Genomic DNA, 72,089 nt, shown 5'->3' on the forward strand with positions numbered 1-72,089 from the left:
ATGGGAAGAGCATCACTGGAGTCTTGGAAAGAGCTGTGGAGAGTGAGTGGAACATTGCTGCGGTTGGGCTGAGTTCCTGGGAAAGGGACAGAGCTAAAGAGACCCCCACACTCTACTGAAGGTGGGTGGGTGCTGCTGTGTGCAGGCTGCAGGTGGTGGAGGCGACACCGGCCCCACGAGCTGTGGGTCTGCTCACCAGACAAAGAGGGGCTGGCAGGCCTGTGGGGTGCTGGTGACTGTGCCTAAACCTGGGTGAGCATCAGCTGTGGTCACACCAGGAACAGCCTGGTGTCCCCAGGCTTGACCAGGACTGCTCCTGCACCTCCTGGCTGGCAAGGAAGGATAGTGTGGAGCCAGCAAGCTCTGCCCAGAGCCAGGCTCCATGGCCAATGTGCCTTGTCTGCTCCCCATGCCCTGCAGGGCTGCACCTGGGTGCCAGCTGATGCCTGCCCTGGATCACACAAAAGCTCTGATACAGGGCCAGGTGCTCTGCACAAAAGTCCTTTCCAGATCTCTGGAGCTTCAGGCCAGTTCCTTCATCACAAAACCCTCTTCATTTTCTATCAAATCACTTGCACTTACTCTCTAAGGTGTATGACTGTCTGTGAGAAGGAAAAAGAACAGGAAAAATATCAAAAGAAACCTAAAAATTTTAACTACTTTATGGAAAAATCTCACAGAATACAAAAATGAAGCCTGAATTTTATAGAAAAAGTCCCACAGAAATTATAATGTGAAGTCTAAAGAATTTTATCAGGAATTTTTACTTGTTCTTTTCATCTAAACCTGTATTCAGGCTAGAGATTTTTGCAGCAAGCCTTAGAAGTCCACTTATAAAGCAATACATTATCATTTGGACCTTACATAATGATTTCCAGAGGAATCATTCCTTCCGAAAATGAGCAATTTCATATTTGAATAAGAGTTCACCTTGAACATTCATTATTGTTGTTCTAACTGAACAGTTTTACAAAACATTCTTTTGGTACCTTGCAAATGCACTTCAGTGAAGTACTGCAAGATAGGAAAGATAATTACCTTTGGATCTTTATATGGCTGCCCATTAAAGACACCAGCATGTTGTCATCTAAGTTCCACAAACATATTTATGCCTCATAGCAGGAAATTAGTTACATTCAGAGCTAGATTTGTATTCTTATTCATAAAATGCAAGCTGTGATGAAACTATTAGGGACATTAGTAACTGCCAGTCCCAATATGCCAGTGGATGTAACAATCTACTATTCCTAGGTGGGAATTTAATGGCCTGCTAGGTTGACATAACCACATAGAGTAGTCTAGCTGCTGGAAAGAAGGACTTTGGTATCTCAGTGGTTCATAAGAGACTCATCTCCCAGAGAAGGCAGACACACAAAATGTATCACAGCCTGAGTTTAAAATATGATATAATTTTGTAAATTGTATTATCCAGACTTATCATGCATGTATCAGCTTTGAATTTAATCTTGGCATTAGCTGACTATTCCCCAGAGACGTACCTTGCCAAGAAGATGTACTTTCATTACTTTCCTATTTGATTTTTATAATACTAATCCCGAGGCAAGCCTGAAAAAGCAGAACAGTGATTAAATCCCCATCTGGTTTTGCAGAAAGTTTGTGGAGGTTGGAAAAGGGCTTAGGAAAGGATAATTTACAACAGATACATAGCTTTCAGATCAGATTTAGCAACATGACCAGCCTTAGGGAAACAGGACAGGCCTTGCTACTGAAATCCTTGCAGATTTATTGCTGTATTCATGACCTTACAATTGGCATGAGATGCTGCCTCTTGCCATCGGCTGCTCAAGATGCCGATGCTCTGGCCTCAGCAGGAAATTGGCACCCGAGGGGTGAGCAGGCTCCTACGATGTGCTGTGGCTCATGTGGCAGATTAACCATTTCCATTTGGTAGTTATGGTGGGGCTTTTTGTTTGGGTTTTTGTTTGTTTGTTTTCTTGTGTTTTGTTTGTTTTGTTTTGTTTCCTGGCACCTGATAGATGAGTTGGCTTTTGTAATCTTCTGCATCCTGCGATCACTTGCTGTCTTACTGAACTGGTAACGACACAGGACTTGGGAATGCGTGGGGGAAGAAAGGGGTACTTAGTACCTGGCCTGCCATTTCCCTTTGCCTGCTCATGTTCAAAAGTCTGACTACAGCAGAAAGAAGTGTGTGAGGAGTGGCCTCAGCCAAATACACTTTGCTCATGGAGGCTCGGAGGCAGTTGCTGTCACAGACAAGGTCTAGTGCAGACCTAAATTCACAAAATCAGGAATTTTAGGTAAAAAGAATATAAACTCTGGTTTCTTTTGCTTCATTCCCCATCTCCCTGCAAGCTGCTGTGCTCACCTTTAAGAGAAGCATCTGCAATGAGACATGACAGTGAGAGTATTGGAAGGGTGCTCAAGAATAGTCTGAAATAGCGTTTTTGCTTGCCTGAAGCATGCCTGTGATTGCCAAGTCATGCTCACACACTACTACTAACAAGAGCCTTGTTACTGAGAGGGCAGGCTGATAGCCTTGGCACAAGAAGCTGTTCCTTCACCTGCAAATCCAATCCAGCTCACAAAGAGGCTTTGGCTCCATCCTGGAGAAGCAATGCTGGGTCCCTCCCCTGTGGACTGTTACCAGAAGACTTGAAAGAGCAAAAACAAGGGAAATTATCTCCTTCTCAAAATCAGCAATTTCACCCTTGAAGAAGAGACAGCTTACCTTTAACAAAGCTAAATTATATAAAGGTAAACTATAGTTCCATTCAAACAGTTTTGTGAAACTGTAGGACTGGGACAGCCCTCTGCCAGGAGAAAGCTCCTGCTGATGAACCACTCCACTGGTGGGGGCCAGAGCCCACAAACCCAGCTTTAGAGAGCGAGTGCCAGACACCAGGTTACTCTAAGTAGTCTGATGTCCACAATGCACAAATCACATGGACAAATCCCAGCATTAAAGTGAAAGCTCTACTGTGCTTCAAGAATACATTATATTTAAAAGGTAGAGGTAATTAGGTGGTGAATTGGAATTATATAAAGAAAACATTAAAAAATGTTAAAAATTTGATAACACAAGACTGTGTATGCTCCTGCAGAGGAAATACTTTCAGGGTTTTTAAGAACAGATTTTTTTTTTTTTTTTTTTTTATTTAACATCCTAAAGTGTCAGCACTAGTTTGGGCAAACACTCCATCACACTGAAGTGAAGATTTATGTGGAGATAAAGCCTTAGGGACAGAGTCCTGCTAGTGTGAACTTGTACCCTTAGAGGAGGCTCCTTGCACCTTTTGAGGATGGCTCTGCTTGTTTGAATAGATGTCTTTCTGCTAATACTCCGAATCACAGCTCTTGGTGCTGACAACATACATGACTCCAGCAAGCTCTCCACATGATCTCTGTGTCAACCTATCAACAGCATTTCTTGCCTTGGACTGACTCAAAGTTCTTCAACAGCTTTAGAGAACAACTGGCAAACACCTCATCTCCTATTGAAACAGAGGGAAAAACAGCAACAGATCAAGTGAGTAGGGGACAAACACCCAACTATTTCAGAATAAATTAAAAAAAACCAGTTAGACTGGAAGAGTAGTCTCTTTTTGTTATTGTCTTTGAAGTATTTCCAAAATGTGATTGTGATGAAGTTAAAGGTGATGAGTTATACAAACTCATGTTGAGACACCAACACAAAAACATACCTGCAGAAAATGCAAAGGTTATAAACATTCTAGACAACGATTTACTTTATTCATTCACCCTCATCATTCCAAACTAAACATTCAAAAATGGCCAACAGTTTTGCAAGAGAGTCTTTGTAAGGAAGGCACTGCCTGTAGATCAGTGCCAGGTCTGTAACCCCTGCAGCAGCCACGTCCTCAGGGCAACTGCACCCAGTGATGCAGAGTCCTGGAAGGGAATGGACGGTCAATCAAACTCACCTCAGGCACAATTTCATCTAGACCAGGGGAGTTATACTTGCATCTGAGTAGGCACAGTTAAGCCCAAACACAGAATTTGAGCAGCTAATTTGTGATATTAATTCTCAAATGAACAGGATGCATGTAAAAATGTTTAAACGTATGCTGCATAAATACCCATGGGAAACAGACACAAAAGTGCTCATGCTGTTTTTCTTTTTTCTTCATAGTATATTCAGAACCATAGTGCTCCTGCAGCTGATTATGGTCTCTCCCACAGATTGGAGAGTTTTAAGCCCATTTCAATCTACTTTCCTCGTCTTGACAAAAATCAGTTCACAAAAAAATGAGAAGTTCCTTGAGAAATATGCATAATATTCGGTGCAATAGTACTTCAAGGCAGAGGGGAAAACCTACAGGAATGCTATTTACCTGAAAACAAACACTTCCTCAATTAAAACTGAAAGTTTTTGTGTTTCAAGGATTTATAAGAAGTAACTTAATAATAAGGCAATTTAGGAATATACAGAGGGGATAATAGCTTTCTGTGGTTTTGGCATGCTCTGTGCTTTATACAAACATTTGCAAAACATCCAAATTTGATAAAGGGGAGAAGTATTAGAAAATAAAGATTGAAATACGCCTTTTCATTGTGCAGATTGCAATTCTATGCACAAAGTTATGATTTCCCTAAATAAGGAAAGAATGATGAAGTTGTTAAGTTTGGGGAACATATTTTGTAAACCACTGAGTATATAAATAGTTGTATTAAAGTCTTTGCCAATCAAGTTGTCAAACTGAAATTCCTACAGTCAAAACTTGAGTTCTGTAATGACAGCATTTTTACAAGTTGGTAAGTATGGGATTCATCCAAAGCCTTCTGCAATCAGTGAACATTTTCATGGGCTTGAATAAGTACTTTAACAGGATATGCTCCATAATGCAAATGACACAGCATTCTCAACACCTATCTCTGCAAAACTGCTCAAAGCTTTATAATAAAAATGGATTATTTTCAGCTTAGAATTTTTCAGCACATTAAAAATTCAAAGTCTCATTTTGGCTCCAAATGCATATTTTTCAAGATAGTATTTTTCAAAGCTTTCTGTATTTCATTTACCCACATGAAAAAAACTCAGCTAATGAGTAGAACAGAAAACCAAAAGTCATGAAATCCAGGTTGGGTTCAAATCTAAACAAGATTTTGTGCAAAACAGTCAAAACAGTTCAGTGATGGAATTTCAAAGTGCCATAGGCATACTCTCCTCCACCACTTGAAATGCAAAGATTTTTCTACTAACAAAATCTGCAAAAAACAATTAAACTTCTTTTTTCAATTATCTGCAACTCAATAGAGAGTTTTGCAGAAGAAATAGCCTAGAAAGCATTCATAAATTTTCACTGGGTGGTATGGTTTTTGCAAATACCCACTAAAAAAATCATATATACAAATCCCCCCATATGTTGTAGAAGTGGAAATTTTAGGATGCCTTAAATCTTGCTTGTTCACACAGAATTACTATGCAGTGTGGGATGTGGACTTGAATATTAAAAAGTAACAGTAAGAATTGGTGATAAGGCCTCTTTCTCTCATAGAAGAAAGCAAACTGGCATGAGGAAATAAATCCCACACCTGATGTGAAGGGCGAATGAGCGTGGGAGCAGAGGTTCCCTGCCTGCTCCATTTAGAGGCTATTGAGCTCAAGGCCTGACCCAACACCAGAGCTCCCCAGAGAGAAGGCAGTTACTCCAGAGAAAAGAATCCTTTCAGTGCTTCAGAGTCCAGGCTTGAGGTTTATGAATGTTTGAAGGCTAAATGCAGCCTGGAGATTGTAGTGCTGATATCAGGATAAAACCACGCAATTTTCAGAGATCTATAATAAAAAAAGAAGTTTTTTCTATGTAATAACTGGACAATTTTCCAGGATGTCTTTCACAGTATTCTCTGTATTTTCAGCCAATAAAGTATTCCTGGCTTGGTATTTTTGCACATTGCTCAGGAAAATTGCACACTGAGACATGAAGCAGAATGGTAATTTAGTTTTTAGACTTACCAGACTTTCCAGAATACTTTCCCATTCTTGGCCCTTTTTGTCCATGGTTCACACCTGGCTTGTGAGTAGGAGGGAGGCATGACTCCTGAGCATGATTAATATTTGGTTCAGCTAACAAATCATAAGATTTACAGGAAACAAAGATTATTATCAAATCACACAATCATAGAATGGCTTTGGTTGAAAAGGACCTCAAAAATCATCTAGTTCCAAACTCTTTGACATGGGCAGGGACACCTTCCACTAGACCAGGTTACTCACAGCCCTATTTAGCCCAGTCTTGGACATTTCCAGGGATGGGGAGCACAAAATTTCTCAGGGCATCCTGTTCCAGTATCTCGCCACCTTCACAGTGAAGAATTTCTCCCCAATATCTAATCTACCCTTCCCTCTCTCAGCTTAAGGCCAATTCCTCTTGTCCTATCCCCTCATACCTTTGTCAAAGGTCCCTCTCCAGCTGCCTAGTAGCCTCTCAGGTACTGTAAGGTAAGGTCTTCCTGGCACCCTCTCTTCTCCAGGCTGAACAGCCTCAACTCTCTCAGCCTGTCTTCATAGGAAAGGTGCTCCAGACTTGACATCAGCTTAGTGGCCCTTCTCTGGACTTGCTCCAACAGGTCAACCTCCTTGTGTTGGGACCCTCACCCCTGGACAAAGTACTCCAGGTGGGGTCCCAAGATAAATCAAAATAAAAGTGCAGTGGGGGCTATTTTATTTTCCTGAGGTGAGGAAGTAGAAGGCCATGGTTCCCCCTGAAGCAGAAATGGAGCTTTTATTCCACTTGGAGATGTTTAACAAGAGCAACTGCAGATCATGCAGCACTCATGACAGTGGCAGAACCCTGTTCTCTGTGAGTGACTCAGGGTGCTCACCTGGAGGAGGAGAGGACCAGCCTCCTTCTGCCTGATTCAAACCACAGATTTAGGAACTCAAGGGTTACCAACAACAAAAATTTAAGTCCTGCCTTCAGAATTCCAATTCCTCCCCCGCTCCCACTGGTAAATGCTCTGACCACCTGAGTGCTGAATGGGACAGATGGAAAAGCACGACATCTTTCTCACTTTGTAAATAAAATATTTCTCCCCACAAAGCTCATTAGTTGAAATTAGCCATTAAATTTTATCAGCAACTGTGGATCAAATGAAAACCTCCAGTAGGGTCTGAATGCACAAGAGATAATTACTATAGGTTTGAATAGCTGCAAGCATGAAAAAGCCTGTAGCTGTAATTTATGGATTCTTGATTTATAAAATGTAATTTCTGATGTACATTGTATATATCTGTATTTATCTTACTGCAAAAATCAGACACCTTTGCTACAAAAGTAAGTCATTGGTGAAATAAGCACTTACACTACTGGCTAGATGTAATAAGGAAGGTCAGGAGCAGTTACAAAGTAGAACATTGCCCTAGAGTTACCTCGGTGTTTAATTTCCTTCAGCCAAAGTCAGCCTGTGCCCTGCTTATGGGCAGTCTGGGAACTCCACCAACAAATCCACTGAAACAAAATCCAAATCCAAAAAACCTAAAAAAGGTAGACAGATGGTGGGGTATTTTTTAATAATTATTTTCTTCAAAATAAATGGCTAGTATTTGACCTACTAATCCTATCAATTTGGTAACAAGCCTACATTTCAAATTTATTTGCTCACCTCCACTTATCAATTTCTAGCAAAACCTGTTTGAAAAAGATTGAGAAATCATGAATGGAATACAGAGCCAAGATACTGGTGAGCTTCAGCTGTGATCTAGCCTTCACTGACTGAGTGACACAAACAAGTGGCAGGCAATGACTTAAAAGTGAAAAACTGGGAAGCATTCAGAGCTGAAGGGAAGGGCTGAACCTGGCTCGCTGCTCTGCCAAACCCTGCTGCAGCCTCGCTGCTGGCTCAGCAAACAAGGTCTCCCACCAGCATTGATCAGGCTGGCTTAAAAACAGGTCCCTCTAGACAGACTTGAGAGAGATACTGGAAAACTCTTCAGCTTTCTACATATTGTTGAAAAGACTGGGATGTCATATGGTCCAAGACAAGCCTTGGCTTCTTTCTTACCTCCTAAGTAGGGCTCGTTTGCTCAGTTCTGACATTCAATGCAGGAGAAGCCCACTACTAATAGAAATTGGGTAAGCATGGGTTATGACAAGGCCAGTAGAGAAAAAAGCAAACATCCCCAAGGTAATTCAAATAATAAGCTAGTGGCAACAAAAAGGAAGAGCAGATTGAGTTATAACGACTGAAGCTTGTAGTGTTATCCCTCAGGGATTTTTGTTCCGGGATATCTTCGATATGTAGTGTCTGGCTAGCTCCTCAAAAATGAGAGAACAGCACAGCAGTTCTCTCCACTTCCCTCTGCCATCACCTTGAACCCATTGTTTTTAATCTGCCTTTCTTTTTCTTCTTAAGAGGCAGAGACACATTTACAAGTTGCACCTTAGAGACAAAAGTCATTATCCTTTTGCAGCAGCTTTATCTATGTGTTCTTCCTTAATATTAGAATCACTTTGATTTATGAAGATGTGCTGCAAATAGAGGATTGACATCGCATCTAGCTAGGATAAGGACAGACAAGCCAAATAACTCATGAGTGCAAGTGACAACTCAGTTCTAAAATGCCTGTTAAATTCCCCTAAGTTACACAGTGTTTTGAGAAAATACAAAACAAAATCCGATACCTAGTGTAGAAAAAACAAAAATCCTAGAAAAAATGGTCACAAATAGCCAACAGGATGATTTTCTAATCTAGGAAAATTCAAAGTGAAAGCCTCTATTTCTTTATCATTCTACAATTACATATCTACTGTATCATGAATGACAGCAGATCTTGAACATGGTGAAAGGCAGCAGAACTATACAAAGAATGCAAATTGTTGCTATAAGTAATGACAGGAGAAATTAATCAAGGATTGGTTGTGCTGCATGAAAGTAGCAATTTCATCTTCCCATTACACCTACAAGTATGAAAACGCTAACTGAATGTATGATTAAGCACAGCAGCTGTGCTTATGTCACATAGAATTAATAAGCCTTACTAACTAAAAGCCAGCAACAAATAAATTGAGAAGAAATTCAAGGGCAAAAGATAAAGTGAGACCACCTTTGCACCATAAAATAGAAAAGCCTTGATGCATTAAGGTGCCCTGAAGAGGGAAGAGAAACACAGAAAGGCCATTTTTTCGTTTGAACAATGATATGAAAAATGATGCAAGCAATTATACCTTCAGATCCCCATCTGCAGTGTACCCACTGCCAACAGTTACAGATGAAAGCCGAACACAACTACAGCTACAACAAGAGGATGTAAGCAAAGAGATCAAAAAATTCCTATACTATCACTTTCATGTCAAAATCTGTTCCTAACATCTCCTGTGTTTTTGTTATATGCCTACAGCAGTTTACGCAAAAACAACCAGGGAATGAGGAACTGAGGACACAGCTGTTGTGGTTGCCTCAACAAGTTTGATTACAAGATGGTGTTTTATGTTTAAAATCTGGTATAGGAAAAGAAAACAGTTTCTAAACTAATTTAATTGAGATTTTAGTTCTGTACCTGAGAGTTCTTGGCCAACTTTATAGACTGCTGAAGAAACTTCCCTTTTTAAAATGAAGAATTAATGGGTATTTAATTGTCATTATAAGAAATACATTAAAACACCCCCCGCAAGGGTTTGAAACCCCTCACCAGTAGAAACTGGGCCAGCATGCACTGGGAGACAGTCAATAGGAAGAAAGCAAACATCCCCCTGATAATTCAAACACAGCTTGGTTGTAATACCCCAGGAGATTTCAACCCCTATCTGGCAACTAACAAAGCAATGTCAACAATTATTAACTTGGAATCTTTTTCACATTTTGCAGTAACTTCCAGTAGCACAAGCTACTGGAAAGATAGTTTTCACCTTTCAGAATGTGCCATTTGATGTCACAGCTTAATGCATTTTCAACCAATGTGCAGAAATATTATATTGGATAGATTCTGGATCCTAAAGCAAAACCAACCAAACCAAAATGCAATGAGCTTGTCTATATGCAACAGTAACAAATGCCTGTTTTTACATAAAAGCTTTCAGTTTGAATGAATACTGACTGCTTTCAATGTTTGGGAAAGCTTTTCTTTCATGATAAAAATTGCCAGAAAAGTTGGAATTTCAAAAGAAAAAATATGAAGAAAATCAGGCAATGCAATAAGCATACACAAGGGTGCATATAGGAAAATAATAGACTTTACTCAAATTTTAGCTTTATCTAACACAGTTATTGAATTAAAGAAAATATTTTCAGCTCTTAAACTCTCTAAAATATTCTACCCTAGAAATATTTAACCTCATCATCTAAGGAAATAAAATTAGACTTCTGTAACTAAAAAGCAATTCCATTAAAATGCTAAGGAAGTAATTTCTTCTATTCTGCTACTGTGCTCATCTCTATTTTACACAGGCCACATTTATCTGCTATGGTTAAATAAATTTTCTATTAATAAAGGTTAAAGAATTAATATGCATCTAATATACAAAACATGTCTTGTCAGGGTGTTCAAGTATCTGAGCAAGATACTTTTTCATCTTGAAATCCAGAAACAGTTGGGAAAAGATCCCTCTTTAAAGTACTTGAGCAAGATGACAAAATTAAGTGCCTTCTCTGCTCAGTGTGGCACATTACCACTAATCAAGACCAACTATTAAAAGCCCCAAGCAGTACACAGTCTTTGGAAACCAGCATTGTGAGGTTCATAAATTCACCAGAAGACAAGCAAAACCAAGATCCACACATCTGAGTTTAAAACCCGTGGCTTTCAAAAATGGCTGTGCTTTAGCTACTTTATATCCTGCTGGATTAATTTTTCCAGAGGACAAAATACAGTTCTTGACTTCCACAGTACTGCTACTGACACAAAACAAATAGCAAAAGAAATTAATGTTCTAGCTCTCTGCTAGAGCAGAGATTCAATGTACACTGAGTAAACTCACCCCTTGACGTTTGAATTACATAATGTAGCCTCAAACAGTTCTGTTCTAGTAATGCCAGTGGAGGCTGGATTGTTATTATCCATAGTAAGGCAACAGCCAGAGATCCTGGTGAGACAATAACTAATGACTCTGTGAGAACAGATTCATCCCTCCTGGTTACTAGAAATCATGTTATAGAGTTAAAGCAGCAAATAAACAAGAAGCCCTTAAATTAAACCTGAGCATCATATATCTACAGAATCTAGAACAACTCTCATGGGAAGAAAATACTGCATCAAAAAGTAAAACTCTCACTCACTACAAGCACCAAACCATTAAATTGATGCCAAAAAGAAAAATAGTAAATGAAACCTTGCTCTAGTAGAACACAAAACACACAAGACATTCATTGATATATAATTTCATTATGCATAAAGGTATTACTTAACTCTATTATTAACTCTAGTGCTGCAGAATAGTCTAGAACTGAACTTAGTTTGCCCAACTTATGTGAACTTTTCCCACCTTTCCAGAGTCTAATGAGCAACTGCTTCACCAGATCATCAGAAAAAAATCTCTCCATCTTCCTTGACCTGTTGTGTTTTACATAAAGGCATTGGGGTTCAAATAATTCAGTAAGAATTTAATTAACAATTTGAAAGGTGCAGATCACTGGGGGCCATTTTTGCTCATTAATTTAACAACAAAACCTACTTCGCTATTAATTAGAACATTTCTAACACAAGTGAAACAGCTGTGGCAGACCAGGCCACCTCATTATTTTCTTATACACGCGAATATTTAAAAGTGCAAGGAACTTCAACAGCACACAGACCAGTACAGACCCTTAAAAAAAAAAAAAAAAGACTGAAAAACTACTTGACCTAAACAAATTTATTGGAAGAAAACAACTAGGGGCTCTAGAAGAAAAAAACCTATTATTTTCTGACAGTCAGGACATGAAAACAGAGGCTTTGAGGGACCTTTCAGATATTTTCATTCTTTCAAGAAGGAGCTCTAAAACAATATTAAATATCACAGCTATGAAGAATAACAATGGATATAACATTTGGTTCTGAAGGAAGTCAACCAGTATCAACACCAACTACTACTGCATAGAAGGAATCTCACCACTTTTGGCCAAAAAATCAAAAGGAAATACAGCATTTCAATTTGAAGCCCTGGTGCTAGCCTTCTGATCCCTAGCTGAAAAAAGATTAGGCAAGCCAGGTGTTTTAACCTCTTTCCAAATATCAGTCTTGAGGCTATTGACTGTCAGAGATCAGGTATAACCAATCTCCTGTCTGAAGTTTTGGCAGTCTTTCATTGGTCCCAAAACCACATTAGGAGCTCTAATGAAAAGAGAGGACACTTTCAAAACCCAGCACTAGATAAGTGAAGCTGCTTCTCCTTTCTCCATATTTGTTTGCTGTAAGTAAATTTATATTTGCTGGCTTTGCAAATTTGTGATTATTTGTGATATAAAGTTTTAAGACATTAACATTTTGTGCATTTATAATATCTACTGCTAGCTAAGAGGAAAATCTGACCTCTAATTAAATTGTTTCAATCTTCATCTTTGCTGCCATCTGTAGGTAACTTGAATGGTACAAAGGTAACAGTTCTGTGATCAGGACCTGTGTCCGTGAGAAAGCTCGATGTTCTTGTTACCTGTCCGTCCTGATTTTAGTGCTCAAATTAGGCAGAAAAACGTACAACAGCTTGTGGCTTTGCACCTCCAAGTAATCTTGCAACTGAGGTAGTTAAAAAAAAAAGGAAAATTTAGTTAGAACCACAGAGTCATAGAATGGTTTGGGTTGGAAGGGGCCTTAGAGATCACACAGTTCCAATCCCCGGCCCTGGGCAGGGATGCCATTCACTAGACCAGGTTCCTCAGGGCTCCATTCAGCCTGGCCTTAAATACTTCCAGAGGCATCCACAACTTCTCTGGACAACCTGTTCCAGTACCTCTATATCCTCTGAATAAAGAACTTCTTTCAACATCTCATCTAAACTTACCTTCTTTCAGTTTAAAACCATTTCTCCTTGTCCTGCAGCTATCTCCCCATAGAAAAAGTCCCTCTCCCTCCTCTTCATGAGCCCCCTTCAGGTACTGGAAGGCTGCAATTGCATGTCCCCAAAGCCTTCTCTTCTCCACATGGAACAACCCCAGTTGTTGGATCCATGATGAGGATCCATGCTATTTTACAGCATTACTACACCATGGGATGCACCAGAACACCTGTAATTTTGACTGTAAATATGAAATATAAGTCTTGGTGTATGTTTGGTTGTTGGAACTTAGTTTCTTCTCAGTGAGCTATGCAATGTTTTAGGAGAATTGTTATGGTAAAGAAAACTTCTCAAGAGAAAAATAAACCAAAAGCAGAGAGGGTGATCATAATTTTAAACCCATTATGACCAATTTTGGAAATCTGAAATTATACAAGTGAGGTCAGCATTTGAAATATTTGATTTAATGACTGGACAATTCTGATACATAAAAATAGATACTTAGTAGTGAACAAGTTTATACAAACAAGATTTCTTTTGTACAGTACAAAACAATGATGGAGGTAAAAAAAGATTTGCTGGGTTACAGGGCAAGACACAAGAACAAAACACCATTGAATAAATTTTTTAAAATTATCAGAGGCTTATTTCATAAATACAGTGTAATGCTTTCATCTAACAAATACAAAATTTACTATTTAATTTATCAACATCAGGAAATATATAAAATGTCTTTGAATGACAATCTGATTTAAAAACTGATGCAAATACAATAGCGTTTTTAGAATTCTGAGGTAATATTACACATTATCTCAAAAAAAGCTTCAATAAATAAAACTGAACAGAAGGCAAAGTGCAATTCAGTGAAAAGGAGAAAAGATAAAGCTTTTATTTTAACAATAGTAGATAAATAGTTATTAAAAGCAGGTTTAAGCCTTAAAAAAATATTTTGGCTAATTTGCCATGTTTTCAGATAAACTGTATAGCTATTTATTCATAAGCCCACCTTTCATGAATCCAATTCTACAAAGTGACGAAAGGCAGTAGGTCTTTGTTTCCAGGTTTCCTACTTAATCACATTCAGGCGTTAGAAATTTAACATTGCTTGCAGCTATCTAGTTCATTCAGTGCAACAGTGAAAGCTTAATTTATTTCTCAACATGTGAAATCCTGCAAGTTAAAATTTATTTCAAAATCCCCATTTGGGAGATATAATGTAAAAATGCAGAATTTTTCAGTGCTGCTTTTAGCACGCTTTGTGCTGACTAGTATAGTTCCAGGCTAAAGCCAATGGAAATTTTATTACTGGTTTCAAAGACAGCACTATGAATAGTGTCAAATATTCTAAAATATCCTAATATTTATCTCTGCCTTAATAAAACAGTAAAATCACCAGTAACTTTTCTAGGAGAAATAAAAAAAATTAATTTTACACTTAGCTATTGAAGAATATCCAGAACAGCTTTGAAAGCATGAATTAGACAGATTTGTTAATCATTAGTAAATCTGTTGATTGTATGTAAATAATACAGAGAAAGAAAGAAGACTAATATAGTATTTGAGTACAGACACTACAAGATAGATATGCATCCATGCCCCAGCAGAAGTCAATGGGGAAAGCTGACAAATTAGATGCCAAAGTGTCTCAAGTGATCTGGGCCTTATTCAGCTGAAAGAAAAATCTACAGAACACACAGTAGCTGTTCATATTTAAAACTACTATACTGCATGCTGATAAATTCTTTCCATTTAATGAATAAAACCCAGACTTACAATTATTTCAGTATTTTAGAACCATTTCTTCCCCAGCTGCTAATTTACTAACTCAGAGCAGACATACCAAGAATGCCTTTCACAGAGTTTGTGCAATGAAAAAAGACAAAACATTTTTAAATGCTGGTCTCTAAGTTAATGAAAGTTGCAACATTCTTCAGAAAAGTTATTGTATTCACTTTTGTCACAGCTTATTTAAGACTTTCAACAAAGTTGCTGCAAAAAAAAGATGCCATGATACACTATATCAGTTTTCCACAGGTTGTGGATATAATTCTCTTCCTAAAGCATTTCACCAGATGTGAAATTTATTTTAAATATCTAGTTTTGTTTACTATAATGCTACAGTAGATCTGGCTAGTTTGCTGTTAAGAATGAACATACAAATTCCTTAATACTTGTAGCTTGAACTTGAATCCCCTCAAGCTGAAAAAATACCTTTTAACACTCTTGTACAGTCAAGTGTAAAAGCTGAATATACAACATCTAAAACCTCTTATTCATAAAAAATAATTTTTTAGCAGTAAATGGCACTATCAAAACCCTATTTCTTCACAGGCAGTTATTTACATACTTCTTAGACAGCTGGTTTCACCAAGCAGGAAAACCAGAAGAATAAAACTACATACATTTTATAAAGACTAAAATTCCTATTTGCCTTTGTGAGAAAAAAAAGGCTACATGCTGATGTTATATTTTTGCTGCCACTGGGATTAACCAATAGAGAAATATTCTGTATATTTTCTCCCAGTGGGATACCTTGATGTAAAGAATTATGATTAATGTTAAAGTGCTATTAAGAAAAACCTAACACTTGGGAATTGTCTTAGCTGGGTTTCGTTTATCAAACAGATGAGCTTTTTGTACAAAGAAAACTACTTTCTGTGACAAAGCAAGCAGCAAATGTATTGCCATTCAGGAAAAAAAACATACACTTCCTACTTAATTAAAAAAAAATATCTAAATGCGATAAAACTGGCACAGTATCAAGAGACATAACAATGAAAAGCTTAAAGGCACAATCAGAAGAGAGTGGATGCTACATAAAAATGCTGTTCTTGGAGTATTTAATCTTATTCCAGACCAAACCCCTCTGCATTTGAAATTCCAATTATTAACTTTTGCTTCAGTTCCTTCTTGTTCTTGTAAGGAGGGAGACAAAGCTGGTTGAAGCACGTATGGGCCACAGGTAACCTAAAATAATTTAAAAAACACCCAGCAAAACACATTTAAGAATAATGCCATAGAATCAGAATGCTGCCAATTGCCTATACATTCTTGGTTAAACATTTCTTAAATAAGAAATCCTATAAAAAGAACATTTATCCCAATGTTGGTTCAAGTTCTGTTGAATGCAAGTAACACCGCTGCTGGTCAAAAGTACTTCAGATGAGTTTGTTTGCCTGCAACTCCCTCCTCCCTCTTTCTTTTTCTTTCTTTTTTTTTTTTTTTTCCAAGTTGGAAACATCTCCTTCCAGATTTCGGAAGCTCCAGAGTCTGGAAACTCCAGGTACCACACAACTTCTCTAAACACAAAATCTGGGTATAGTAAGAATCCACAACATGGAAAAGTAAGATGGGTCCTGCAGTAGGTACAGACACACCTAGAAGAACCACAGTTCTGTGTCTGTGAGGATACAGAACTCAGGGTTCAGTCTGGTAAAACAGGTCCTTACAGACCTCAGTGGGGAGCTGTGAAGAACTGACTGAAATGCTGGAAAAACAGCAGTTCACAAATTCTGGTCTCAGCTATACCAACACTTCCAGTTCCAAGTTTCTTCTGAAAGAGAGGTTGAATATATGTATTGCAGATATGGCTAAGGAATCCCTGACTGAAACACTGGAAACCTTTTTTTCTCACTAGAATGGATTAATTTGATGAGCCACAGGTAATAAAAAGCTACAGAACTTCTTGGCATTTAAATTCTCAAGTGACATGGAGGACACACCTGAGGATATATACTTGTCCTACAGCTGATAACTTGGAGGGTAGACAGGAGAAAGGCAATGAGCTGAAGCTCAACCTGCCGTTTGGAAAACACTCTGTAAAATGTACTAGAGTTGGACACACATATTTTATTATATGCCTCAAAAGTCCTCTAGGTCTCCCTCAATCTTTTGAATGGCACCAACTTGGCCTTTGATCATTGGCAAACATCCTCAAAAGTGGATGAAACCCCCAGATCTGGAAACCCAAGTTACTTTTCCCCTCCCTGCCCTTCAAATGATCAGCAAAGATCTGTTAATTGGACTGGAGTCACGGCTTCAGAATATGGAAAGTTGAGAAGCTTTTATTAAATTTGCCAATTTTTATTGCTATTACGTTCTTTGATCCTATTGTGTGAGCAATATGATGGTGGTGTCTACATTTATCCCTTTGCAGGCAGTGTGACAGCAACAATTATCTTGCAAAACATGGACCTACAGCAGTTTAAAATGTACACTATTTCGAAATGCATGTTCTCATTTTTAAGAAAAAGAACAATTTACAGAAGGAACATGAAGAGTGATTCCATGTTGACTGATTTCTCTTCATTTTTCATCTGATCTTCATGTTCCTTTAATGTTACTGGAACCAGTTATTACCTCATTGAGAAAAGCATTAGAAATATCACAGTAATGAGATAAATTAAATTTAAAACAACCTCAAAATTTATTATGTTTGTGCCTTTAGATCAGCTTTTCATAGAAAACCCAGCAAAATTCAGACTTTGAAAAATATAGTTCCATTTAAGTATTTTGATTACTCTAAGTGTTTGAGAAATCTAGGTAAAGCCAGTAATTACTGCTTCACAGTGAGCTCCAGAGCAGCAAGTTTTTCTATACAGCTTTCAAATTACTTAAACTGACTTTCCCCAGTCTTAAGAATGAAAAAATATTAACTGGCTTGCTATAAATAATGCCATCAAACTCAAAAAATTCAGAAAAAAAATCATGATAGCTCAAGGTCCATTTTCATTAGGTCAGCTGTCATGTTAGGAATGATTAAATAAATAATTTATTTGAATTGAAATCATGTAAATAATCCCTATAAATAATTATCAGCCTCAAATGTAAACACTTACTGGAAAGACAATTTCCTTTTTTTTTAAATTTATGCCATCAAAAATGGGTATAACATTTTGAAGGCAAACTAAAGGAGTTCATGCAGTTTTTTCCTTGGACATTTGTTTGCTCTTCTGTAAAAAGACATTCAAGAGCAATAAGGGCTCTTGGGAAAAAAATTAATGAAAAAAATTAAAAAAACCCAAAACATTACTTACCAATTAGTGGATGTTTCACTCCTTGAAATCTTGAAATTCAGATCAGCCATTCCTCCCACAGGTACTCTATCACTTCCTGTAGCAAAATGTAGCAGCTTCTTTTGAAGATCCAGAGAAAATCCAAGTACTACATCCCAGAAGTATCTATGCTCCAGGCAGAGGGAGAATGAAAAGTTGCAAGATGCGACATCATAAAAACATACTATGAAGATGATAATAAAATGACAAGTACTACATGATGACTATCATTTTCTGAGAGTTTAATTAATACAATCTATAGGACATCAGCAGTACTCCAATGTACAAGGTTAAATTCCCAAGGAATGGACAAGTACAACATTTTATTAATTTTGGAATGATGTCTTGCCAAATGATGCCCCAACCCACTTATCTATACAAATATAAATGCCTTCTACTCACTAATAAAAATGTCCTTAGTATCAAAGAGAATTGAGTAAAAAAAGTATTTTTAGAAGATTGGATAATAAAAATACTGAGACTTCATATGCAGAATTTGGAGCTTTTCTCTTCAAACTACCCCACATCAATGTGGTCATAATCTTTTAAGGATATTCAGTAAGCACACACCATTAAGGATCTAATTCTTCCTACTTATGACAATTTAGTAGTGTCTTTGTCTTATTTAGAAATAGGTTTCTAAAACTTCAGTCATTCTCAGGTTATCCTTGAAGAGAATACTGCTGGAAGATTAACATTCCATGACATTTTAAACTCAGTAATTAGAATAAAAACCCAGGCCTACCGTATAGTGAGATCAGTTTTTTGGTAGCCCTCATATTGGGTACTTCTCTGTAAAGCAGACATGTCCAGTTCAGGACTGCCACAGACAAGAATTTCAACCTCCTCTGGACGAAGTAGCTGCCAAAAATCAAGGACAAAATATTTAATTTTTTAAAAAAGATGAGAAATGATGCTACTAGATTAATTTTTTGTCATTACAGAAAAATTAACAGAAAATCATTCAACCTAGGTCTCTAACTTGGATACATACACATTATAGAAAAATTAATTCCTCAGCACTTTGAAGAATCTCTTACTGCCATATATAGTAGAAAGTTAATTACAGGAAAATACAATATTTCAGCATATTATGTTCTTTGTTTCTTCATCATTCTTACATTTATTACACTGACTTGCCTACGATGTGATCAGACTACAAATGGGTCAGGAAGAAAATTAAGTTTGTACAAATGGAAATCTGAGGGAGGGTCTTGATATCAATTTTGATTTCAACTTCCATTTCATTTGCATTGACAATCCCAGCACGGGTAGCTGAGCAGCAGAGGCTGACAGAACTTGACTCTCAGTTGTACACACTGCTGTGCAAAGCAAATACTTCTAACAATAAGCCATGTTTAACATCCATTAAACTTACACCTGCAGAAGCCACTTATTCATTTACTACGACATCATCAAGTTGCATGTAAGTATGCCATGGCATTTCAATGGACTCTCATTGTCTTTCCAGAACCTTCCCTGTGCTTGGGCACGCCTCACTTTGCTGCAAGGTGTCACAGCTCACCAATTTCACTAGAATTTAGAAAATCCCAGACAAATTGAAACTTTCTCTTCTTTCTCAGTGCAGAAGGGATGCTGAAAATTAAAGAAGTCATTCCAACAGCCAAACAGGACTGAAAAGAGAAGAATGATTAATCTCAAGCCCACTGAGTGTTCTTCCTGCCAAAAGCAATATATGTTTTCAGAGGAGTCACTCAGGAGCACTCAGATACAGTTACTCTGCAGTTCCTAAATGTAGGGAATACACAGAAACATTGTAAACCTTCACTGGAGAGCCTGTGATGTGTCCGTGAAAACACAGTGATAAACCTGTCTTCTGGAGCTTTATTTATCACTTTTCAATGAAACACTACAGAGAATAGTTGATTATCTGATTAATTTCTTCTACTTATGTTGGATTAATCAAGTCTATTGATCAGTCAAGATTCTTTCCAAATCCTAAAATCACCCAGTGCAATTTAATTTAGATAACTCATTGTCAAATACTTGAAAGAGAAGAGTTATGTTTCATTTATTCTTACCAGTAATGCATATGAAGCACAGACACTATGAAATCCATAATAGAAAGCTGCAAATTGTTTGTAGATCGATCTATTGAGAAGAAAATCAACATAGAGCTGCACATATTCTAAAAAAAAAAAATTATTTTGTTACATTATAATAATTTTAATCAATAACTTGTTCTGCCCTCTAAAGTTCTGCCCTCTAGAATATGAAAAATGAATGCATTTAGTTTGAGATACCATTAAATTGGTAGGCATACCAGAAAGAACTACAGCCATTTCATTTTCACACTCTATTATGACAGCATAGGTTTATGGAAAGGAGAAAAAGGACAACCTTAAATCTGCAAAGTATATGTGGTTAATATAGGTAGAATTACCTTTCCTATTCCGATTTGTGACTGGAATTTTATCTCCATTTGGCTTTAAGTTGTAAGATTTTATAACACCAAATTCTTCCTGAAAAACCTACAGAAAAAGAGGAGTCAAGGTCAGCACTGGAAAATAAATTAATATACTTACCAATGCCAAAGCTTATATTATGTCTCCTCTCTTCAGCACATGCTGTAATTCTGAGGGTTGTGAGGTTTTTACAAGTTAAATATTACAGTGTTCAACTCAAATTGCTCAGAAGATTAGTATTCAAAGAACAAAAACTGACCCTGTTACATAGTGGCATGTCAAACTGACCTGCAGGCTCTGGAGCCATAGAGCTTTTCATACAAAAGAACAGCACAGGAGCAGCAAATACAATTAAGAAGGTATTTGCTCTGCTGTAGTTCACCTAGGAACTAAGCACCACCAATATGAAATTTCATTAACTCGTATGTGTGTTCTGAAACAATGAGCAACTGAAAAAGACTTTCCTGACTGAAATAGCAGTTATACACATCAGGCAAAAATGTAAAAACTTGAACAAGCTATTGCTAAAGTGAGATTTTTGGACAAAATGCATAAAATAACCAAGTAAACTTTGACTGTCTTCTAGGTTAGACAGAAAGCAAAGAGCTGGAAATGCACCAGTAGCTGGCCAAGTGACCCTGGTGGTGAGCACTGGGATCCACCTACACTGTCAGGGACAACAGCTTGGAGTGTCACCACGGAACCAAGCGTGGAACACTCAGCGGTGCCAGGCAGCGCGGCTCCTGGAGCCAGCTCTGATCCCGTGCAGTTATGTTCCAAACAATCAGCAATCACACTGCAATAAGCCACTCCACTGCCATTCCAACATTGGGAAAAATCACTGGATGAGGCTGAGAATCACTTATAGTAGTGCATTTAATGACCTGAAAGGTTGAGTAAAAATCCTCTTCAACATTGCCTTCATAGGACAGAAGTTCACTTAGTCCATGCGCCAATTCCTACAATATGAGTAAAAAACTCTTTAGTAAATCTACAAAACTAAGTGATGCACTTTGCAAAGATATGCCAGAAGCATTGTTTTATACAGAAAGTATCTTGGAAAAATCTGTGTTTTTAAAATGCATGCTATGCTAGGAAAGAGAGATCTTCTGTTTCCATGAGAAGACGTTACCAGCCTGTGCTGGAGAACAGCTGTTTTCAAACAGTTCATAACTCAAGCATTAAATATGAATAAATCAGGTTTTATATCAGTAATTTTGCCTCTTAGATGATGTAATACTTACAGGCATAATCTGAAACAGGTCATCTAAAGTGACACCACAGATGCCTACAAGTGTGTTATGATCACAGGGAACAATGGGAGGACTCAATAATTTCTTGTAACAGCAAGGTGGGAAACGAATATCCAAGGTGATACTGTTATATACAGCAAGTCCCATAAGCTACATATGTTAAAAGTTAAGGGTAAATCTGACACATCCTTATTACAGGTAGTATTTTTGTAGCTTGGAAAAAATATTTTAAGATTCATGCTCAACAAACAGAAGGAATGTACATGATTTCATTTTTTCTGGACTGACAATTTTAAATGCAGTTTTTCATTACAATTAAGCAGTGGTTAGCATGGTCAAATGATGCACATTGACAGAATGCTTGAGAATCTTCTTCATAATATTCTATACAAGCTTTTCTACAATAAATTTTTCCAAAGTATGGTTATTAAGAAGAGAAAGATAAATATGTATTTTCTAGTGAGAGATCAATAAAGCAATGTTTCTTTTAAATAAATCTAAATGCATTAAGACATACCTGCACTGGTACTACAGCTCATCCATTAGCACATTTAAGTGCATCCCATGAAACAAATTTGTAACTATCCCAATTCAGCTTCTCAAAAGAATAGAATAGATCTGTTAGAAAAGACCTACAACCACCATCTATCCAATTGCAATCAGTTAATGGACACAATTACATCATCTCAGTGGAGTTATAAGCATATACTATCATAAATTGTTTGTCTGAGGTCCTCATTTATAAGCACAACAGATAACCTAGAAAATAAACTACTGCTCAAAATAGCATAAGGCTTCCATTTTGTAAAATAAAAAGGCAAAAAGCCACATACTGTTCAATGGGGACTTGAATGAACTATTAATGGACACAGGCACATTGATGTTTACTGAAAGAAACTCCAAGGCTTAAAATTACAACTTATACACAAAAAAAGTTGCATGTTGAATATTGACTTAGCATTTTCTAACTGTAAAATGTACCACATACCCACACACCACCATTTTCTTCCTATTTTCAGTTCACTTGCTTGAACGATATTCAAAAAAATACATTTAAAATGGAACATAGGTATATATACAACCTTTGAAGGAGCTTGAGCCAGTGCTTTATTTCATGCCCACACCAGCTCATCAAACGGCTGTTGTTTGGAACATTTTAGCAGACATAAAAGGATACGGCTCCAACCAGTCGGAATTCCGAGTAGTTGTCACATTTAAAGCTGCTGAACCAATGGCACTGCGAGTCCTTGTGGTAGGTGAACATGCCTGCAGAACGGCAACATGGCCCTTAAGAAGGCACTGAGCTTTGTAAGAATTTGTACAAAGCCTCCTCTTTCTTACCCATGAACCCTTGGAATGCTCCTGGGGGTGCCCACATCCCCATGCTTGTTCTCAGGACCCCGTTCCCACCCACGGCAGGAGCCTGCAGGCAGGTGTTTGGGAAGGAGCACCAAGGGCAGTCCAAGCCTGAAGGAGGCTCAAGCCCACCAGCCCTGCTTCGTGCTGGTGCAACACATTTTTCAGGGCCTCCAGTTATGGATATTTTGCATTTTCCCTATGTAATCTGTCTCTTCATTGCACTCCAGCATTGGTACTGCCATAAATATTAACTGTCTAACCAAAAATTTTCTTACTGCAGTGTAAACTCACCTCCTCCTCTCTTTCTAGGTCAATAGCAGATGACAATCCCTAAAAATTCTGGCATGAATCCCATGATACAAATACCATAAGTTTACCTTCTTAGAATAGAAAACTGTAAACGGTTTATCTAATACACACACTACCAGCAAACGGATATGTTTCACATTTTCTGTCAAAAAATTATACCAGAAAAGTTAAAAAAGCCCCAAACCACATGTACCCTAAAAAAGCCACTCATGGGTCTAAATGACAAGCTAGATCCTACTGAAATCATGAGTATAGAGGAGTTTGACTGCTATTTGCGTCAGATACAGAACATTCTGTTTTAAAGAGTGCCAGAAAGTAAAACCCTACAAAATAAAAGCAGATAACAGCTCTAAAATGCCTAGGAAGTATTGCTTAGAGAAGTAAGACACAATCCACACTCCTGCTTCTTCTAATGCAAAAGTAAACTGGGTAAAATGTGATGGCCTTTTTGAATTTGTTGGGATTAAATGGGCCAAGTTAATTATTATTGCCATGGTCTGTACAAACCAAAGCACTGACTAGTTCTAAGCACATCTTGTATGCAATAGCTCACTGTATCTCTGTTTGAAGAAAAAGTTGGTGAAAAATAATATTTAAATGAAAAAAACCCTAAGTCCTTTTGATTTAAAAAAAAAAAAGGAATGAAAACCCAACTTTTCTCAGGGACATCTAGCTCTTATGACAAATTACAGTCAAAAAGCTGCCTTCACATTTTCCCCCCACTCTCCTGAACAATTTATCTTTTGAACTCCAGCTGAAAAAGGTGCTCATCACAAAAGGTTTAGACACTGCCATTAGACATTGCCAGAAGCAACAGAACAGCTGCATGTAAGGCAGAGCAAGGTTCACATGCTAAAAGGCCATAGGATGTTGGAACAAAATAGGTTTCAAATCCCATTTGTTAATTGTCCACACCAAGATAAAGAAACACACAGGCAGGCAGACAGCTGACTTAATTAAGAGTTTTTAAACTCCAGGAGTTAAACCTGAAGAATCAGTTAACCTGGAAAGGGTAATAACAGTGATATTTTCCCTTCCAAGCTTCTGACATGTTATTTGCATCTTAAACATTAAAGACAGTAGAGGATACAGTCCCTTTCCAAGGGACAAGACTATTTCTGAACTCCTCCCACACTTGGCTGATAGTCGTAACAATGAAAGAATTTGCACTTTAAAGTAAGGAACCCTGCCAGAGATAGTGAAAAAATAAATTACTCTGAATGTTTCCAAACTCATCAGTTACTAAGCTCTGCTGACAGCTTTTTTACTAACGGAATTGTCAAACTTACAGAATTCTGTCTGTCTGCAGGATAAATTGTTTCCTCTTAAGGTTGCTATCACCAATGTCATGTCTTCACACGGACCCCTTTTTACTGGAAAAAGGGCTACAGACAAGTAATCTCAGCAGATATGACGGCACATTTATGACTTAGAATTCTGTACCTTTAGAAGTAGTCCTAATAACAATAAAGGACCATGGTTTTAAGGGACATGAACACTTCCAAGAAAGCTCAAGACTATCAGGTGTTATGCTCAAGTCCCTGTAAATCAATTTAAAAGCCATCCTGGCAACACTTTAATGCACTAAGTCATCAGTAATATATCCATGCACAGAGGAAAGCTCATTAGAGTGGTGAATAAAACACATCCAGATCCATCTACATCACTATAAAACAAGTGGATATAACTGCTTGTTTATGACTGCTCATTCATGTCTTACAATCTCCTGTTTAATCAAAAAGCCTTATTTTTTTCCCCTTGGGCATGAAATGCCCTTATAGGCTCACTAGTCCTGGTAACAGCAGAGGCAGGCTTTTTCATTCAGGCTCACACCCACCTATACTGCCCCTGCTCCTGACTGAAGGACCTTTCTTTTCTGAGATTACTCCAGACCCCTTTAAGAATACTGACTACACAGATACCACAAACAGAATGTATGATGACAAAGATTCAAGTAAAACCTAACCTCTACCTTTCCTAGTGACAGAAATGTGCAGGCACTCTCAGTGCAACTATCAGCACCAAAAAAATCCCCACTGATACATGGGAGACCAAGGCTGGTAATTTGCCAGAACTGAGCATAGTAACAGCACCCAACTGCAGCTACTGACAAAACCCAGAAAAACTCCCTCCCTAAACTAGCAACATGAAGACAACTGAGGGCAGAAAGAGAAAATGTAGCATGTGAAGAAACAGGGAAGTATGGTAAATGACAAACCAATAAATTTGGCATTATCTCCACTTGAATATTTGTTAAACTATTGTGCTGTTTTAGGCTGAGAAAATTTCCTTTGTAGCTAATAGCTAAGCTCTTAGAAAGTCTATGTTTCGGATTTGTGCTGAAAACAGCGTTTATAATACAAAGACTTCACTATTATTGCTGAGCAGTGCTTATACAGTGTCTGAACAAATTCTCACAATCTATTTAAAAATTATGAGGACTCACCATAATCTGGATGAAAAATCTGCCGAATCAGAAGAAGAAACCATTCTTTTGTCAGGCCGCCCATATCAAGACCAGCTTCTCCTACAAATGTGACTTTTAACTTCTTTTTCAGATCTGCCTTCTTCCTTGCTAACTATTGTGAAATAGTTGAGGCAGAAGAAAAAGGAAACTTAACATATTATCTCTACCACTAGCCACAGAGAACACACCTCAGCCTCTACTCCACTGCTCTCACTTCACTTAAACAATTAATTCACATAATTTTCTACTAATAGGTCAAAACTATATTAAAACAATGACTGAATTGCAGAAGCAAGACAATTATGGCCACTTGCTATCATCAACTGCTTTACACATGGTGTCACTCTCTAGGCTTGAAAAGAATTAGGTGGTGTACAAACAGGCTTAATAAGCAATTAGATATAATGAATTGAGTTTGTCTGGAATATTTCAGACCTACATAATTTTTTACCTTTTCTGGAAATGACAAATTAAAAAAGTACTTAGACATAATCTAAATGTCTAAATCTAAAGGGATGTAAACTATGACTTGCAATATTTGGACACTATTTGGTTCTGTGTAAGATACCTGCCAGCAAGTATCAGCTGCTTTTTAGAACTGTTTTTTTAGACAATGGTAACAAGCTCTTTTCATTGCTTTGTCCTAAGAGACACCATTTCATGCAGGTAAATAAAAAATCTGCAAAGAATTAGATTACAGCCTTTTACAATTAACAGTGATCTTTCAGACTGAGTCTCTATAGAAGCTTCCTTTAAACCATTAATTACTGTCCAGCTCCAGAGAAAGTGTTTAAACCAGCCAAGGATATGCATGAGCTAAAATAATCTCCATGTTGTTAGTTGCTCAAGTAAATTCCTATTACATAAATTTTATAACTATAGGGATTTGTGTTATTTGAAACAAGCTATTTATTAGCTGAAGTGATTTCCTTTGCAAATTTTTTAAAGTTGAAATACAAGTAAGACATCTTCCCTCTCCACCTGCTGACCCCCAACAATTTGAAAATATGAATATAATACATTTGTACTCATCTCTGAAATGGGTAAAAGAAAACATTGGAAATAAACAGGAGAGTATTTTGACTACAAAAACTTTTGAATTTTCTCTTGGTTATTTTAGTGTGGTTAAAAAAATGGCAATGCCTGAGAGAAAGCAATATTCTCAATTATATTTGTTTTGTCTTAGGAGAAAAGGGCAAAATCAGGCAGGTTTTAATATAGGAAAATAAAGTTTAAACTTACATTTTATTACATGAGTAATCAGAATTTGTTTGATGCTGTTTTCACTACCTGGACTTATTCAGTATCATCAGGCTGTTCTCAATGTTGAGAAAGAGAGGGAACTAAATTTCACTAAATAATGTTAATTAGCAAGTTTCAGAGGATACTGGAGAATTGCCTACTTTAATGGACATATCTGTTTCATTTCTAAAAAAGGAAAAATAACATTGAAGAATCTGAAGAATTAGTTAAAAGAATTTAAGAATATAAAGCCCAAAATCATTCTTATAGGATAAAGAAGGAAAAGAATAAAAATATTCAAAGAATTAGAACAGAACAACCTCATTAGTGATTAGTCACATATTATTCATGCTGCTATAATGGAATCAAGTCCTACAGAAATTGATAATTGTGCACTGTATTTTTAACAAAAAAATTACAAATACAGACCATGTGCAAGCATGTATGTTTGTTATGGGTTTAGCTACAGAGCAGTATGAGCACAGGAAATTTCAAAATGTCTAACCCAATCTGTTCTGCAGTACTACAATTTTGACAGTAATTAAATAACCCTTATTTAGTATTACGTAGTTATATTCCCAATCTCTTAGTGCAAAAGACTTAAATATGACTTATCAAATTGAAATCTAGCAATAGCTACTCTACAGCAACACACAATTTAATTTTATGTTTTTGTTACCTCATCAAGTGAATCACTAACAAGGTGTGTCCTCCTCACTTTCACATTTAGGAATAACATATTCATGTCAGGCTTCTGTCTGCGAGAGACTTTATCCACAAGGCTTTGCTATTTGAATGAAAAAGAAACATCACTCATGCAGCATCTTCATTTGAAAAAAAGGTGTCACACTTGTTAACTGTAAAAAGGTCTCAGTATCCTGTATTGAAGACATTTCCCTGCCACTGTAACCACTTCAGTCTTTTCCAGGAGATGGAGAAAAATTTCTTTCCTACCGTAGATACCTTCTACACTACGTTTGAACTAACATCTTGGGAGGTTTAACAGGAAGGTGACACTTCCCAAATTGTTAAAAATATACCCATAAGGTTCTGGAAACTGGCTTATGCTTTAATTAGTTATTCACAAGGTATCAGAGGTATCACCTGTAGAAGACTACTACTGAGGGAGGCAGACAATGCCTTTTCCAAACACAAGAGGCTGCTCAGAAGCAGTACCTCTTCCATGACCTGAAAGGATACAGCTGAACCTTGGTCCTCCATGACAACACACCTCCACAGAATAAAATACAAAACAGTTCAAAATTCTCATGGAATTTCTTTTCCTTAATCATTGTGTTAATTTAACATGCTAGCATGTTATGCTGGTTTCTCAAAAGAGGAAAAAAAGTAAGTCAATACTATAAGTTACTCTCTAAAACACTGCCTTCTATAAGGATCCTGAAACTAAGTACACAAAAAGAAAAAAATACCCAGAGAACCCAGCATGGAATGGGTTCTAGACTATTCATTGTAAAATGGTTTAAGTTCTTTTTCAGGGTAGTCAGAAATACTAGAAGGTGTAATGACAGGTCATGTGTAGTTTCAGTCTAACAAATACTCATAAAGTACCAACACATGAGACATAAACATTTATCATTGAGGGACTTACCCGTGCAATACTTATCATTTGTTGTTCTGAGTCTCTTTGAATAATAACTTTTTTTGCTGCTATAGAAATAATAAATGGGTATTGACAGAAAGAAAACCTAACAAGAGAAAAGAATATTAAATATTTTCTTTCTACCATCTAGCACACTGTTTTCATTTTAAGAATATAGGAGTGAATTATCATTCAGTAAGTAATTCCTCCACTGACAATAATTTGCAAATAGCTGCTGGTTTTTTCACTTTGTATATAGTGATACTTGACTCACTAGAACAAACTGTTATTTGCAAATACTGCTAGAAACTGAAATTAGTAATACTTATCTTTTCTTATTTGGGTTTTTTTGTGGTTTGCTTTGTTTAAGTTGCTTTTTTTCCTTCTCAAGTAGAATATCAGGTATCAGACAGAAGAGTACCCTGAAATACCTGATTCAGTGGAGCAAATTACAGTCTCCAAGTTTTCCCCAACTGCTGCTGAAGGCAAGGAAAATGCCTATGAATGTACTGGAGGCTAAAATGTATCTGTAGCAAGACACAGTGAGAAGTCTATGCCAATAATTAATTAACTTACTTGATTATCATCATCCATATTTCACATGTTTTCTCTAGTTTGCAAAGACAGAACGAGATTTATTTCAGACAATCTCACATCCTTCCAGTAGCAAGTAAGTAGTAGCTATAATATGTTTTTACAATAAAATAATACAGTATTTAATGTGGATCTATACAGACATACCATATATAGACACTATATATCCACTATGTTTAATATAGATATACCAAGCATAGATACAATGCTTTGAAGAACCACTCAACAAGAAACAACCAGTAATTCCTCTCACCTGTGAGAATTCCCATAGCATTGCCAGTTGTGATATTCTTCCATAAGATCAATATGATCAAGTGTAGAATTATAGAAATCCGTATATGAAATAATAGGAGGGCTAATCAGACTATTTGCAGCATCTACAAAGAAAACACAAAAGCCTTTTAATATAATGCCTAGGTTCAGCATATCTCATTTCTTGGCATCATGAGCACCAGTGATCTCAAAAACTTTAAGCCAAGTCTAAAATAATACAAAAAATTAATAACTTAGCTACAGAACTTAGCTCAGTCTTAGCTACAGAACTATAGCTACAACATGACACTATAAAACATCACATTAATTGCTGCAGAAAACAGTAAATCCCTAGTTCAGCCCATTTATGATAAGGGAACCTCAGTTTGACTCTGGTTTCCTTACTGACATACACGGAATTAAGGTTTTATGGATGAAGTGTGCTATGTTCTGCTGAAATTTATGAAAAAGCAATTTGATAAATGAAAGTGCTTAAGAAATCCATACAATTTCAAGCAGCTGTGGCTAGAAAATCTACATTTTTTCCAGTATACCATCTAGACCTGCACAAAAATTAAGTACTTGACCAAAGGAAGAAAGCCCATTCACATTTAAGCTATCTCATTATATAATGGCATTCATAAAATGTCAAACAGCTAGTTAAGTTTTCTCCATTTACACTTCAGCATAATTTAATTTTGGTCAGTCAGACACAAATTAGTGTCTTTCGATTGACTAAATAACTCTTTTTCCAGAATTAAGGAACAAGCAACTCTTTCATAGATGACTAGAAACACATCTTGGGTTTAGATACAGGTGTACTAATGTGCCTAACTCTGCACAGGCAGGACTGTGCAGAATACTTTTAAGTAGAAGTTTTAAGTTGACAGTGAAAACATCTTAATACCAATTTTAATTTTCATTTGGTGATTTTGTCTTCTCCTAAAACAGAGAAAGTAAATGCTCTAGTAACCACTTGGCAGCAGGTTTACATTTGCAGCAGTCAAATTTGCTGTGCTCTATGTTGAACTGAGCAGGGATTTACTTTTTTAAGCTGTAGTTTTGGACATAAGAGGCACATGTATTGCCTACCTTCCTTTAGATGCTAAATAGTTCTGTGGGGGTAGGTGAGTTACAGAAGACATTCTGGAAGCTACAAGTTTAAGACAGTTTCTTTTATAAATCTAAAGGAAACCTTAACCATTGGTTACTTCTGTGGATTTCTGTTGGATCAATCTTCAGTTGTCACAGGAAAATTCTGCATAGCAATTATCCTCTACTGGAAAGCAAGTAGGAATACTTACCAACAGAAAACTCTTGCTTATTACATTTGAGCATTTTATTGTAGTTTGCACTGTGTCACCATCACTATCAGTTTTCCCCAGAAGAGGAGCAGTAAAAACTATCCTCTCCCAATATGTGTGTGTGTATATAAAACAAACCCTATAAACACACAAAATAGACATATAAAAACATATACATGCCCACACAGTTCAAGAAAAATACCTACTAAATAAAGCCAGGACTTTTGTTGCTGATGGAATCCACCAGGTACATTTCACCATAGGTGGAAACTCCTCAGGTTTTGCAGGAAACAGCCGTAAAGAAATAAATTGCAGTAACCTCTCCACCACCTGCTTGAACCTCTTCTGTGAAATCCTAAAACAAACATGCTGCATTTACTCTCATGTGATCACTGTCTACACTAGAGTTTGTTATCACATTTCAATACTTTTAAGAAAACTCCTTCATTAAAATTTTCAAATTCAATTTTAATTGTTTAAATTATTTTTTTAAAAAAATGCTTTTGTCCTGTACATAAACACAAAATTCCAAACGTAAAGTTTGAAGAAGCATGCTTTTAAATATTGACAAATGATAATTCTCTTCAGTGCACCCCTAACTATGCTCTTTAAATCTGCTGAAAAATAAAAAAAAAGAATAGAATAATTATCTGTTCTTGACTTTTAGTGAGCAAAACAAAAATCCTTATCAATTTCACTCCTCACTCTGAATACTGAGGAATTCTGGTTTATTTTGAGATATATGGTCCTTTTAAATAAAAAGTGGTATATGCTTCATATGCTTGTGCCATTTTAAATTACGTGCTGCACCACTTCCACAATAGCACAACAATACAAATATATGCATAGAGATGTTAAAATAACCTTTTCTAAACAAGAGCTCTCTTATTTTAATGGTTTCCATTTCTAATACATGCTTTAAGACTGAAAACATTGATATGTCTATTGCATCCTTAACCAAAAGTGGAAACCTCATTTGTAAATGCAGTTCCAATGAAGTAATATTTTACCACAATTTTTAGCAAATCTGGACATAGGGAGGGGGAGAGAAATTGAATTACCATCCTTGCAGAGAAGAAAATCCTTAATTAAGATTTCCTAGGGAAATTGGAAATTGCAAATGTGGCCAAACTTTGTTTTTACCTCAAACAGAACTGTTTGCTCAGTCAGTACATGGAAGGCAATCTGCGTACAAACTTAGGAGCTACTCTTTGGGCAGTTACCCCCATATGACTTTTTTAGTGAGGTGCTATTGGAGTTCTTTCAAATAATTACACATCTAATGCCCTAACCGCACTCTCTCACCACCTGTATTGCACTAGGAAGCCAGGCCTCTAGCTCCATTGTGGTTTCTGTACATTACAGCAACATTACAATATCTTTTGCAATTTACAGGAGATTAAACTTTATTTAAACAAAGATCACAAAGATGTTAGTTTTAATAATACCATGTAAACATATAACTAAAAATTTACACACAAGTTATTTTGCATATGTTATCAAAAAATAACTGATAAGTAATTTTGCGATTAAGGCTTTTTTGCAGAAGTATAATAATTTTTATACATTATGTATATTTTGCATCTATAAATCAGTATCACTTAGTGGACTATGTCCACATGTATTTGAAAGCAACAAAACCAATCTCTTTAGTCAATTAAATTAACTTTCATATAATTTATAAAACAGTCAACATCAATGGAAACACAGTAACAATTGTAATCCTAGAAATGGAATTTGTAATGTGGGATTTTGTTGGTTTTTTTTTTTTACTTTTTAGACCAGTGCACTAGGAAATGATGGTCAGCTTCTGTTAAGGCTGCTATCTGTCTTAGCAAGTGAGCATAGATGACATAAGTAGAAGTGTTACTAAATTGAGGATTCTGAAAAAGATTAAAAAAAGTGTTAGGTTAATAAACTGCATAAAGGGAAAAAAGTCATTAGGATTTTTTCTTATGTTTGTTGTTGCCAGTACAATTACACAAGAAAGTAGTTCACCAAACAGCTGTGACAGTGGTAAACGTATGTGAACTCACAACTTCTAGCCAAATAAAAAATACACAACTTCTCTATTGTAAAAGTATGACTTTTTCCCCCAAAAGAAAGCCCACAAGTAGCTCAAAGGAAGTACTCAAAATTCTGGATTATTCTTTACATTGTAACAAAAACTACACTCCTCTAAGTGATGTGGTTTTCATATCAGTAATACAAACTTTTGTAGCTCCTGTCTATCCCATATCAATCCAAAGTAATTTTCCCTCTATTCCATGTGTTCACATATTCCCTCATTTTAGCAGGAGACATTCTTTTTAATTCACAGTTAGTATGTACCACCCCAGAGAAGACAACTATTGTCTCAATAAATTAAACTGCCATTTGATATTCTCAAATAACAGCAGAAACTGCTCTTTGTGTGCAGAGGTGTTAGGTACACTAGCAAAACATAAAGGGGAAATCTGCTGCAAATGCAAGCCAACTATAGCAGCAAAGGTAAGAGGTGACCACAGACAGAAATCAGACATTGTAACCAGTCAGATAGACTGGAGAAAGTCAGCCAGACAGACTGGATAAAATGCAATAATGGAGAAAGTCACAGCAATATCAGAAAGTGCATATACTGAAACTTTTAGAGTTACAGCATCCTAATACAGCAAATCTGGGAATATGGACAACATAAGAACAAATAAATAGGTAAAATAGTTATCCTTTCAGCCCAGAAAATAAAAGCATACAATTACCTGTCTGTTAGTGCATACTTTTAGTCTATGCAACCTTTCCCCATCAACTGTCTCCTATTAAGCTCCCATTCCCACCATGCATTATACTTTTTCAATTTTTCAACACATTCTTACAACAGGAAATTGGATGCGAAGTATCTCAGCTATACAAACTATCTTGTTTGCACAGTATACTGGTTTATAGATTGTAAGTTAGGTAGACACATACTTACATAAAAATACTGTATTTTTCTTACCTGTAAAAGTATACAATAAGCTCTAAGATCATCCTTTGTTCGTGGCCTATGAACAAATGAAATTAGAACCATATGGACCCATAATTTACAGACATTAAGAGTCACGAAATCATGGATGATTTTATTTTGCTTTGCTGATATGTATAGAATACCATATTAAAGAATCTTCACTGCTGTCAAAAACTGAAAAGGTCATTTACAGATTCTGACAATTCTCTAAAGGTAGCAGACCATTTATTATCTGTCTTTTTAAAACATGACAGATGGCAAAAAAGAGGTCAGAATTGAAGAGTCAGAGGTGTTCCAAAGAGGGAATTCTGCATTATTGTCTATCTCAAGTGACACCATAAAGGAGTTTATTTGCTCCTCTTTCATACTTCCTGCAAGAATTCTCCATACACTTCTACCACTGCAGCCTCTGTACCTCTTCATGTTTATCAAGGCTTTTACATAACCACAAATACACGCAGCAACAGCACAAAAAGCAGTGTAAGTTGGAGAAAGGGATAGCCAAGACCAGGTCACATGAGTTACAACAAGCCACTGTCTCTTGCTACACCTTTTTATAAATTACACTATGCATTCTCACTTCTATTACTTCATGCCAAGATGATACCATCGCCAAAAACCTTCCTGCTTTTGGGCTATCCCCTTCTGCATCCTGTACTGCTCTTTCTGTGGTGCTGCCTCACACAAACAGTATTGCGAAGCAAACTGTGCATCAGGGAATTGTCCTAGTTGCTTTTGGGGGGTGGACCATGAGAATAAGTTTTAACCTAGTTGAATTCTTAAATTCATCTCACAATCAAGAAGTCCAAAGAAATGCCCTGGCAACAAGCAGCTGAGATTTGGTGACAGAATGCATGGATGGGTATGGATCAGCCTCTTGGAGGTTCAAGGCCAGCTTACAGAGTTCAAGATGTATTTCAGCAGATTTGCTAAAAATAATTAAGTACTTATGTATCAAATAAATTGCATCACATTTTTCTTTCTTTGCCTAAAACAATAAAAGTAAAGCATATAGCAGATTTAAGTGCTGGCACAGCACTGATGCAAACATTTATTATAATTACCCTGTCCATTCTTGCAGTAGACCATTAATTATTCCTTTTAGGACTGACTTCTGAACATCTTGAGGCTATGAAGAAAGGAGAGGAAAAATAATATCTGAAGTAATTACACATATTCAGTACAAGGTATTGTGCAAACAAGTTTGCTTTGCTTGCATTTCAAGACAGCTAAGACAGCTTTTGTGTTATGATGCTGAGCTCCTAAACATATTTCTCACAGATATACTAGGTGAGTGTGGGGTTGTACCAATGGTGCCTTTCAACGTTTATACCCTGTAAATATAATTTCTAAACTACTCCTGTCCTTTGTATACTAGGCACAGGACCTACATTTTACTATTCCCATCCTCACATTTTCTTTATTTCTCACCATGCAGTCCCATCACAGCCATGCACTATCTCTAAGATATGCAGTCTTTAAAACTACCACAATATAAACTATGCTTTACTAGAAGGAAAAATTTCCTCCTCTTTTACTAGAGCAGCTGTCAGGATTCTATGACAATTCTCATGGGATCATTTGAAGTATGTTTTGAGAGATTCTTCAGAAATCATGCCTATCTGGGAAAAAACTTCTGGTATAAATGGCATAAAACATTAATTATTTTTCTCTACTTACAGTATTTAATAAGGCATCATAGACAACATTCACAAATTTTGCATCGATTCCAGAGTCCTCAATGGTATTAAATGGAGAATTGGTATCTTTCTGTAAGCCAGATAATACATGAAGCATTTTGAATATTTTACAGCTATCTTTGAAAATGTAAGTTCAACAGCAAGCTTAGAAAAACATGTTCAGATATAAGTATTTCTTTTATCAAAATGTAAGAATATAAGTTTCCTTAATTACTATGCTAAAGACAGAGCAAAACAATAGTAATCCTGCACATATTCATGCTGTCATTCTATTTTCAAAATGTAAGAGGGTTTCAAATAATGAATTACACTGAACTTTCATCTTTGTTGTTGATCCATTATCAGACAAAGACAAGAAAATTTTAAGCATTCAATATTTATTAATTAACTAAAGGTCACAGGTTATTTTGTCCAGGCTCAGGTCCTACCATCCATATTAACTATCATAAGCACATTTTGCTCTATAATAGGCAGGAAATAATAATTTAGCAGGAATTCAGAAACACAAACATAACAGTTCCCTAGGAAAACCAAGTATGCTATCATAACACATGAACAGCTATAATAGAGCCCATACCACACCTTTTTTTAGGGATAGGGAATTTCTGTTTCCAGATTTGCCTGGGCCTCTTCATTAGCATGGATGTTTTAAAACCATAATTTGTGTAGAAAGTACCTACACAGTCACAGTGTCACAAACAAACTACATACTGGGATTTTAAAGCTCCACAAACTTGAAATAAAATTGCTTAACTAGAATCAATAAATGAATGCAATAACAGATTTTCTATAAAAGGCAGGTAAGATCATGACAAATAGATCTTAGTGGCCTTGAATACCTGGCTGAAAGCCTTTAACATATATTTTTGGAAACATTTTGAAAATACAAAGCACTCTAATTACTAAATAGTATTAGGAATTATTTTCTACCTTAAATGCAGCATTTATCTCCAAGAAAGAATCAAAAGTTGTAGAATAAAAATTATGTACAGCTTTCCAATCTCCCGATGCCTTCGATTTTTCCATATCATCCCTAGAAAAAATATATTCAAATACTGGTAATGGTTTGATCTTGCCAGCCACTTAGACTTTAAAATGCACCGTAACTTTAAGCTTTTCTCATTAAGCACACTTAGAAGACAGATGAGTATAATATCTGTATCTTTCTAACCTCTTCCTTGTCATTTAAATATCATGGTATTATAAGAGAACAAAAGCATAGTTTGTGTTTGATACACCTGAGCAACGTCTTTTATTCAAAATGTTAATTCACAATGTCACAGTTCAGTGTGTTAGGACAAATAATTAGCAGAACAGAATTAAGCTGCAGCTACACTGACATGGTAAAGTTTCTCAGAGTAAGTATGACAGCTCCTAAACTACTCAAATTCACTAGAAGGTCTTCAAAATTTTCTTTTAAAATTTTTCATAAAACTTAATCTTAGGCACAGTCAGTCTTAGGTGGTTTATCTTAGACAAGGTGGTCACTTGGTGACAGTCAGTGTGGCTTCACTAAGGGCAAATTGTGCCTGACAAATTTGGTGGTCTTCTACAGTAGGGTTACAGTGCTGCTGGATGATGGAAGGATGATATCATCTACCTGGACTTGTGCAAGGCCTTCCTCTGGAAGCTGCTTCCTCACTTTGCTGCAGGCTGTGCAAGAAATCCTCAGCACGGGGAAATCCAAACCCAGCTCAGCACAGGGAGCAGCTGCCTGTGCCTGCTCAGATCCAGCTGAGGACCTAGCCCTGCCTGGAGGATGGCAACCATGGGAGAGGGGGAATGGAGAGCTGGTGGGGGCTCACAGCTGGGGATTCAAATGGACAGGACAAGGGCTAATGGCTTTAACCTGTAGGAGGGTTGATTTAGATATCACATATAAGGAAGAAGTTTTTTACAAATACTGCCACAGGTTGTCTAGAGGCAATAGTCAATAGATACAAAAAATCTGAATATGGAAAAAAATTCAGCTCTTTGGATCACCTGAATACCAGGAAAGGATCACCTATTTGGAAATTTTCTTTTATATCTCCTTTTCTTTCCCACCAAATACACACTTAATAACCAAAAAGCATTCCTTTTCCTCCCCGGAAGCACAAAATTTCAAACATGGAAGAGAGAAATAATTGCCAGTATAATCAAAACACCAAAGACTACATGGGACTTGCCAGGCTACAATAAGCCATACATATTCTTTTCCAAAACGAAATGTTCACTGCATTTCTAATTCTGAAGTATATGTTTTGCCATTTTCTGTGTGGTACAACATTTCAGCCTAGAAAAAATATTTTGACAGTCTTCACAGTAACAGAGTTATCAATCCCACCATCATAACCTGACTAACTCCTTGCCAGTCTTACTGAAACTGTTTCCTCACTTGAGATTAACAAAATCAAAGGTATGAATTAGGTCAAAATGAAAAGAATTCCAAAGAGAGGAAGAAAGCACATTTCTAGGAACACCAGTATAACTTACTGAAAATCCTTCACAGTTTTGGTTCGAATTGGAAGGGAAGGTTCAGGAGGAATTGGTGCTTTCGGTTCCTGGGGTAACATATCCATTGACATGCGCTGCTTTTGCCGTACATCGAGGCAAAGAGGTGGCAGGTCCTTCCCTTGAAAGAAAGGTAAAGAAGAGTAAATACAATGCACCTAACACAAATAAATTGGTACTAGGGAAAAAAGGAAACTCCAAGTGTTTGATTCTAATTCTTTAAAAAAGTATTTCTCTTACCATGTGCACATGCAGACATGATGGAAAAGTTGGAAACTAATAGAAAATTAGTTGGCTAACTAATAGAAATAGCAGTGTTGACCTTTATTTTATTTCCAATATAGACTGTAAATTTTTAATATACAAACTGCAACACTGGTGCTGCTTACAGCTAAGAAAAATCTCACACATGACCATACCAAAGTCCAACTATCATATAAGGACAAGACTTCAGTCCATTTTTCTACACTGTGATACAGAATTTTAACTAGAGATGACTGTGAAACATTTACAGCTTCCATAAAGAATCTCTCAAAAAAACTAAATGGGAAATACAAATTTTTTTGTCTTAAAGTGAATTAGTGGTGATACAGAAGCATCTTTGAACACTTCTTTTTAATACATTTGGCTACCTATTCTACAATTGGCAGTGCTTTGCCAAGGTCTTTCTATTCTACTCCTTTCTTTTTATTTGATCCGAGAATATTTGATCAGATTAGCATGGCAAGACTTGGCAAAAGCTACAATGAGAGGAGAGATGAGGCTGCCTCTGTGTCTGACACAGTTCCAAAACACACCCACCACAGGGCAAAGTTGAGCCCAGCAGTGACACTGGTAGCACCCCTGTGACAATACATTTAGGAAAGCATAAAAACTGCACAGCACCTGAGAAAGAGAAGAGATTAAAAAAAAAAAAGGAAGAAACTATCCTACAGACACCCACATGAGTGGAAAAGAAAGAGAAGGAGGAGGTGAGCCAGGGTCTGGAGCAGAGATTTCCCTTGCAGCCAGTGGAGAGCCCATGCCTGATCAGGCTGCTGGCAGAATTGGAGAGAAGTTGAAAACAAGGGAATGTGTGGTAAGCAGGGAAGGGGAAGGTGTCTTAAGTTTTGTTTCTGTTTAACTGGTAAGTCTGTTCTGCCTGTGACGATAATTGGAAAGTGTACTCCCAGTCTTCATCTCAATCCATGAGCTTTTTCATCTTATTTTCTCCCCATGTCCTGTTGAGGAGGGGAAGCCACAGAGCAGCTTGGTGGGTGTCTGGCAGTCAGCCAAGGTAAGCCCACCCAAAACATGAAAAAATATTTCCACTACATTTCCAACACTCATTTTGACAGTGTCTTCACAAACATCCTCAAACACTCTTACAGTCTGACTTAAGCTGCTCATTTTTTAAAGCATTTACATGAATTGTGACATATGTTTGGGATAAAAGACGCTATATAAAATAAAAGTGTTCTCAAAAGTCATACATATTTAATGAAAATCTTCTATGAATTGTATAAGACCCCTCTAAGCCTTTTTGAAGATTTGGGTTTTTTAATTAACTAAACCTCAAAGTAGTATCACCACACTGCTGCCTACTCCATTTATCACAGCAGGGAAACAAATGCTAAAAAAGTCCCATGAATCCAAAAGCAGATTTCTTTTCTCTCATGCTCATGGCAGAGTCATTGTCTGTGTGACTTAACTCAGCCACGATTCATGAGATAACAGATCAGAGCTGCCCTCAGTCCCCTGAGGATGGCATCAATTACTGATATGGAACCTTGTCCATTCCCACAGATGGAATTGTAACTATTTTAAGATAAGAGTAGTAATTGAAAAAAACAAAGCAGACATACAGATAATAAATTAATCCAAGCCAAGGTGCCAAACAGCCCAACCATGCAAATGTTCTGCTATTGAACACCATTCTCTGAAAGCAGGATGGACTGATTTTAAAGAATCTAAGAATTTGTCTTATTTTTATACTCTGAGAATAACAAGCTTTTGGATTGAAATCTCATTCTCTCTTCTCAATTTTAAATGGATTAATCATTGAGTTATAACCAGCTAAACACACTGAAATGAGGAAAATACTCTTTCTATATCTGTAGAAGAGACATCTGCTGGCAGACACTGCTTCTCAATTCAGTAAATTGAGGTGCAGGTGCTAGGCTGGTAACTTGCACCCTGTCAGCAATGCAATTTTCTTTGAAATATATGCAGTTTAATTTACATATACTAAAATTGATTTTTAATAGTATCTTCAACACATATGGTCAACTTCAGTATGTTTTGTCATCATTCAAGTTTATTTGTACATAGATTTATTTACTCTTCTGCCAGCAAATAATACTAATTAAGATCCATCACTTGAGTTTCATTGAGCAGAAATGGAAAACTTTATTTACGTATTGAGTTTATAAACAGCAATAACACAATATTACAAGACAAGCAGAAACAGTAATTTCTGGCTTCTTGCCCAGTTACATCAAGTAAAAAGATTGAGCAGTGCGTGACTGCTTAAGGAATGATCAAAAAATCTGGTGAAGAAAATCTCCTTGATAGAAAGCAGAAAATTTTGCACTATAGCTAATAGGACTAATAAAAGATTATTTTAATAAGAATATAATGCTGCAAGTTATAAACCACCTTTTTCTGCACAACTTTGAAACTGACAATACTTGTCAACAGTTTTGTTTCTAAGTCACACTACTGAAATCTCTCAGTGCAGTCTCTTTCTTGCCTCAAATTCACTGAGTGCTATAAAGACTTAGCGAGCCACAGCACAATAAGCCTGAGGGGGACTTGCTTACAGACAAGATCAATACAAAGCTGACAAATGTTTGTACAGTCTTTTATGAAAAGTCCCAAATGACTGAATTCCTAGCCCAAAAGCCTAATAAAAATTCCAGGTCTATCCACAACATCATCTCATCATCTCATTCATTATTCTAGCCTACCATACTTAATACAGAGCTACACTTCCTATCGTTTCATCAAGTATTGTTACCTCACCATAGCACAACAACCTTCCTTCTCACTTATAAAGCTATTCAGAACTTACTAATTGTTTCCTGTGCATTTTACTTTTTGCCATCACTGGCCTTCATCTTCACTGAAAAACACCATCTCTCAGCAACTGCCTCCCTTATAAAAGTCTTAGGCTTGCCTCTTTCCGACCATCCTTCAGATGGCAATAAAATAATTACCTCCAAAGTTCTGACAATTTCTAGAGACACTGCCTGATTGCAGCTAGACAAAGAATATCTCCAAATAGACTGCCGAAACAGTACCTTTCTTTAAAATTTCAGATAGTTATTCCATCCTCCAGATCTATTTGTTTTTTCTTATCCAGCTTGTCTCTATGACACTACTGAGTGATGGCTATCAGGCTCTCCTGAGGATGGGCTATCATATATCTCACTGGCTGTAATGTACAACACAGCATAATTTAATGAAATCTAGATTTCTAGATTTTCTGGCACTACCACAATACAAATACTGGCAGAAAATGGAGCACCTTCTAAACTTGGTAACTAAGTAACAGGTCTTTTTTTCTCTTACCATTTTTGATGTTGGGTATAACAAGTTGCGTAGGCGAATTTCTGTTTCCGATGTCTTCTTTCTTTTGGTTGATAGTTGTGATGAAATTGCTGAAAGTGGAAAACTGATTTTTTGCTCCTTCCTCCAACCCCTGTAATTAAGATGACAGTATGGTCTAAAGGGCTAATACATTACTGCTGGAGTAATCTTCCTAGTGAGGTTATTACAAAGAATTCTTCAATTCCTTTTAAATCAGACTGGTAATAACTGAGTAAAACATAAATAATGATTTGAAAGTTTGTTTCAAATTGACTCAGGAGGGGTACCATAAAATTCCTTTCAATTACATTGAGAAGCTCAAGTATTAATTTGCAGGATATGAAGATATCCTTGGATTTCTGTGAGGAAAACACAATACAATTAGGATGCTGTCAATAATATTCTAACTTTCTGCATCTTGATGTCTACTTTTATACTTCTCACTACATCCAGCTCAGTTTAAACAGAAGAAAGTGTTCCATATTCCTTTTTCCAAATAGCCCTAATATATTCAAGTAGTTTAGACAAATTTACCAAGACTTGAAATGTGGGGCCAAAAATTCTAACCTCTAAAAGAAGATCAATACTGACCACCTGGGTAAAACTCCCTAACGATTCAAAATGGTCAGCATCTGCTGCCACTGAAGAAAGGCTGACCAACAAAATTTGGCTAACAAAGTGGTAGAAGACTCCCTGCTTGAGCACCTGTACATGCTGTCACCAAGGGGCCTGCACAAGTCTCTGCTAGGAAGCGTTGAGCACTAATGTGTTTTGACAGCAAACAGAAGTGAAATCACACATCAGACTTTCAAAGGATTGTGCCAATTAGTCTGTTGGCTAATCAGCACTGGGTCCTATTAGCTGTAGTTATTTACTACAGAATTTGCAAAGCATAGGTGGGGTTAAGAGGCTTGCCCAAGATGACAGAAATCTCATGATGAATATTTTAATTTTTATCTCAATTCCAAGTCATCAATCGATATCAGAAGGTAGATCAACTCAAAAAAACATACACACACTTCCTGCACATCATGATTCTCAACCTCACAGTAACCTAAAGACTCATTTTCCTGATATCTGGCATCTGTGCTCTCAGTTAGAAAAATGTTTCCACACAAATCAAAACTTTAATTATACAAATGAGAATATACGTTTTCATGTAATATCCTCTCAAAATTTTTGAACCAGTACATTTCCCTTTTCCCTTAACAGAAATACACTTAGACTAAGGCAGGCAGTCAGAGTTCTAAGAAATGCATTTCACTTCCACCACAACATCCTGAAAAAACACCAGAAGGGTAATAATACAGCCCATAAACCTACCACACCGCAGTGTACGCAAACTGGTACACTGCCAGAAATTTTAAATAACTGTGGCACATACAGCTATTTTTCCATGGCTCATAACTCACTAAATTGTAAATTTGAGCAATCATCAGGACTTCTAGCTTCAAAAATATCAAATTCCAATTTACAAAATTTGTATTTTTACCAAATTTCAATTTTTAGTTCCAATTCCTTATATGCAACAAACATTCCAAAATAAAATGTAACTACCAGTGCCATTTTCAGATTAACATTTCTTTTTAGTTCTTTTTTAACCTTTGAAATATCATTAAGATGACTCCTAAAAAACCATCTGGTACGTGACTGGAGTAAAACAGACCCTGGACAAACATTAGTGACTGAAAAAGAACTTTTAAACAACTCCAGATCTGAGGTTAATCTGCTCTGTCACAAAATGTGTGCTCCAAGCAGAAAAGCTCTGTAGCACTGACTAGTCTAATTATGATTAATAAGGAATAGATAGCAGAGATAATAAAAAAAGGAGTTTTTGTTAAATAAATTATTGTGACAGCCTTTTTGACTGATTTAGCTTTCTAGGTTTTACTCCAGCCATGTCACTGAAATACTACAGGTGAACAGTTTCTTAAGAACTTTCTCCTTACTGCCACCTCCTTCAGCAGAGATCATAAAGAACAAAATCTGCATCCCCTCTTTAACTCCATCATCCTGTTTCAAGTACAGTTCCAACAATATTAGACAAACATAGGGACAAAGGCTTTATTGGGAGGTCCTGGAGGGAAACTTCATGCTTATTAATGAGAAACTGACAACCCCTGAGGGAGTAATCTAGGGCAAGGGCACAGCACCATGTCATACTTAAAAATTTTGTAGGAGGTCACTGAGCTTTTAGAGGTTAAGACTCTACAAGCACACTGCCACCAGAAAACTGAACATCCACCATTCCCCTCCCACCTACCCAAAAGGAATGAATATGCTTAAAGGGAGTAAGAGGACCAAAGTAATCTTTAGTCCTTTTTAAGATCATACTAATAACCCACAACTCTGCTGGCTTCTTAGTGGAAGTTTTCCAAAGCACTAAGCCCTCCATAAGACTGGAGAGTTACTAGCATTATACTTTATAAAACTGTATTTTTCATTATTGAAGTTAAATAAAATGGTGAAAACAAGTCAAAATGTTTCAGAGCACATACAGACTGCTTTCCCAGAAGAGACAAAAGATCATCTAGAAGAGCTTCTGGAAAGTCCTGTGTTAGCCCTAACATTGCTTACTCAAGACCCTTATGTATATAGCAAGCAAAGACTAGTGAGGACAAAAAGATTTAAAGATTTTCTTCCCTGTGCAAGAAGACATGGAGGACACTCAGATTTCCAAAAGGCATCTGACAGTGCAACAGGCTGCACTAGAAGCAGGATTTTCCCTTCCATTCATAGCTTGAAAGGTGTAACTTTGGACTGTTTTTCTTTTACAGAAGTCTCTAAATGTTCCCATTTATTAGGGAGCAAATTACTTAGCTTTCCACAAGTTTCCTTCCAGAATGTGAATGCTGACATCCAAACTACCACCTCTTTGATGATAGTCTATGACATCTCTCCACAAAACTCTCTCTACTCCCCCTGTAATATGCTACTGAGCCTCATGAAAGGCTCTTGGTAAATTCAAACCCTGCCCTGCACCTGACACACAAGCACACCCAGCCAGGTCTGAGCTCCTCTGCAGCAGGTCCACTTAGACAGCTTCTGCCTGTGGGCGACACTTCAGAGGTACAGGACGCATGGCCAGCTACAAAGAAGTTCTCCTGATTCTTTAAGGTAGCTGGAATTCTACATGCCCATCCAGAGGCACAAATTTTTCTTTAGCTGAGCTAAGCCTGACACATTTTAGGCCAGCACTTGTATCTTTATCCTAAGGGACTGGCTTTTATCATTCAAAGTCTAAGGTGGAGATATTCAAAGGTAGAGAAAACTCCTGGGCACTCGTCCAGTACAGACTTCTCCCACCAAATCGGTATTTGAATCACAAGAATACACATATTCTTGCACATTCTGACAGATTTACAAAGCTGAAAGTCTTTCAGAAGATTGGAACGTTTAGGCAAAACACAAAATTGGCAGAATTGCGCCAAGGAGTTTGCATACAATTACTTAGTTTAACATCACAATTATTTCCTGACAGTCATAAATATTACATGTGTAATCTTTTAAATTCAAATTATTAATTTAAATAAATGATAATTTAAATGATAATTTCTAATAAATCCGATGCCTATCAGAACTGCTGAACTAAAATCTCCTAAGTGTATTGCTACAAGATTAGTAACATTTTTGTTCTGTTTTTGGACTGAAGCAACTTACCACAAGTTCTAATGTTAAGCTATGCAAGATATCCAACTCATGTCAGGAAAATTTTATGTTCTGTAATATTGTATGGTCAGCAGAAAGAAAAGCACAACTCTGGTATAATTAAAAACCTGAAAAAAGGTTTCTGAAAGGAAGTTATTCTGGCAAATATCCTTCCCCCATTTTTTCTCTGCATTAATTTATTCATCATTTCATCAAAATGTTCCGTGATCTTTTTTTCAACACAAAAAAACGGGAAAGATTTTTAAAGAAAAAGTAAAAAATACAGAAGTATTTCCCGGATACCTCTCTCGCCATTAAGTGTATTAGAGCTGAAACCCTCCACCCCCGAGAACCCTTAATGAACATTCACAATGCTGCAAACCCTCAGTCATGACTAACCCGACAGAGCAGACCGTTGTAAAATGTTAACTATAAGTGGATGGAGAATTTATAGCTTCATTATGTCATTGCTTAGAGATGCACTTGTTATTTTTAAGAAACTTGAATGAAAGCCTCTCAACGGAAAAGAACATGAAAGAAAATGAAGACGATGATTCTTCCCTTCCCTTTCTCCTCCCAAATAAAGCGGCAAACACAGCAAACGAACACGGAGTGGCACAGGCGGGCCCGCGGGCGGCTGCCCGGGCGCCGACGGGACTTACCCCGGCAGCCGCGGTGGACGCCGACGGGATGGGCGGCAATTTCTCTCCCTCTTTTTCCTTTTCTTTTTCCTTTTCCTTCTCCCCTTCTCCCTCTTCCTCCTCCTCCTCGCCACTATCCTCGACTGACGGGGCCGCGGCGCTGCCCTGGCTCAGCTCCGCTCCCGGCGGATGCCCCTCGCCGGGGCCGGGGGGCAGCTCGGCGGCAGCCGGCGGGCTCTGCAGCGACATGGTCCCGCTCCCGGCAGCCTCCCAGTGCCGTCGGCAGCCGCGACCCCGCGCCCTCCTCTTCCCCTCGCTCCGAGGAGCCCCCGCGGGCACCCTCAGCTCCGCCGCTCCGCTCGGCCGCCGCGGCACTGCAGCAGCCGTGCTGCTCCCGGGCGCCCAGACACCCCCGCACGGCGGGGCGGAGCGCAGCGCAGCGCAGCCCGGCCGCCCCCGCCGCGGCCCCGGCGAGCAGGGGGAGCGCGGGACGCGGCGCAGCGGAGGCGCCGCCGGAGCCGCTGCCCGGGAGCGCCCTCGGCCGCCGCGCCACCTACAGACCGCGGGCCGCAGGAGGGGCCACTGCCAGTGCCGCCGCCGCCGCCGCCATGCTGCTCATGGGCGGCTGGTGGAAACGCGCCTGGCGGCCGGGGCGCGGCGCGGGGGGAGCGGAGGACACGGCGGCGGAAACTCCGCGGCGCAGGAACCGGCGCGGGCCTGCGGCTGGCCCCGGCGCAGCCGCCCTGGCAAGGGGTGCCTGGCCGGGTGTGGGCACTGATGGGACCCGGTAGTGCCGACCAGGAAATAGACGAGTAATAAGCAAATATAAACATAAATATATGAAATAGATGTAAATATACAGTTGGGTGAAGGGCTCTCGGGGCGGATACCGGTAGGCACGGCCGCGCCTCCATCACGCCGGGTGGTGCCGTGTGCTGCTCTGCCGGCACAGGCCGTGCTGGCAGTGGCACCTCACACCGCCCTGGGGCCGTGCCGGCAGTGGCACCTCTCACACCATCCCGAGGCCGTGCCGGCAGTGGCACCTCTCACACCGCGCTCTCGCCCCACGGCACGTTCCTCGCCGCTTCGGGTCACGCTCCAATGAAAAAATACAGAAATCGTCCAGTCATTACAGTTGAAAAAGCCCTTCGAGATGATCAAGTCCAACCTTTGACCAAATAACACGGTGCCCACTATGCCATATGGTGGAGTGGAAGCCTTATTGCGAAGGACTGCACCGTATCATGAGGAATGAATGTGTAAGCAATGTGTGGTCCTGTCTCTGATGGCAAAGCCAGAGCGGCACCAGGGCTGTGCAGTGCTGGGTCCTGGCCCTCCCTTCGGGCAGGTCTCGGGCAGCCAGAGGTGGTACCGCTGTCAGAGCCTCAGGGCAGCTCCCTGGCTGCGCTGGAGCGTTGATGTGAGTGTGCGAAGAAATACCATCTTCAGAAGAGGTGCTATGTTAAACTGGTTGCAAGACAACATCTAGACCAGATGTCACACATACTGGCATGGTACTGACCTGCCACTTGGCTTGGTGTGTGAAGCTGCAGGAGCCCTGCTGTGTGAGAAGGAGACAATGCTGTGTACACCAACCTACATCCAATTTAAGCTCTTCAAACCACTAGCTGCCAGATGAAATAAGTTTCCTTCAGACCACTCTAATTTTGTGTCTGAAGAAGAGTTTTTCTCCCAGCTTCAGGAACAAAGTGTGAATAGCATTACAGACCACGTGAAACAAATCTTCAAAATTGTTTTTCAGGTGGAGGAAAACCATGTGATGGTTTTCCTGAGCATTGGCACTACACAAGTAGCTCCTGCAGGAGCTGTGGGAAATATTTCTGTAAGAGTCATAAAAGCAATGGCACAATAGGTACTGCAGTGTTAATCTAATACATTGAAAAAGGCTTTTCCTTTCTGAAGGAACTGGCAGACCTGGAGGTTTTTTAGGTTTCATTAAGAAATGACTTTGTCTCCTTATCAAGTTAAATATGAGATCTGGTTTTCCAAGAAGTTCGCTCTCCTTGCTGTGTTTACTTTGCAGTGGCTTTCAGCAGTTTGCATGAATAAGCGGCCTGTTGCACTTAAAACAAAGCCCCCCAAACACTCACTCATCTTTTTCCTTTCCATGCCAAGAAACAACATAATGATAGTAATTTCAACAGCTTCAGTACAAGCAGCTTTACACCCAGTGGCAGTCCCCAGCTAGAAATAATTGGCACAACTGTTTTGTGGAGCTGTGCCAGCTTAAAACATGGAAGGATTTGCACCATTGAGCCTACAAAGAGACATGAAATAAAGAAAAAAATATATGTAGAAAGGCAAGTACAGAAACAAATTCATAATTTTTTCAGTTCCATTGAGCTTGAAAGGCCTGATTTTTGACAGTGTCAAAAACACTGAAATACTTTTCTACCAAGATTATCTCACAAAAAAGCTAATGCAACATCAAAGACATCATCTTCTCTTGTCCATGCTCTCCTGTGCTATTTGAAGCTGAAGTGCTCTATTGAAGTAAAGTAATTCAGGTGAATATTTTGACTCATGACAATTATGAAAATAGGCACAAAAATTTCTTCCTATTTTTGTAAGAGAGCAAAATGACCATATACTGAACTAGCAAACACGTTTTCTTACTTTTAACTAATGTAGCATACATCTGGTGCCCAGGGTTTGAAGCTGGAAGTATTTCAATATCATTCACAGATCCACAAGGGAGTAAAAGATATAACCACAGCTGGGAAAGTAGATCTAAATAGGCTTTCAGTTTTCTAGAATGGATGGATGCTAGCTGGGAGCAACAGTGCTTCATGTAATGAGGTGATGCATGTAGACCCTGCAGTAATTTGTTGGCAAAGTGATGAACTGGGGCAGTGGGCAATGAAACAGTAAGAAAACAGGGTAAAAACATTCTTGGAGTAAGATTTGTGGGATTTACCACACACACAATTTTCAAAACTAAACAGAAGTATGTAACTGCCATTCTACAGACTTTATGAATTTGTTGGCCAGATGGCCTGGGAGCCTTGACAAGGGGCCAAACACACTCAATGCGTGTATTTCAAAGGACACTTCCCTTGATTTTTTACATCTCTTGTAAACTGCTTAAAAATCTTAAATCACACGGTGCCAGCTACTTCGCTGAATTTTTTGGTGAAAGGGGCCAAGGTAAAGTTCAACTGAAGACTGTTGCTCATACCCAAGTACACACTGGCTGTGTCTACAGTTCTTTCTGTTCCCGGAGGAGTTTGCAGACTCGCTCGACCCCATGCTGGCACACCAGGCTGCTGGCTCAGATAAACATATGCACACTGCAGTATCACCCCTGAATAACTGTGGGGGGACACAGGCAGCATGTGACCCTGAACAGATTTCCTTGTACTCATGGAAGAACCGTCCTGCCTTAGCAGGATGTTGACCTTTTAAATTGGAATAAGACCTCCTTGACACCTTATTTTAAAATACTTCACAAATATATCTCTTCTATCCAATGAGTTTGAGTTGTCAGGAAGGGGGGAAAAGTCACTGGTACATATCTGTGCAATGACGTGGCCAGGCACAGACCGCCACTAGGAATGACAGATGGAACCAGACCAAATGCTAACATTTGTTCACAAATGATTACCAAATGCTTACAAGTAATAGATACACTCACAGAGACTGGCATTTGGGAATGAGACACAAATATAAAAAATAAAAAGGGCTAAATTCCCTAAATTGCCTAGCATCGTCATGACAAATACTGATTGGATCTCACTTTTTTCTCTGTAGTCAGAAGTCAAATTCAGCTATAGCCAAAATCACCCCTGGTTTAATTCAGGAACATCAGGGTATAGGTTTGGGCTGTTACAAGATTTTCCCTAATCCTCAAATGGTTTACTAGTGTTTGCCATCAAATGGCAAACTGGTATTTCAGGAATCAAAATGACACGGTCCTTCAGAAAAGGTAGGCTGAATTTTCCCATTCAGTTGCTGACGTATTCCCATCACATACCTGTACTGTGTCTCTCTTCTGGAGCAGTACTGTTTCCTTCTCTTTGCACCCTTTAAGGATCTCATACACTTCCCAGTACAAAATATTTGGGCTATTTAAGAGATGTTTCCTTTGTGAGATGGACCCTGAGTGGGCAGAAGGGGAAGCACAGGATGGCTGAAACATCAAAAGAGGAAGCAAAGGCTGGAGACAGCCCATTTCCTCTCTATGGGAGTAGGAGAGAAAGAAATGTCTGGGAGTTTTCCAACATAACAGGTTTTCAGCAAAACATTCTGTTTCAACAGAAAGATCTGATTCATTGAAATGGAAATGTTTTACAAAGAAGCATCTTTCTCAGTGACCTGTTAGCAGAACTCAGGCAAGATGCCACTGAAATCCACCTGTTACTCTGCCGAATACAGTTAGAGAGCTCACCACACTTGCCATGTGAATCACAAAAATTAGAGACACTGTAGCTTCTGGACCCACTGGCCTGCTAACTCCCAAGCTGTGGTACCTTCCTGTGCCACCTGCCCACATCATCCTTTAGGGGAGCTGGAAGTGCACGTCTGCTCTCAAGTCATGACTGTTCTGAGACTGCACAACCTCAGAGCTTAAGGGATGACCCCAATCTTGTCCAACCTCCCCTTTTTGCAGCCACAAATTTCTGTTGAAGTTGGACTAAGGCATAAACTTGAAGAACTTTGCCCAAAAGAGTCCAAATGATTGTGAATCCATTTGCCATTGCTAAAAGCTAGTCCATTTATATTTGTTATTCTTGCTGCAAATTTGAAAATATGTCAACCTTGAGCTTGGCTTACTGTTATAGTCCCTGTATCACATGCCTTCATTTGCAAGAGAGAAAAGCTCCTTTTATTCCAGAAGCACATAAGCAAGGTGCACTCAAACCCTCCTAAGCTAAGTCCATGTTATTTCCCTTGTGACTAATATTAGATGAATCTATTGCTCTCACTTACCCTTTGGCTATCCTCCAGTACTTGAAAAGTCTCATTTAAAACATAAAATTATAAACATTTATAAAAAAATGGTGCAAAGAACTTGCATAATCATCTGAGCACTTACATGCAAGTTGGGTTGTCTTGGCAGACAATTACATCTCTTTGGCAAATGGTAAACGTGTGATTGAAGGTACATCACCAGCTGGGATGCATCCAGCTTGGGCATTCCTAGTACAGAGAAGGAAGAGGTAATCAGAAGTTCTGTCTTATTGGCATCGTTACATTTTCACTTTGAGTTCCTTGTCATCACTGACTGGTGAAGTGTAACAGCTGTTCCAGCCAAATGAAAAAGGCTTATGGACTCTGGTGCCTAAGCTATATATTATCTTCTAGGTAAGTGATTAACTCACTTTTGTCTGCCTGAATAAGGTGAATATTATATTACCTCTTGCCATGGAACAGGGCCTTTGGGTTGAAAGAAATCATTAGAAATGCAATGGCTTTTTCAGAGGGAGTTTATCTGTGATAATGCAGTTTAGGCAAACACTGGAAGAAAGATATGGCAAGAGAAAAACTCACCAAGTGAAGAGCATTCACTTAGTGACCTCTCAGCTTCACTAAGGTTTCCATTTAGTCTCTCCAGAAAGCTGGTGTTGGTTATTCAATCTGAATTTCAGTTAATTTCTCTTGTACAGAATGTGGCAGTAGCATGGTCATCTCCAAGGTACAGCAAGGGACAGCTGTTAAGGCTGGGAAATAGTCTACTACTTTTGTCATGTCTGATCTGGAATTTATTTTAAAATGAGATAGAGGCAGATTCTAGGCACAGAATTTTATCCCATTTCTATTCAAACTGGAAATAAGAAACAAACATGCCATGCTAAAGAAGGTTCAAATGAGGTGGCAGTAATAATGTTTAATTCAGAAAGTAGCTGCTGTACTTTTGTCATGTGACCTCTAAAATGGTAAACTGTTAGAATTAACATTTATTCAGCATGGCTTTATAAATCTCCTCTTACTTAGTGGTTAACAAACGAGTCTGATTTCCGTAAAAAGACAGCGTTCTTGAACTGACGTGACAGCGAGAGATACAATTTAAATGATTTCAAGAGGCTCGTCCTCTTTGCCTAGGAGGAGCTGGGGGAGCAGAGGGTGCCGGCAGAGGCGGCGGTGGCCGGGGCTGCAGCTCCCTCCAGCGCCGGCTCAGCGGCTTCTCCAGGGGAGGGGCCTCGCTGAGACAGCGCCGCACTCGGGGCTCCTGATGTTTGGAAATTACTTATTAGCTCGCAGACATGTCTTACAGGGTGGAAGTACCTAGATTTCGAGCTTTAAAGGTAATAAATATGGGATAAGAGTATGTATACAGTGATTTGCGTGAGTATCCTTGAAATTGTTAGGGCAAATGACAGTGTTAACCCCATATGTTGGTTTGGGCAGGATTGAGAGCTGCATGCTTGCAGACTGTCAAGACTTTCACATTTTTAATGCCTATGGTATTTCCTTTGTAATGTCTAAATGGGGATGGGTACAGTGCCTGCTTCTTCCAGTATCTTGGTTAGCTGACTCTAATTGCCTTTCCTATTAATGGCTAACTTCTACAAATAGGAGGGATGTCTGAATTTGTGGAGGTCTTGAGTCTCCCAAGGAAGAAAGGCCTCTGGCACACATGATGATGGTAGCTAGAATCAGAGGGCTGGGGAAGGTGCTGCCCTACCATTGAATGGTGCAGTCCTTGCTGATGAATCTGCAACCTTCCTGCCACACTTCTCGGGCTGGTCTGTAAGATAAATCACCTCTGCTTTTCATCTGTGGCTACAACCCTAGGGGAATTCAAAGTAGAGGACAAGCCTCTGCAAGTGTTAGTGGTGCTGTTCCTGCAGCAGAGCAAGCCCTGAGGACAGCTGTACCAAAATCTGCTTCCTCATGTTCAGCAGGAGTCTGGTTTGGATCCAACTGCAGCACAGGCACTGATGTGCCCCAGCTCAGGACCAGGCCAACCAGGTCAAGCACCCTGCACCACTGGCACATGGCTGCAGGCAGCACTCAGTGCAGTGCATTACCAAGGGCCTTTAAAAAAAACCCCCACAAATGTAAGTAAATAAGATCAAGATGTGTTTTATGGATACTGTCTAGCTTATTTTACATAAATACTTGTACTCACTCAAAACTTGTTCCTTCTTAAACAGCATCTATTCTAGTAAAACCTCAAAAAACTGTCCACAGTTTGTGTGGGATAAAAGGAGCGATGCAATGAATGAACAAATAATGCTGTTTTGCTTTTCTCACCTTCAGAGGAAATGTGCACCAAGTGGTTCATAATCCATCCTCTGTCCTTGCCCTACACTGTATCCCTGTATTAAGAAAACTCCACCACAGTGCTTGACTGTAGGGGCAGAAACATTATAAAAGCAAAGAATTGGTCTAGATAATAGAGTTCATATATTTGGCTCTCTCCTGAATTATCTTTCAAGAAATGTTTTCCCTTTAAAATTTTCCTGCACTTATTCTCCTTAAAACATAAATATTTTGATATTTCTTGCAAAAGCCTTCACCTTCAGTGGAGTTCCTGAGCACACACAGTAAGGCAGTAGAGAAATCCTGGAGTTACAAAACACTATTTGAATATAAGTAAGCGGTAATAAACAGCTGAAGCAATTCCCTGTATAAATTATAATACTTGTTGAAAATATACTGGAGCAGGAGAAGGACTCCTCTTTCTGAGAAGCAGCAGAAAGAATGTGTGATGAACTTACCATAACTCTCTGACTCCCCTGCTTCACTGCTGGGAAGGAGGGAGGGGTGGGAGAGGGTGTTTTGAAGGTCTTATTTTATTTCTCATTATCCTGCTGTGATTCTGTTAGTAATAAATTCAGTTAATATCTCTAATTTGCATCTGTTTTGCCCATGACGGCATTTGATGAGTGATCTCTGTCCTTATCCTCAACCCATGAATCTTTTCTTATATTTTCTCTCCCCTGTCCAGCTGTGGATGGGAGTGATAGAGAGGCTTTGGTGGGTGTCTGGCGTCCAGCCAGGTTCAACCCAATACACAGTCTCCCACATTTTCAGCTGATATTGCAGAATTAACTGTTATTGAGTATAAAGGTGCCTGATTTGCTGGAGAGCATTGCAGGAGTACAGGCTCTTTCCCAAGACAGTGATACCAAATTATAATGTAATTTGTATTTATCCAAGTAGTTCTATTTATAATAACCTTTCAGGTGACCCAGTTGTACACTAAAGCATTCTAAAGAAGATTAGTTTCTATCTTTCAGAGTATGAAGTAGTGTACTATATAAATACTGCAGCTTAGCTACTGTCTGTTTTGAATGTCAGTTAGGATCAGGTAGTGTTTATGTGCTCTTGAGATTTAGCAGTTTTTATTCAGGATTTCTCAAATTTGCATCAAGCTGAAACTTGGCATGTAAGCTGTCAGCACAGATGCTAGTTTTATTCCAAAAATAGAGTAAGTTGAAGCTTTTAAAGGTGTCAAGTGGCTTATTTATGCAGTGGTTGCAGATCCTTTAGTTTTCTGTCTCTTTCAACTATGCAGAAGCTTACTCTGTAACCTTCCTCCAGCATTACTGCATTCTCCAGCATTACAGTCCTGAGCAGTGAGGAATAAGAAGGTAAGTGATCATACTAGAGTGATAATCCAAGGATGGTGTGCCCTGGAAACAGGTGTAAATAATGGTAAGTTTTGGTGAAACAGAACTAATTTCATGGAGTCACCAGAAGTAACTGAGAAAACATCTGGAATGCTGCCCAAAATGCTGACATACTGCTTGATAGCACAGTGAAAGGACAGGCAAAATCCCCAGCACTGTGTAGGCTTCCTAACACTCCTCTTTAGACAAGGAAGGACCTTCTTTCAGGGATCACTGAAACCTCTTCTTCCAGGAATCATTGCAGGGTACAGCTCTACCTCCACCATGGTATTTATTGAGTATCTGTATTAAAGTCTAAAGCATAACGACTCAGAAAACTTGAAGCAGTATGGATCACTTATGTTTAGTGATCTACAGCACAGTTTGAGGGTAACAAATTGCCCCTCATAGAATAAATCAACCCCTATATATATAATCACAAGTGGACCCCTTTGCTCTATTTTGTGCAGCCAAAGAAATGCCCTCTGCCATAACCTAAGCTCTGATAGATTAGGAAACAAAACTAGGAGATTGTAAAAGACACGAGCTTCCCTGCAGAGTGTCCTGCTAACAGCTGCAGGAGAGGGCAGGTCAATGTAAACATGACATACACCCTGTCTCTTCCCTTTCTAAGAACCCTGAAAGACAGGAGGGGGAAGGTAAAGCCAGGGAGGGCCTGCCTAGTCAGAGATCTGTCTTTCAACTCAAGTTTCCATCTGTAACAAGTGGAGGTAATATCCAATTATTTGCAATAATGTTGATATGTAATTAAATGATATGTGGTTTTTGTTAATTTTGTCAGTTTTAAGAATACTTACAGGTTGCAAGGACTTTGATCAGGTTTCAACTGAGCTTAGTCATTTAACACAACCTTCAAATTCATAGCTGTAATTTTTTTTCCAGTGAGAAATTTAGTCTTTGTAAAAGCACTTGTGCCAGTACAAGTCAGTGTGCATAACTTTATTCTACTCTTCTTGGCGAGGCATCCCCCATCTGTTTAAGAAACAAAGAGAAGTTGTCACAATGGTAGCAGAAAAATATTTTTAAGTTTAAACCCTTTCATTTTACTGAACCAAACTAGATCCAAATACGAATAAAGACCAGTAACAAGATTATAAGCTTGAAGTATTTGCTCACGCTTAATACATATTCAATACTCAGTAATTTTATATTCTCTGCGGAATGGTAGAATTTCAGCACTCACTGGCTATACCTCTTTTTGGAGGTCTTCAGCAGTAATTCCTCTTCTAAAATCTACTCCATAAAATGTTCAGCTGTATTAAAATTGTAGACAAGACCATATCAAGCTCTATTTAGTGGCCGAGATTTGCACACCTACAATACCCATGACATGCAAACATTTTAGTATTTCCTGCCAGAACAAAGCAATGTGAAAAACCTGAGGTAACTTATTTGGGTTTTAGACAGCTGTGGATGAGAACTAATTTCTGGTCAGGATTTGAAATCATACCTGCAGGAACTTACTCTTAAACAGATGCTCCAGAATTCTATAAGGAGGGTCACATATCTCGTTATCATTTGATGGGTACCTGGTCAGAAGTCTCTTCCCTTCCTGCTATAGCTGTCCCTGTGAAATAGCAAACATGTTTTCTGATCATTGTGTGCTCTGTGAATAATTTCTCTGAAAGGTTATTTACAGAAAAGTCAGGGTCCATTTTCTTAACTGTAAAAACATGGAGGTTGAACCAAATCTTGTTTGTTAAAAATCCTGTAACTCTCAGTGTGGTACAATTCTGAATTTGTAAAATAATTTCAAGATGTTAAAATAATTTTACAGATAAAAAAATTAAAATCCCCAAACCTACAAGGGATTCTTCTTTATCAATCCTTTGGTTTTGAAAAAAATAGATATAAAAATTTAGAGATTGTATTTTTCCATAGTGAGCATAAAAATGAGACAGCCCAGAAATATACAGGCAGAAGAATGCATGGAAAACACCTTGTCTAGATGCTTTTTGTGTCTCTTAAGCCTCCATGAACATCAGGTCTCATTGCAACATTTCATTTTATTTTCAGGAAATATCATGGTTTATTCCAGAGATTTTTTTTCCCAAGAGTTTCATCTGTACCTGTCTTCAAGCAAGACAAGTACAAAGTGGGTATTTTTGGTAGGTTGCTCATGCTCTTGATGGTCAGCAGTATCTGTAGTTTTATGAATGCTTTCAGTTCTGGTGTGTTCAGTTCTGTTTTTGTAAGAAAGAATCCTCTACCCTCTCCCACCCTACAGCTACATGCTGTCATCCTCCCTTCCGCTGTGTTTGCTGGAACATTTTGTGTGGTCATGTGGAGCTCTGGTTGTGCTTAAGCCAGGGAAAAACTCATAAAGGTTGGTGCATCATCCTTGAAAAGATGGTGAGGGCCAGGAGCAGGGGCTGGGCTCAGCAGTGACTCAGTGCAGTACCTGAAGGCCAGGCACCAGCTCCAAGGCTGGAACTCACCACACTGATGTACATGCTGTGCTGGAAAGGGTGACTAAATCAACTCCTGGGAGAGACTCAAACAGAGCACCTCTGGATTCAGAGCCCAAGTTCACTTCTGGTGCCTGTCTGCCTACACATGCACAGAAGAGGAATGTGCACATAGGTCATATTTTGCAAGAAGTGCCCAAAAAAGGTACAGTGAATATTTTTTGCTTGTGGTGTGATTTGACACATGACATGCCGCAGCAACCTTCCAGGGCACAGAATGTGATCCCACTATGTATCTGATATAATTAAGGATGTATGACTTAAGTACCAGCTGTAGCCTGAAGTGATACCATTGGACTGAGGTACAACATTGTGGTTTTGCTTTCCATCTAGGGAATTGTAATATGTGCTAAAAATACTGTTTGGCATGAGGAAATGAAGACTGTTATCTCGTGTAGAGTGGGACATGGAATGTCAATCCCAGTAGAAGTCACCACAGAAGAGGGAAAATGGACATTTTAAGGAAGCCTTCTTGTGTTGCCAGCAAGATAAGCTGGGGCTGGGTTGATATTCTTTATCCCTCTCTCCACTCTGTCCCTTGCAGGATGAGGAATGATCTGTTTAGAAGTGAGTCATAGCTAAATAAAACCAGCATAGGTAATCATTTGCACCATATTAGGCATCAATTTTCCATCACACATTGTATCTATGTAGCTACTGAAAACATTGTTTTCTTCCCTGTGTTTTTTCATGGGAAGATACATTTATTTTTAAGCTGTATTTAAAGTAACTCATCTCTAGGGAAACATGGAGGGGATACTTGACAGGAAAGGACCTCACCCTCTCTCCAAAGCCACTTTGTGCCCAGGCTCTACTATCCCAACTCTGGGTGGCACACCATGACTGTGGTTTAAAGAGCATCCAGGAAAGAAGACTTGTTCTGACAATCTTTTTAGAAAAAGTATCCAAGATCCTGCCTGAAATTATGGTTACAGGGAGAGAGCAGCATCTGCTGAATTATTTAAGTTGATACCTTCAGGTTCTATAACCATAGAATCAGAAAGGTGAGGAGCAGAGAAATTTATACACTAATTTACTTGTGAAGGACAATAAGATAATAAACAAAACATTCTGGATAAATAACAAATTAACCAAAGTGATTGAATTTCAGCCTTAGAGAACTGTAGAGACAAGTCCTGCCCATTTTACACATTTGAGCAGTTTCATTAACAACAATCTGCTTCTTAGTAAATTGCCAGTTATAATAAAAACAAATAACTTGTTCTTTTGTTTCTCCACTGCTATGCATTTTAATAATTCCAGATGTACTCATTAAAACTGGTGCTTTTATACTCAAATATTGTAAAACACTGTTGCATTACTGTTAAACCACTCCATCTCCCTTTTTTGTCTGAGCATCCATATAGCCACAGAAGAGGCAGAGGAAAATAAAAACCTCCAGAACAGGTGCAAGAGCAGGATGATGCAACTGTCTGCTCACTTTGCCCACAGGAGCAATGTGGCACCTCGGGGCTGTGAGCATGGATCCACAAAGCGGCACTGAGTGAATTCCATGCCAAATTGTTGACAACATCTGATATGTGCAAGAGGGCCACTGAGTGCACAGAACTGCGTGTCCAGCGGAACATAACACCATGCAAACACCATTGGGGTTAGATTTGCACACAGCAATCATTTATTCGCTATAAAAACAGATGTGCTCTATAACTGCATCTAAAAGGTGCACTACCAAAATTAACAATCCAAAACCTGTATGAAGATAAAGGTTTCATCACCTTTATAATTTATTTGAAAAAGTTGTTCTCCATTTTCTTATGCTATAAGTACCAATTTTAATAAAGTACTGAGTGACATCTATGTTACGGTTTTAAAATATTTTTTACTTTGTCACATTTTAATCTTTATAATGACTGTATACTATGAGGAAAAAGGGGTGACAGAGCACCAAGATTGTTTTAAAAGCATTGTTTGTTCTTTTATATTATTCAGGAAGTACTTGAGGCTATTCAGGGGAATCATGATATTTAATATGCACATGTACAATACTTAGTCTGCAAAAATAAGTTGGCAGACTTTTGCATGGAGCTGTTTCTAACATGTCTTTCCTAAGCAATTGAACATTTAGGAATCTGTTGGCAGTTTTTTATTCTGCCCATGAGAAGTGACACTGTGAGAGGCTCACTTTGTGTCCATTCTTCTCCGGAGCTTTACTGAGAGGGCAACTGGCTCAGTACTGCCACAACTCTGGAGGGAGAGATCTCACTCCACTGCCCTTGTGAATGGGGAAAATGGAGGTAAAATAATATGAATTTGGATTTTTGGCCACACTTCCAAGAGCTACACTTCAGAAGCTAGAGGAGTTCTGCACAGGCATTATTCATCCTTGTTTCTGAAGCCCCTGAATCTGTCATGCTCAGTGCTGTTCAGAACTGGAACAGAAAGACAGGTCCAAAGACAGCTGGCAATCCATGTGTGATACAGCTGATCAATGAGTGCTAATAGATGGAAATAAGGAAATAACTCTGTTATGGGCTGCTCAGCCTTTTGAAGAACTGGTATACAGAGAAGGTGAGAGAGGGTAAAAACTCACTGTTTTCTAGAAAAAAAAAATTGTTTCCAAATTGAAGGACTGCCCAGTGTCTTTTTCCAGTCTATATGAAGATTCATCTTAACACTGGTGGGTAGCTAGTGAGTTTGAAGTATTTCCTCTTAAACTTTTAGTGTTTTTCATGAATGATTGTGGAACCCTGTTGGATGCCTACAAAGTTCTGATCTCCCGGTTAAGGAGGGTCCCCTTAACTTTAGGGATCTGTCCTATGGTCGAAACTGGTCCCACCAGAGTTCAGCATTTCAGTGATGCTCTGCAGACAGAAATCCAGCACCTCTGGCTCTTGTGTAGATTTATCAAGAGAATAAATCTGGACCAGGATGCTGTCAGTGTCCACAGGTCATGGCAAACACATTTCAAGTGGAAAAAAAAATCACTTGACTCTTTGTACTGCACCAAGGATAACACAGTCCCAACCCAAACAAGTAAGGATTATTAATGGTAACAGACAGCTGGAAACACAGGTCAAGGACAGAAGATGTCCCTGCCTCAGTAGTTTTCCATTTGCTCATGATGCAAAGTGACCACCTGACTGCTCTCCTGGCTTGTTGTAGTCTCGTGGGCAAAGCACTAACTGCGATGCGCTCGGGGTTCATGTGAGCTCAGCTCACATGGTAAGTCAGACTCCAGATTCCCAGTCTGTGGGTGGAACTCCTCTGATGGCATTTCCTTTAAAGCTGTAGCACTATGCCCTTTATTCTCTGCTGCATAAGCATGGGCCCATTTAATCAAAGGCATCGTGCTTAAAACTGGTTGGCAGTGGAGTTTCTGCCTGAAGATGATTGAAAAAAGAGAGAACCGAGTGATAGCAAGTGAAGCCAAACTATAAGTGGTGTGAACTTTGTTTTCCTTTTCAAAGTAGAACTAAATGTATGTGATTTAATTTAAAATGAAATGTATATATATAACGTTTCATTTCAGTAAGAAGAAATGCTGAAAATCTTTTTGCTACCAAGCAAATGTGGATGACATTGGCTGGCAACACAGAAGTACAATGGGAATTTTTTCAAACATTGCCACAGTATATGTTTTTTTTTTTTTTTTCCTATTGGGATCTCACTACAACAATGCCAGGCAACTGAGAAGAATTTTTCATGTTTTGGATGGTAATAAATCTTCCACAAAGTGTTAACCAACACCTTGGGCAGCTTTTCTGGTTGATACTACTCTAGATCCCACATTACAAATTGCTGAAACAGGAGAAAGGCCTTAGGTACACATTTCAAACATTTCCTTTCTAGTTTTGATCAGCATCATGTGACTACATGAGTGAAATAGCAAGGGATTCATCAATAATAGTGGCAAACTACAGCTCATGCTTTGAGTTAAAAAAGAAAACAAAACGAAAACCACTTTTCCTTCCCCACTTCCCCTCCTTATTCCCATCTAACAGTTCAACAGACTTTGTGAAAAGTCTCAGAATGATTTCTCTCTTCAATGCTTCTAATTTAAACGACTTACTAGAAATGAATATTTCATTACATTAGTCTCCAACACTTCATCTCTTTAGTGCTAATTATTTCAACAGGACATATACGAAAGGCAAAGGCCACTTTTCTATATTGTCTGCATTAACACTATAAAACTATCTTCGTTTGACAGTTAAAGTTCTCATTTCTGTATTTCCTCATTTTTACTTTTTAGTGTCTCCCACAGAAAGTGACACAGTTTGAAGTGTCATGGGGTTAACGCTGCAGTCAACCAATTATGTCCTCATTAGCAAAAAAGATGCAAGACTGCTAGCACTTAATCCTTAGTTTTTCTTTCTCTTCAAGCCAAAGCCATCTTCGATTTCCATACTGGAAATTCTCAGCAGTACCCCTAAACAAAGTATTGTTTAATCCTCCAGGTCAGTTTCATATAGTACCCATTGCCTGAGCAAGGAAGCAAGGTCTACTTAGGCACCTACATGCTTGGAGCTAAGGAAGTTTCCACTTTGGAGTAAATAGTTTCCACCAGACCTCACTCTTCTTGTAGTAAAAAAAACCCAAAACCCAAAATAAATCAAGCTTCCATCTGCATTCCTTTTGCATTCTGATGGGCACAAACGAAACAAAATAACCTCCAAAACCACAAACTTATGTAATTTGATCAAATGGAAGGACATGCAGTACAAAGCTGGAAATCTTTTCCATGTACCTTAGCCAAGGTCAGGACAACTCTGTGTACAACCTGTTGCCTGGGGTGTCAGCATTTCAGATGTACTTTCAGAGGCTCTTACCACAGTCCTTTCATGCAACATCCTCACTGAGGAAAACCACTTGCAAGTCCAAGCTCTTCATCCTTTGAAGTTCCCTCCTGTTCCTTAACTCATACTCAACCTTCAGCAGCCCATCTTTCATAAGGTGCAATTTGCAATGATAGTCTTCCTCTGTTCTGGTTTCTGCATGACTCTTGAAGTCTGGCTGAGCATCCAGGTGGACCTTCACACTGGAGCTCAAATAACAAAAGCCACTGGGAATGGACTCAAGAGATCAGCACGGGGGCTCACGGTGGCTTCTGCCCGCCCCTTGCTGGTGACATCTCCCAGGTGAGGGCACTGAGAGCTGCTCTGTGATGCCAGAGTAGCACAAAGCAAGACCAGTGCAGCCAAAGAGAGTGAATGCTTTTAAGCGTGTGGCAATAATTTCTCCAGCCTACTCTGTGTCATTGAGCAGCCCAAAGGTGGGGAAACACCTAAAAGGAGGAAAGAACCATAGTCTCAGACTTCCACTTCTCATCCTCCAACTTCTGAACTGAATGACCTAGAAAATTTGACTTTCTAAACTTGGTATTCACAAGTGTGACACTTCACTGCTCTAAATACTTTGGACAGCTTTTCCCTCAATACCTTCATATGGCCTTTTGTCACCCACACTAAGTTTTCTGATGGAGGGCGAGGTGGCTTTGCATGCCCTTACCCATTCCCACTGCCAGTCTTCTGAGTACCCAGCATCCTCGTTCACAGTAATCATATGCATGAATCTAACAGAGCAATTCCAGTTTTATGAAGTGCAGATTTCTGTAAAGGAGTTATTAGCATAAAATAACCTGATGTTTATTGTCAGACCCTATAGGTTTTGACAAGTTCATTAGTTTTAGATGTGGATCTTAACTAACTTCCATTCTTTGGGTATTGCAAGACTTTGACCTCTTAAACATTTAATAAACGTCATGAAACAGTAAACTAGATGAAATTAAATGTTGTGGAATTAGCTCTGCATTTGAATTGCATTTTTATTGTATATTTTAGCAACCAAAAGGATAAGTTTGTAAAGTGGTTCTTTCAAAACAGCTAAACAAATAAGATGATGTGGGGACACATGGTGTAAGTAGGATGAAGTCTTATCAAGAAAAATCCTTCATGACATTGTAGCTGAATTAAGCCAAGGCATAATAATTTCCTTTTGTCCAGACAAGCTACTGGCACGATTTCTGCAACAGAGCTGAAATGGTATCTGCAGATGGTGACTGGGGTGCAAAGTTAATGGTTTTATGCATGAAGCATCCTGGCATGTGCAGGTGATCTTCAAATGCCAAGGATTTCCTCTCTCTTTTGCATCACAAAACATCTGCAAGAGTCCTACAGCATTCAACAACACTGTTTATGATCAAGAGCCAGATTGTGATATTTGTGTTCACAGCTATTTAGCTTTTACCCTAGATTCCCTTCCCAAATTTTCCTTCATTTTATCCTGCTTCTGTTGGGCTTGTAACCATATAAATTAAGTGAACAATTGTATTTCTGTCAGGCTAGTCGCTGTGTTGGAACTGCCAGAATATCACTGGGCTGGTAAATCACAGTTTCGTAGCTGCTGCCAGACATAACAAGGACATCCAGGAAGCTATCTGGGAAGCAAGACTGCTCAGAGGGAATATGGGTATCTCACAGTTGATCTGCTTGCTAGGGATATGAAAGTAAGGGGAGCAAAACCAGTCAGAAATATTAAAAAGCCCTTTTGTACGGTTTAATACTTGTTTTGGGACTGCAAAATACAGGAATATAGGGAATGTAAATATTTTAATCCAACAAAAACTAAAGCAATGAAAAGGGATCTGCACATAAAAGCTGAAGCACAATGATGAAAAAGTCTATATTCCAGCAAAAACTCCATCACTATTTACTTATTTCTATTAATACAATCATAGCTTAGTCAAAATTTGACCTAAAACTGAACTGGAAATGTGAATAGTCTGTTCTGCAACTGTTAAAAACAACTGAATGTGATGTTGAGCTCACCACAGGTTTTGTCAGCAAGTCCTTGCTCCTTTAAACTCCTGTGTACAGGCTTTTTACTCTTTTGGAGTGGGGAATTAAAGAACTCATTAACTTGGCTTAGTTTGCCTGGGAATTATGCAATCTGGGCAATATGGAGAGCAGCATTTGAAAGACATTGTTAGCAAGGTTGTGCTGGGTGACAGCAGCACTTCCATCTGGCAAATGCCTGAAATGTGTGTTCAGTGTGGGAAAGACTGGAATAAAAGAGGAAAATAAGGTGATATTGGCCTAACCTGGCAAGTGGCAGAGTTTTTGGGCAGGCCCAGAGTATATTGTACAACAACAGACAACGCAGAAATAATTCTCATTTTGTCTGCAGAGCTTAGCAAACAAGTTTCACTACTTTTTCTTTAATCAGATTTTTAACTAAAATATTCCTTGCTTTAGTGCAACTGGAATAAAGACTATTCTAAAAGCATGACCAACTGATAAGACATGAATAAAGTTACTTCCATGTGTATGAGATTATTATAAATGGGACTTTCTTTTCAACAAAGAACACTGTAAACAAATACACAATCCAGTTTATTAACTGAGATTGGCTGGATTACATTTTGAAAATAAGGTACACACGTTGGCAATTACCACACTTCACTATAGTTACACCTTTGCAAGACATACATCGCGTGTTTTTTCCTCTGGAAATTGTAGCTTTTTTAGCTTGCCTTACTAGAACATTTTGAGAAGTATCTTTTCAAAATGCATATACCAGCCTGATTTCTGAATCCATGCTCAGACATGAGAAGACAGATCCAGATTCCTTAGTTACATGGGCTGAGGTGGAAGTTAGGAAGGTCTTCCAGCCAGCTGGGATACACACAGAGGGGGCTAGGTGTAAATGTTTCAGTGGCTGCTGTGTTTGCCTGTAGCCTGTGTCACTCAGGGTGTGAGACCAAGAGAGGCATTGTTCAACTAGGAGAAGAACTGTGTCAGTGCTCTGTTTTGTTTGGGTTATTTTACATTCCAGGATGTTTTCTCATGTCCTGGTTTGTACAATGTGGCAAAACAGACCTTCTCTACTTCGTATAGATGTTATTAGGGGAACTTAAGCCGCTAGACTCTTAGGTAGTAGTTGCCACAGAAAAAGATAGATTATATTTTTGGGGTTTTCTTAGGGATTTTTTTTTTTTTTTAGCTTTGAAAGAAAAAGCTTCTCACTTGATAAAAATAAAGATAGAAACCTTTCTGAATAACAGCAGCCTGGCATTCAAGGCACTCATGGCATGTCCAGGTCAAATTCTTGTTCCCGATCAGGTGGAGTCCTTGCTCAGCCCTGGCTCTGCTGCCTGGCTGGTGCATTAAGCCCTAAGCACTGGGCTGCTGGCCATTCTGTACCAAGTCTCTCTCAGAGTGAGAGATTTCTCTGACACACCACAAAACATGATTTAAGCCTCCATATGTTTTGAGAGAACTCTGTGCTGGGATGCACTGATTACAGTGGAGAGGGCAAGTTAGATCACATGGAAAGTGATACAGATCTTAACCAGAGCACCATACTCAGCCTAAATGTTGCACAGTTTGGACAGATGGCTGGCAAAACCTGCCAGGGGCATTTCAAAGATAATATTCATGTTCTGTCCCACTTCTCCATGTTAAGGAAATGCATGTTAATGTTAGCCCTGGCACTAATCCAGTACTGAGCTGTGACATTAGAAGGACATACATAGCAAGCAGAAACATGTCTGCAAAGATTAGAGATGAATCTTCACTATCACAATGCAAGAACTTTGTACAACAGCTGTAGGAAAAAGAAGAGGAAACCCAGGCCCAAAATCTTTCCTTCAAGCCCATTATAATTTCCAACATGTCCAAGAAATGACGACAAAGTATTTTGCAGACATTATTGGACTCAGGTGCTGTTAGTCCCATCCTGGTATAGATAACACACAAACTTGAAAAAGACAGCCTAACCTCTGCTTCCTGTCATGCAGCCTAGAAAACCAGTGAAGTATTGCAATAGATATGAACAACAACACAAAGCAATCTCCTTATCTAATTGACACTCGTGTTGGTAGCTCAGAGTAATATGACTTAGAATGATGTGAACTTAAAATGTCAAGTGTAGCAGATAAAGGAACGCTGGCCTCAGCTAAGATTCTCAGACAGGAACTCCCCAGGTACAGAAGTGCCACAGTTCAAGCTTTATTTACTTCAACCAAAACTTTGCACCTTTACAGTATGAAGGAGTCCCCCAGTGAAGGAGCTATGTCAGTCCTGTCCCTCCTTCCAGCACATCAGAGACAAAGATGGCCAGGTGATGGGTTCACTTCATGTGCTGCACTTCAGGCTTCATTGAGGGTGTTGCAAGACCTCATTTTTCAAACAAAGCCTGGGATAAAATTGCATCAGAATTCCATACAAATCTTCAGCTGCCTTGAGCAGGCCACTAACAGGGGAAACCTTTTATCCCTATCTTATGTTACAGAAAACCTCAGATTATTTTTGGGTTTGGTGCTGATTCTAATGTCACTTTCAAAAACCATGAAAAAAGGAAGAGTGTTAAAATCAAGATCTTCATAAATCTTATTAGGAAAAATTCCGTTTAAACTACAAGAAGTGAAACTATGTTCTGAAAACTCTCCAAAGGGTCTTAAAAATGCAGTAGGGGGAGAAAGATGCCATCCAATTAGTCCTCTAGTACTACTCACACCAAAATGACCACACTAAATAGCAAAATAATCAGTTAAGGAGGGATCAGAAGGCGTGGAGCAAAGGACTCAGCAAAGCTGGCATCCCCACCTCTCTCTACAAGGCCAAAGATTGTTTTCTTGAAATTACAAAATGAAAGCCAGCCCCACCCTGTTTTGTTAGACAGCATTGATCGTTTTATATGAGCTACCTGTTCAGAGAAGCAGAAAATTTCAGATAAATCCTTTTAACAGGCTCTTTTTTTTTTTTTTTTTTTTTTTTTTTTTTTTTTTTTTTTTTTTTTTTTACTGTAAGACCAAATAAATGGATGAGGCATTTATTTTTTTGGAAGAATGACAGAAGCATTTCTGCCTCTGTGTTTGTAGCCACTAACTGGTGACAGCAATTAGAAATTATTGCCTTGTAAATTTTCTTCCATTACCTCCTGTGCTGGAGGCAGGCAGAGGTGAGCAGAGCCTGTCAGGGGGTTCCTGGTGTTGGCAGCCAGCAGTAGCACTATTGCTGCTATGCCTTTATTCCTGTCCTGGACGTGTGCTGGAGCAGAGATCCATCGGCCCTGCAGCCCCAAAGGGCTGACCTGGCTGGCTTTGCTTTCATGTTCCCATCTTTGCTGCATGCCAAGCTAAGCCACAAGCCAGCTCAGGGCTTTATCAGCCACCTGCAGAGCATTAGGTGGACAGCCCTGCACTAAGGTTTCACGGCAAGCCCAGGCAGCGGCTCTGGCACGTGGGAGCCGCACCGCGGTGTCCCACGGCCCCAGCAGAGATCAAGCTGCATTTGTACACCCAGGCTTTGCAGAGCAGCCATCTGTCACTGTGCAGCCACGGGGGGCTTAGAGGGGCTTTGGCAGCTGGATCCAGCCCCCACGTACTATACAGTCTAGATGGGACCAGACAGTAACCAAAGAGTTACAAGCCAGTGGTGGAGACCTGGGGAGCAGCTCCTGAGACAGACCTTCCATCACAGCAATGCCCGTGCCAAGAGCTGCAGCAATGGAAGGACAGAAGCATTTGTCTCTCAGCCTAGAAGGTATTAAGTCTGTGCTTCATACAGTAAGAAAGTTATTATCACCAGCAAATCTGTCCCTTTCTCTAAGTCATAAAATCTGAATGTGGAAATCACATCACAGATGAACACCACCAAAACTGTTTTTAACTGACATTCTGGAGGTGCTTCCAAATAAAGTGATTGTTTAGGGAAAACAGCAAAGTTTTCAGGTGACAATAAGGTCACGTATAAGAGAATTTAGAGTTTGGATGCTTAGTACAAAAATGAACAGATAGGATCATAAATCTATCTTATGCTAGATGCCTCTCTGTATTATTCAGGGATCCTTAGATTTTAATTTTTATATTTTCTATGCTTGACTTCCATTCTGGCAGGAATTATACTATTGTAATTTGGTCAGCTAGCAGCCATTACTTTGCATAAACCCAATGGAAACAAGATTAGATGCAAACCCATTTACAGCAAAGCCCACTAACCCAAACAAACCTCAAAACTTTTAACTTATATAAAGCCCTTTCTCTGATGCAGCTCATGCCCAGCTCTATGAGAACCACAAGGGAGTATATTAATTCCTCTGCGAGGCCAAAGAAGGCAAGTATCAGATGGAAGACACTTTACAGTGGATCTGCTCTACATCATTCAAACTTCAGTAGCTGTTTGAGAGACCTTTTGGTTCTCTGACTATACTCTGTTCTTTACAGAGCAAACATGAGAATTCTCAAGTCAAAACATTTTTCTAATCAACATAAAAAAGGATTAAAAAAACCCCTCAAAGCCCTTTCTCCCCTACACAGTTAAGAGAAAGCTCACAACAAGTTGCTGAAAACCAATGTGCTGCTTTTATACAGAATTTCCAAGAAAACAGGAGTGGGGATAATGTATAATGAATAAGTAATGAAGCAAGTATAATGAATAGCCAAGGAATGGTCTTTAAGAAGGATGAAATATTAGAGAGTTTTCAAGCTTATCCTAATCAGGTATCATTGTAAAAGCAGCTATAAAAAGCTTTTGTTGGTGTTACAAGTGTAACTAGAAGTAGAATTCTGTGACGGTAATAAAGCTGCTACTGCAAATATTTTACAATGGAGAAATAAGGTTTTTGTGGCTAATAAAAACATATATAAAGAAAAAAACATATAAAAACATATTAAAGAAATGGTCAGCATTACATTTCACCTCTGATTTCCTTTTTTTCATACCCCCTGCATGCTTCTTCCTCACCAAAAACTATAATCCTTGAAGAAGAGGCGGTCATGCTCTGCACAAGTGTAATAGTCTAAACACGTTGCTTTTTTTCTGCAGATTGAGACCTGAGAATTTAATGATTTACAGAACACTTCTGCTTGAGGCCTTCTTTCAGCTTTTATTAATTAAGAGTACATGTCTTTGATACAAAGTAAAATCTCTGAGATGCCAGGGGCATTGCAGTCTCAGGTATATTTAACACAGAGCAATGTGAAGGATGCAGTTCAGGGTTCTACGCCGCTCATGTCTTTGCTGGCATAAATTTAGAAAGTGTTAAAAGGTCTAGTGCCTATAAAAGTTAAGCATGTTACAGCAAGCCAAGAAAAGGGAGATGATGCATTCTCTCAGGAATCTGTCTAAGGAAGTTATGGGTGTAGCTGCTGCGCTCTTTGGCTTTGGTGAAAGTCTAGAGCAGGAAGTGTTGTGGGATGGCCCTGGTAAAACTTACAGAAACAACAGCTCTAAAGTAACTGGGAAATTCAGATAAAAGAACTGATATAAATCCTTAGGACAAATGAATCTCCTATTGGACTGAGAGTCTAGAAGAGTAATATCTTCCTCCTGCAATTCTGAGTTTATTGCAGAAAAATGAATGAAATGCTATTTTGTTAGTTATGGCTGTAACAGGAATTTAAACAACAGAAAAAGATTCCAAACCATTTGGGGAACTTGCCAACATTTTGTGATTCATACAAAATAAGTGGGACTCATGCAGTGGGACTCCAAATCTTGTTCTCTTCACCATTGACCTCAGAGCTGTTCCTGAAGCTGTCTCCATTTCTCAGAGCTGAAAACAGGCCAATAATGGTGCTGTAGGAGCCTACACTTACTACTGGATAAAGCCATTACTGACAAATGGGGTCTCAGAAAATGTTCGAAGGAGTCATGAGACTGACTTCTTTTCCTAAAAGCAGAAGTTACCCTCATTAAGTCTATTCCAGAATACTGCCAGTGTTTTCTGAGTATTCAGAAAGCCCTGTTTTGTTTCAAACACAGAGCAGAGAACAAACAAGAGTAAATTGTCAGCTTCAACAAAACCACCTATTTGAAGCTGGAGGCAAATATCAGGATACCTTGTTGCCTGAACATTTTGGGCCAGACTACATCAAATGGTGGAAATCAGAGTCAAGTTCAGCAACGCTGTCTTGCCCATTCCCAGTAACAAACTGACTCCTTGCTGAGCTGTCCCATTACCAGACTGCAGCACTTTCACCCACAGACCTGCAGAAGTGCCCAACTGCCTTGCAGAAACATGTATTATTTTTTTTTTAATTTTGTAGCTTCAGCATCTGCAAATGGACACCAATGCCTTCACTTACATAATGCACAGCACTGCTCAGTGTTGCAAAAAAGCATGTTTAGCATGCTGTGATTCTTTAGGGAAATGGGTGAATAGAATTAATCTCCTTGAAACTCTTTTTTTTTTCTGCTGCAGCAGCTTTTTAAAGTACAGAATTTATTGGTGTAAAAAGCCAGTCATGTTCTTAATTGCCAAATAATGCCAAATGCCAGTGCCCATGTTTTATATTTGTGTTTACTTCACAGCACCATTCAAGCCCTGCTCCAAGTAATCTTAATGATTGCTTGTTAATACTAAAGTAGTTCCTCAGGAAGTTCCCACATGAAAAAGACACTGCTGACAGATTGAGAAGGGAAGAGGTTCAGGTGGAAATTCTCCTGCACTAGCACTACAGGATTTGCTGTGAACCTAAACATGTGAGGAATATAGCTTTCACCCACAGACGGCGACGAATACAGTCTGTGCCTTCCCAAGATAGAACGCAGATTTAGGCTCAAAGAAATGCCAACATACAGCTTAAAGAAAAGGGCTCTAGTTTATGTTAAAACAGGATAACCAGCTTGGCATGAAAAATGTGAGAGTCAGATTGGTATCCACCCATTCATCAGGCTCTGAGCAAGGCAAGGAGGTGCAGGCTCAGAAGAAAACTGCCTCATCCTAATAAGGCAGAGCTGTCTGGCAGGGACATAGTCTGGATGCCTTCTGTATGAAATAGTGCAAGCCATGGAGGAGCCGCTCCTGCGTGGCTGAGGGGCCGTGTCATCTTTCCATCAATAACCAAGGGCGATCACCTCTGCAGGATTACTTGTGCTGGGCTGCACACAAATGCTGGGCTCGCTTGTGTGCTGCAGGAAAATCTCATGTTACAAGAAAAGCCACTTACCAATGTCCCAGGTTACCCTCTGCACCTCCTCCAACATGAAAGCCCCGAGAAAAGAAAACAGTCATCATGACTGACTAACAAGCATTTTTTTTCTGACCAGGGGATATAAAATTATAGCAAGTATTTTATTTATTTTTTGACTCTGTAGTAAAATGATACTGCTTCTTTGCTTGACTTGTCAAGAACTTCCTTTGTTTAGATTTAATTTGATATGACTGAATCCTCTAGAAATAATGGATTTAAAAGAGAAGGCAACAGCTCAGAAGATGGGCATCTATGCAAACAGCCATGTTTCTGCCTGCTGCTGAGTGGAGGTGGCAAGGTGTTTGCTGAGGTAGGAGCTGCTGCTCACTTATTTTGAAGAAATGTCTTTTTTTCTTTGTATTTATGTCATTCATATTCACTGATGCATTCCAGGGAGAGGCAGATCTCCCTACTGATGTCTAGAAAATCAGCTGAAAACAGGCCAATAACAATTTTTGGACTTTAAAGCAAGCTCTGTGGCTGTGCAGGAAGAAGGAGATTTAGCATTATAAGCACAAATAAGAAACAAGTCATTTACAAAGAAGAGAGTAAGTATATCGTGTTGAAAATTATTAATGTAGTTGCTGTTCTTATACTTCATAGAGAAAATATGATCCTGAAGCAAGATTTCCATCTGAATTTTTAGGGTATTTGCTTGATTAAGTGCTGCAAGGTGTGCCTTTTGGGCCAAAATCTCCTTTTGGTCTATTGGCATTGTGGACCTTTGTCATTCATTCATAAATATCTAATGCATTAAAATGAAAATCAACACTCAGCTGCCACTATTACATCTTACTCCTTTGTTTCAATAATTTTAAATATTGACCCAAAATATGGTGGCATGTTGACATTTCATACTTTTGCAAAGCAGGAAAATTAAAGCAAGTGGTGACCTTTTCTTACCACCTACAATAATCAAGTATAGCTCTACTGGCCTCTTAATCCCCCTCCACGCCCTCCTTCCAGGATTTGTACTACAACGGGGTATTAGTGGCTAAAACGAGAGCGAGAAATTGTGGTGAGGGACAGAGAATGTGCTGAGGTGCTCTTGGGTGAATAAACAGTGCAATTGAAAAGATCTTGTTTAAACACAAACGTTTGAGCAGAACAAAGTATGAACTTATTCAACTCTCAATTTATGAGATAGTTTAGGTTTGTTTAATCATCTTTGAGGCTCCCTAAATTTCAACTACAATTAACTTTCAGTTTGGACGAGGTGCTTTCCTTGCTCATCAATTACTCAGGAAATGAAGGTAACCCTAACATTCCCATACAGAGAGGA

At 38.7% G+C, this 72,089-nt stretch overlaps 1 protein-coding gene across 3 annotated transcripts; it reads right to left on the reverse strand.

The window, feature by feature from the left end:
• Positions 1-13,356: 13,356 nt before the first annotated feature.
• On the reverse strand, positions 13,357-46,344 carry HECTD2 (HECT domain E3 ubiquitin protein ligase 2). Of its 3 annotated transcripts, XM_041461290.1 has the most exons (21): positions 45,825-46,327; positions 41,497-41,626; positions 37,927-38,065; positions 36,382-36,484; positions 35,432-35,521; positions 34,816-34,880; positions 33,743-33,788; positions 32,542-32,651; positions 30,975-31,123; positions 29,466-29,589; positions 28,628-28,724; positions 27,698-27,805; positions 25,756-25,888; positions 22,819-22,907; positions 21,633-21,791; positions 21,273-21,347; positions 20,367-20,454; positions 20,005-20,111; positions 18,708-18,823; positions 17,945-18,088; positions 13,357-15,875 (listed from the first exon to the last, which is right to left on the reverse strand). In XM_041461290.1, the coding sequence occupies exons 1-21, from the start codon at positions 46,050-46,052 to the stop codon at positions 15,755-15,757; spliced, it is 2,421 nt and encodes an 806-aa protein (XP_041317224.1). In that variant the 5' UTR covers positions 46,053-46,327; the 3' UTR covers positions 13,357-15,754. The 3 variants fall into 3 exon arrangements, with proteins under 3 accessions (XP_041317224.1, XP_041317226.1, XP_041317225.1); XM_041461292.1 differs by lacking the exon at positions 41,497-41,626 and having other exon boundaries at positions 45,825-45,886; XM_041461291.1 differs by lacking the exon at positions 13,357-15,875 and having other exon boundaries at positions 17,949-18,088; positions 20,005-20,074; positions 45,825-46,344.
• Between the last annotated feature and the right edge of the window lie 25,745 nt (positions 46,345-72,089).

Source organism: Pyrgilauda ruficollis, unplaced genomic scaffold (assembly GCF_017590135.1).
Source record: "Pyrgilauda ruficollis isolate IOZ18807 unplaced genomic scaffold, ASM1759013v1 scaffold15, whole genome shotgun sequence".
Lineage (NCBI taxonomy): Eukaryota > Metazoa > Chordata > Aves > Passeriformes > Passeridae > Pyrgilauda > Pyrgilauda ruficollis.

Excerpts from the sequence above, each read along its gene's own strand:
- HECTD2 (XM_041461290.1), bottom strand. The coding sequence starts at position 46,052 with ATGTCGCTGCAGAGCCCGCCGGCTGCCGCCGAGCTGCCCCCCGGCCCC. Across the intron at positions 36,485-37,926 it reads AAAACTGTGAAGGATTTTCA|GGATGATATGGAAAAATCGA; the intron begins GTAAGTTATACT and ends TATTTTTTCTAG. Across the intron at positions 25,889-27,697 it reads TTAGTGATTCACTTGATGAG|TTAGCAAGGAAGAAGGCAGA; the intron begins GTAACAAAAACA and ends ATTTCACAATAG.